This window comes from Rhipicephalus sanguineus, chromosome 10 (genome assembly GCF_013339695.2).
Source record: "Rhipicephalus sanguineus isolate Rsan-2018 chromosome 10, BIME_Rsan_1.4, whole genome shotgun sequence".
Lineage (NCBI taxonomy): Eukaryota > Metazoa > Arthropoda > Arachnida > Ixodida > Ixodidae > Rhipicephalus > Rhipicephalus sanguineus.
The window spans coordinates 148,261,607-148,333,695 of NC_051185.1; the positions used below are offsets into that span (position 1 = coordinate 148,261,607).

General features: G+C 47.2%; 1 protein-coding gene and 1 pseudogene across 1 annotated transcript; both read left to right on the top strand.

Moving 5' to 3' along the window:
• The first annotated feature begins 756 nt into the window (after positions 1 to 756).
• On the top strand, positions 757 to 31,758 carry LOC125760322 (sodium-dependent acetylcholine transporter-like). Its single transcript, XM_049420218.1, has 8 exons — positions 757 to 770; positions 2,339 to 2,468; positions 2,651 to 2,785; positions 4,307 to 4,407; positions 18,549 to 18,670; positions 23,450 to 23,562; positions 27,589 to 27,717; positions 31,567 to 31,758. The coding sequence occupies exons 1-8, from the start codon at positions 757 to 759 to the stop codon at positions 31,756 to 31,758; spliced, it is 936 nt and encodes a 311-aa protein (XP_049276175.1).
• Positions 31,759 to 67,403: 35,645 nt separating this feature from the next.
• LOC119406811 (uncharacterized) lies at positions 67,404 to 68,328 on the top strand (annotated as a pseudogene).
• Positions 68,329 to 72,089: the final 3,761 nt, after the last annotated feature.

Genomic DNA, 72,089 nt, shown 5'->3' on the forward strand with positions numbered 1-72,089 from the left:
TCTATCTATCTATCTATCTATCTATCTATCTATCTATCTACATCTATCTATCTATCTATCTATCTATCTATCTATCTATCTATCTATCTAATCTATCTATCTATCTATCATCTATCTATCTATCTATCTATCTATCTATCTATCTATCTATCTATCTCTATCTATCTATCTATCTATCTATCTATCTATCTATCTATCTATCTATCTCTATCTATCTATCTATCACCTGGCGTAGCCACGGGGGATGGGGGTTCAAACCCCCCTCCGAATTTTCCAATTTTTGCATGTGTATACATACATGCGTACATAAAAACGCACGCACGCACACGCACGCACATAGATAAAGTATGGTTGACCCTCCTTCCCCCGGAAACATATCTGGCTACGCTACTGTATTTATCAATCTAGCAAGCTGGCTAGCCACGTCTTGTGTTTCCGTGGTCGTTTTATTACAGCGTAAGCTATTAGAGCTCACAACAACATCCAATTTTGGTTGCGTAGTTGTCTGCCGCCGGCGCCGGTGTTTGCCGCCAGCTACCGTGCTCATCAGGAAAAAATAACATGGTTCGAGCAGCAATCCAACTCAGGCACTCTGCGTGGCATTCGAGTATGCTACCACTTTTTTTTCTTCCTTGGTATTTATTACAAATGCGCCTAATGTATATATGCATAGCTAACAAAATAGTCAAGGCGGACTCTGCAAGCGCACAACAAGCGTCACGCAGAGGGGTGTGTCGAATAACCCTGTGCCCTAAAATGGTATTAGAGAGGTACGTTTCACGTTATTGACGAAGTTTACAGCGCTCAAACAGGCGGGACCTAGCGAAATAAACACAACACAGGTGTTGAAAATGTATTACCAACTAGCCCAACTATCAGTATTGCTTCAGTACATTTCATGAACAGTAGATGCCAATCCGGCCGGAACTGTAGTTGTTCAAAAAATGGTGAGATTTTACTTTTTTGCCACGCAATGTTACATCTGTTAACGTGATTCCTCGCCCGACATGTCGCCTGTGTAAGGTCTTTTTTTTTCGAAGTTTCAAGCACCGGCGTGGCTCTGTGGTGAATACTCCGCGATGATAGCATGGCTCACATAATAATTACATCGTGCATGAGTCCGCATTACGCCTCCTTGTCCACGAAAGCACGTGGCGACGTAACATGTTGCAACTAGTGCAGCGCCACGTTTTAATTACCAGTCTTCGCCTGTTCACAGCGCATAGTGCACTTGCCTTGCTAGCGTCCATATTGTCAAACCGCTGCGATTGTATTCTGGACAACGTCAACCTAATGGACAGGGCAAACAGCGTTAGGCCTATTTGGTCTGATTATGGAAATCTGTAGCATCCTTACTTTAACAACTCTCCTATTGTTGTCCTGGCCTCTCATTTAGGTCAACGTGGATGTTGTTAAGGTATGTAACTTGAAGCACTCGAGCATCCACAGCTGCGAGCTCTTGAATAAGTCACCGAAGACATCTTTTGCGGCTACATTGGTGCTCTCGTAATCAAGTTGCCTATCATGCTTCTTATTCGTGTGCGTGACTGGTGTGCAAGGATTAAAAATAAACGCATCGCACTACTTTTATTCAGAAAAGTACTTGCTTCGGCTGCAGTGATGAAAAGACCTTGAACATAGGGTGTTGCCGGAACGAACTTTTCCACAAGGGGTCTTCTCGTCATCAAGGCTGCCTTCTTCAGGCATTTGCTGCCTTGAATAAGACAAGACCCCTTGTCGAAACATTGGCTCCCGAGACAGCTCGTGTTCAAGGATTTTTCGGTGTTTCGAGCTTCCATCTTTCCCTGAACTTGTGCATTTTTTTTACTTCGGCTGAGTAATACATACTGCAGAATAAATTAAACTAGAGTCCCCCTCCCCGGCGTGCTTCCTAATTATATCGTGGCACGTAAAAACCCAGAAATTATTCATACTATTCTGAACAGCGCTGGGATTGTTCGAAAGCATAGAAGGGAAAGCAAAGTATATTTCGTCCACTCTCTTCGAGTAGTTGCTGCACTGCGGCCCACGCTTCCCGTTTGGTTTTCCTTCTTGCGCGCCTATGTGACGAGCTACTCGGACTGTAATGATCCTGTATAAATAGGGAAGGCGCTTGTTAAAGACACTTGTACTGGGCACACGAATGAAGCAATTATCGAAAAGTAGCGCAGAACGTATAGTCTAGTGAACGTAAGCCATTTTGTTGATGCACGATTCTGGCCTTGGCTTAGTTTAGGAAGTCTTCTCCAGACGTTTATGGTACTCTGTCTAGATTCAACTATCTTTTCTCCCTTGTGTAGGTCCTTTCCGCTGTCACCTAAACGTGTCTTGCGTGCAGGGACTTCGTGCTCCGCTTGGGCGACCATCTGCACGGGCTCCACCTGAACACCGACGTGGCGCTGGCGTGCGCCGCCACCTGGGCAATCGCCTGTGCCGCTGCGTGCTCGCGGATTGGACGTTTCAGTGCGGTAAGTGACAACGTCTGCGCATAAATTTTCCATTGCAAATTGAAGCGCAAAACAGGACGTGAAACAGGAGACCGGAATTAAACCGGCAAGTGAATGATGAATATTTCCGGGTGCATGCTAGAAAACTAGAGTACCCTTTTACCGAGCACTTTCCTGATAAGAACACACGAACCAATACGCAGCTGATGTACGCACTGGTGGTGGTTCGCGTGTTCCTCGTGTGGTTCCTGTGCGCCAAGGTGGTCGGCGAGGGCTTCAAAGGCGACCTCTGGAAACAGCTCTCGAGCTTCGACCCAGCCCAGCTGCTGGATATACAGGTGAGCCAGATCTCTCTATTCGTTACCATCGGTGTCCTATGCCAGATAACGCTATCAGCGTTGGACAATATAGAAGGACCAATGAAATCAACCGATAATAAAGCCCAGGAATACACATAAAGATACAGATAGAGGGGGCCAGACGCCTACCCCCCACTCCGTAAGAAACTTTTGTGGACGCCCCTGCATCGCACACGTCACGAAGCCCTATGTGATGGATATCCAGCGACTTGTTTGTGCATTAGAAACTCGGTAGGCACGTATGGAAAAGCAGACGGTAATGAAACTTCCACACAGGGAGCTGCATGGTTAAAACCACCGCGGGTTGAAAGGCGAAAAATAGTGGTCACATCCAGTACTAAAACTATAAGCCTAAAGAAGCGTGTCTCACTAAGTACGCAATTAAAACGAGGCTCGTCGACTCTGAGTTCGTCATTCCTTATATCTCAAGGATTGGAGTCCATGATCTCGTGAGCCGGGGAAAACGGCCGTTTCCGCGAGTATGAATGGAATGGCGGAACCAGCCGGCGGGAGCGTAGCCAGTAACTTTACAGCCAAGCTATCAATGGCTGGGGCAGACCTTCTGTCTGCGGGAAGAAACCACTCCGGAGCAAGGAGCAACCTAATGGGACCAACAGACAATCAAGCTAAAGAAGGGACATTAGTTGTACGTTTTAACTGTGGTATGGTAGTTATGACATAAAAGGAATGGAATTGAAGTGGATGAAAAATCAACTTGACGCAGGTGGGTACCAAACCTACAATCTACGCATAACTCGTCCGACGCTCTTCCAATTGAGGTACAGCAGGAGTCGCCTTCCCATCCACTTTATTTGATATTTATGCTTGTTTAATACTGGGAGCATTAGCCAGCGTCCGCTATACCTGCCTTAGGTTCATTATCTGTTGGTTTCATTAGATTTTGTATAACAAAAGAGCCCTCGATCAATGCTCCCTCATTCGTTCATACGAAGCAAGGAGAGCGCATGCGCTCAGAACTAAACTATAGGGGCGGCCAGCCACGAAGAGGAAGAGAGCCTCGTTTTTCTCCCGTCGAAACGCGCCATTGACCTCGTGTCCGTGACGTAGTTGGAGAACCACAAAAAAAAAAAAAGAAATAGAACCCACTCGCAACTAATGACGCGTTGAGCAGCCACCTGTAATCGACACCACGTGTCTCTTCCTTTCCGGACAAGGAGGCTCATTCTAGAGGGCGAATCTCTGCATACCTCCCATAAGGGATCAATATTTTATCTGCACAGCCCATAAATTTTACCCGGGTCCATCTTTCCTTGATTAATGGAAGGAGTCTCGTTCGCATTAAACAAGTTATGAGGTGCGCGTATACAAAACGATAATGTGCCTGAAACGCAGTAGCAGCACATAGTGAACTGTTGTCGACCAGTTTCATTTCCCACTCCCTTTTTTTTGGCCCCTATGCGAGGCAATACTCTGGCTGTAGTTTTACCCGTGCATTGATGCAGACAGATCTATCTGTGACGTTGTCCTCTTCTGTCGCAGTCCTGGAGGTTGGCCACGGAGCAGAGCCTGTACAGCGTGGGCTGTTCCCGATCTTTCCTGCGCCTGGCCGGCTGGAACAGGTTCTTCAGCGACGTGCGCTGGTGAGTATATCACACATTTTATTCCAGGGAAAAACTGTGTCCTGGGTGCCTAAAGCTAGTTCGAAGAAAGTCCCTATACGGGTTCCTATGAATAAAAACTACGTCAAAATTCGCCCAGGGCTAGTATTGGAGCTGATCTGCTAGAAGTAGTAAAACAGCTAGCAGGGCAAGTTGGTACGCCGTTGGAGAAGTTCAAACAGCACGGACGAGAAGTAATATTGAAGGAAAGTGCTTGTATTGTATTTTGTTTCAATGGTCCTCGTAGTAGGCACTGTTTACTTCACAGATTTTCAAATTCGTGTGTGCCTATGCTTCCAGTTTACTACCATTTCGGTATTTTCTTAGCCAATTATTATAGCACGAACTCGGGACAAGGACAAAAGGTACACGAACACGAGCGCTAACTTCTAACTAGGTTTATTGTGCAGAACAAGAACATATATAGGTGACACAAACCTCGTGACAAAAGATGAGCTATGCAGAGATGAGCAAGGCGAAGAATTCAAACACCAAAAACATACCAAAAAAGAAACCTAAGGAAACATCAAGGAAAAAAACCAAAATAAACCCCATAAAGCAAAAAAAAAGCAACTATCACTAGTTACGCGCGCCGACACTTTTCAGAAACCTTAGTTCCTTCTCGGAAAGAGACAAGGAAGGCTTGCTCACGCTTGAGTCGTGTTCACGTGCCATCTGCGCTGCCTCGACGTTGATTCGGGTGCGGTCATCTGTTTATACAGCGTCACTGTGTACTAGCTTTCTGTTCTCGCTAAGTCTAATACTAATCATGCACATAGGCATTCTGTAAGCCCACTGGTGAATTACGTTGTTTCAAATGGCCTCAGGCTAATTTCTTCGCATAAAGAGGGATTCTTTGTGGTTATGTCCGAAGAACAGTTTGGACTTAAAGCACATAGTGCGATAAGCAAGAATTTTGTTCCTTCAGGGCTCAAGCCCGCGCAGGTTAAGAAGCAAGTCATTGCACTCATGAAGGACTTAAATTTGGAGCGTCTTAATAATGTAATTGGAAAGACTAAGAAATCCTTTTAAGGCCCTTTTTCACGGCTAAAACACAAAAGACTGATGTACCAGTTCGGGTTATTGTTACAGAACGTCACACCTGGCAGTATGAAGTGTTTGGATTTCTTCAAAAGCGTTTCAGCTCTCTTTCTATTAATGACCCTTTTATCATTAATGGTCCGCACGAAGTAGTGAAATATTTATGCACAGAAAAACCTAAGAAATCTATGGCCTTTAGCATCGATGTTGTTGATTTATTCTATTCCCCATGCGTAGTTGATGACGTGTGTGAAGGCTTGCATCAAAGACCAGAACGATGAATGCACATTTATCAACAGTTGTGGTGTCAGCACTGAAAGCTTTCTAGAGCTCATTGTGGTACTTGCGCAAAAACAAACGGGGGCGAAGAAAGGTGTACACATGGACAAGCGCAATCTAACAACTGATTTATTTTTGAAAAAATGTTTGCTTAAAGCGAGGCGAAAACAGCGCGTACAGACGAGTACGAACAGACACAAGAAAAGGCACAGACACAGGTGCTGACTAACAACTGAAGTTTATCGGGGGCTAGATAAACACGATCCCACTGGCTAACTGCTTTGAGTGTCCTATCAAGCCTTGCTTCTTTTGCTGTGCCTCTCTTCGTATCGGTTTTTTTTGTTGATACGTGCTATTTATTTTCGTGGCGTATGAGCAGTAAACTTCAGTTGTTAGTAAGCGCCTGTGTCTGTGCCTTTCCTTGTGTCTGTTCGTACTCGTCTGTACGCGCTGTTTTCGCCTCAGTATGAACAACCAACTAGCTCGAAACGTGTTATTGCTTAAAAGCTCAACGTGATCTGCGCATTCCGCCAGAGAGCACACGCCATCCGCGCATATAACAATCACTCTAGACAACAATGTTCCAGATCATCGCGTCCACACACATACACACACACGAAAAAAACACATCAAAGGCACGTACACTGACCAAATGAAAAGAAAACGTCAACAAACATACGCAGACAGCAGCGAAATCTCCTTATCTAATAAAGCAACGGAAGGATGGCTGATGCACTAGTCTTTTAGTCTATCAATCCAAAGGGCCTCAACTATTTCCCTCGCAGTCTTGTTGCGATGTTTGAACAAAATGCCAGTGCCTCTAGGCTGAGGTATGCACCCACATTCTTTACAGTGCATTGCATTGCCATATGCGTACTAGGGTGACCTTTCAGGCTGGACAAATGTGCTCTTAGTCTAGTGTTGCAGCAACGTCCAGTCTGCCCCACGTACGCGTGACCACACGTCATAGGAATGTCATACACTGCATTAGTCACACAATCCACAGGCTGGTTCTTGCTAGGATGTTTGATACTGCATTCTTTTTTTTGCTCGTTCCTGCATTCGAACATCCTTTAGATGCGAAGTATCTTAAGGCGGAGCTCAATCCGGTGGTGGTGGTGGTGGTGGTGGTGTGCGGCGTGACCACCCTTACTGCGCATACCCTCTCCACACACCTCATCTCCACTCACCCTGTCCACTTTCCCTCTCCACTTTCCCTCTCCCCTCCCCCTTTCCACTCTTCCTCTGAAACGCGGGCTAGACATGCCGAAATTCTCTCCTGCGCAATGCCGCGATGAGCTCGAGCGCATGCGCGTCCCCTCCCCTTCTCTCTCCTCTCCTACGCTGCCCCCCTCTCGCCCGCCTGTCGACCGCGTTCCCCGCTCACCCTGTGAGAATTAACGGCCAGGCTAGATGGAAGATACGACGTGCCTAGCGTCCCTCTTCGCGTTCCACGACGCGAGGTCGGTAGCATGCCCAACGAACGCCAACGGAACGCGATCGTGCAAGTGCTCCGGCTTCGCATCGCCTCATGGTCCCCTTTAGCGGCAGATGGTGTAATTTTTCACCTTGGAACACACCTTTCCTATATTGTTATGGGCTGAAAACACCACTCTCACTCCGTAATTTTCGGCCACCTTTTTAAGTCTGTGTGACATGCCGTGCACATACCTTTCTTCGTCCCCGTTTGTTTTCACGCAAGTACCACAATGAATTCGTTCCAACTAGGCCGGCTAACAGTGTAATGAGAACGTGTGGTTCTTAGCGTATGAAGGGTGAGAGCGCGTACTGTCGCACCAATCGACGAGGCTGCTTGCAGGTTAAAACGAATGACACTTTATACAAACATGGAGGATACACAAGAACACAAGAGCAAGCAAGGCACACAAAAGAAGAAAAGAAATGAACTAACAAAAGTTAAACATGAGGGAAGCGTCTTAGCGAGAGTCAGTCGACGCAGGCTCACCCGTCGGAGAGTCGAACGCGTAGGGCGATGCGAGGAGACGTGGCGAAGAGATGAGGAGCGCGAGATGGCTTCAAAGAGGCCAGTGACGGCTTGTGGAGGCTGACGAGAAGCGTGTTGTCTTGCCGAAGGGAAACGTTGGAGGCGGAGGACGTCAGCGGCCACGTGAAGCCCGTAGCATCAACTCGTGGACCGCGTCCCAGGGCGTGACACTCGGGCCCGGTCACCCGACTGCGTCGAACGCCCAACACCGTCTCCCCAGTCGAGTGTTCTTCTCCAACGCACACGACTCTTCTTTTTCTTCTTCTTCACCTCCCAAGCTAGCAGAGCTAGTGCATTCTTCCGCGAGCACCGGCGTCGTAGTCTACTTTCTTTTGATATCACACAGGAGACACTATGAATGTTCTGCGCGCACATCACATAGGCCCCCATTCAAGTCTTTTGTTTATCACGCAAAATAAACAAAAGGCGATACGTGTGCGCGTTACAATGACACACAATACACTACACATGGCCACGAGGCAATGCGCCACACAGTTATAATGCTGCGCGAGGAGTTTAAAAAATATATCACTTCACAAGGCAAAGTCGAACATTAACACGGGAAAAAAAAACATTTCCGTTTTGTGGAATTGCAAAAACCAACAAAAAAACAAACAAACCAAAACCGGTTCAGTCGTTTGAATAGGACGCTCAAGTTATAGCGTCCCACACGAAACGATTGTCGCATTTCACCTGCTTTGAGGCCAAATGCATCAAAGACGCATGTCTGCGCTTCTGAATGAACGGCATTGCGAAGGCGGCCAACTCAAACGCCTTGCTTTCTTTGGACGCGAGAAGGCGTTCGAACCACGCGCATCGAAGTGAAACCGTCGGAATGATCGCCTTCATCACGCCATGACACTGCATCAGGAGATAGGGCGCGTTCACACTGAGACATTCGGCGGCGAGAGCGCGCGGAATCCGCTTCGGCGGCAGCGAGATCCGCCGGAAAATCCCTTTCCGCGTCGATCGGTCCTGGACCGATTTTTGCGGCGGCTGCCGCCGGATCCCCTCGACCGCGAAACCATCGGACGCGAGTAGAACTTTCGAAAATGGCGCGTTCTTGTGATATTGCGTCGTCGAAGCCCGCAGCACAGCGAAGTCTTTCGTAATCATCCTGTAACTCTCGACCAAAGTGCCAGTGGTTGTCGCGATTATCATCTTTGCAAACACCATCGCGATCTCGCAAAAAGCATTATCTCGGCTCGACCAAGCTCTCGCGTTTGCAAATCAGGGGCGAAACAACCACGACTGCTTGCGTCGTTTCTTGTTCTGCGAACGCATGTTTCTCCTCGTCAGACATCGCCAGAAGTTCCTTTCCAGCAGGCCCAGCAGTTCGACGACCCTGCTCCTGTTATAGCGCTTCGCCATAACGAAACGCGTACACACGCCGAGCGCGGTCGATGCCAGCGTTCCTTCGCGCGAAGGAACGATGACAACTAGGCGCCCTAGTTTCGGCGGTGCGGTTGCTAAGTGGTGTGAACAATGTGGAATTTCGGCGGCGCGCGAATTCCGGTCGCTTGTCGGGCGAATCCCCAGTGTTATGAGCCAATAAGGCGGTAATGCATTGCATTCTTCACGACAATGGCTTCTGCCTTGCGTGATACTACAGAAGACTCAATGCTACCTTGTTGAACTGCTGCTGTACAACCATTGTGCTACTGTTCTGCAGCTCATCATTATTGCAAGCGGTCAGCTCCCTTCACCTGAAGTCTTTCTGTAGTCTATTTCAGCACTTTGAGAGTCGCCTCTCCTCCCCACATAACGGTACTCTCTTTGCTTTCAACGTTTGCACTACGAGCCAACGTCACCCTCATCCTGAGGTGAGTTATTCCTATGCTCCCCGACCATGTCCAACCATCAGGCTTCTGCAGCATAGGGTACACCGGACGAATCCGAACGGAACCAAGCGGTAGTACTTTCCGCGGCATTCGCCATCACTACCTAGTGCTAAAGAGCGGGGCTCGTTCACTAAAACTGTTTGAGGCAAACTTGCCTCTGTGAATAGATGTTCTAGTCTTCTCAGGGGCTCTAAAGCACAAATCGTCTTGCTCCTTGCTCGCTCGAAGCTGCCCCGTGCTTCTAGGGGCTCACCAGACCTTCCCTAGATTCTTGGTCGCCCACTGGAAACCATGCTCGGTGCGGCCAACATTATCTTCAAGCGGAGGTGCCGTGTTTGGCGCCCCTTCGAATAGCTTGGATGAAGCATTTATATCGCCTCCTTTCCCTTTGAAGCAAGCTTTGTATGCCAGGGGCATACTTGCGATGGCGTGGAACGCTCATTTACGACTACCATCTCTTCGCCTCTACACAACGTGCCTCAGCTTCAAGTACACGAGCGCGAACAACAAAATCTTTTCATTCACGCCGCCTTCTCCGCCTCCCCTTTCGTGCACGCGCATCGCGCTCGTTCTGCTCGCGCTCTGCCTCGCGTTCGGCGGCACGCTCCTCTCTCGCACGTGCTTGCTCCTCCTCCACCCACTTCTTCACTCATCTACCGTTAGGCCTAGTTTCTCGCTGGCGCTTACCAAATCTTTCATATCTACGTTTATTTAGCGTATCTGACACTACAACCAGCCTCGTCCTGTCGCGGACGCCATTGTAATGAGAACGTGTGGTTCTTAGCGTATGAAGGGGTGAAAGCGCGTACTGTCGCACCAATCGACGAGGCTGCTTGCAGGGTTAAAACGAATGACACTTTATACAAACATGGAGGATACACAAGAACACAGAGCAAGCAAGGCACACAAAAGAAAGAAAAGAAATGAACTAACAAAAGTTAAACATGAGGGAGCGTCTTGCGAGAGTCAGTCGACGCAGGCTCACCCGTCGGAGAGTCGAACACGTAGGGCGATGCGAGGAGACGTGGCGAGAGATGAGGAGCGCGAGATGGCTTCAAAGAGGCCAGTGACGGCTTGTGGAGGGCTGACGAGAAGCGTGTTTGTCTTGCCGAAGGGAAACGTTGGAGGCGGAGGACGTCAGCGCCACGTGAAGCCGTAGCATCACACTCGTGGACCGCGTCCCAGGGCGTGGACACTCGGGCCCGGTCACCCGACTGCGTCGAACGCCCAACACCGTCTCCCCAGTCGAGTGTTCTTCTCCAACGCACACGACTCTTCTTTTTCTTCTTCACCTCCCAAGCTAGCAGAGCTAGTGCATTCTTCCGCGAGCACCGGCGTCGTCGTCTACTTTCTTTTCATATCACACAGGAGACACTATGAATGTTCTGCGCGCACATCACAAACAGTTTTGTTTCTAGAGCTGCTCATGTTTTATTTGTCCTCGACCTTGGTTGGATGGAACGATAAAGTGCATGTACAGCGATCTGGTTGTGCCCAGTTGTGAATGTGTCGTCTTGCAGAATTTGCACAGTCAAGCACCAGACGCAATTTGTCCCTTGTAAAAACAATGTCGTATATTCCGCTCCTTTGTCATGCGGTAAAGTTTACGTGCGGCAAACGGAGCGCTGCCTCAACATTCGCCTGCCTGAGCACCGCAGGTCCTTAAAGGGTACGCCGTACTCCCATTTGTCTACCTACTGTGCTGCTTGTGGGTGCTCCCCGGAGTTCTGCCGCATGAGCACCGTTTTTGGACACAATGATTCTCGCGTAAGGGTGATAGCTGAAGCATTTTCTATCTGCAAAAATGGCGACACGTGTGTTAGAACACCGTCTATTGCGTTGCTCGAATGCAAGTTGACTTACTTGAACAATACCTAATGATGATGCAAGCCTGTAGTCTTTTATCATGTGCATAGGTTGCGCGCGCATGTTTTGTTCTTTCTTTCTTCTTTCCTTTTCTGTTTTGCTTGAATAAAGCACTCAGTTGTCAGTCAGCGCTCGTGTTGTTTCGAAACGAAACCGAACCAACCAGCCCATCTTTCCTTTTTGCTGCAGATTACGTGGGATCATTAGTTATAACTCTAATACCACATGTAAAAGGCCGGGGTTCAGGGTCGCTTCAGCTTGTCACTGTCTCCGAGTGAATTGTTTTTGCAGGGACGCCATTTTACGTCAGTGTAATCACGAGCTTCATATTTCACGCTGCCAGTGTGTGGCCTGCAAAACCTTCACCAGCGACTCTCGATCTGTGTTTATATTTCGAGAACTTCTGGGGTGCCTCCCACAGCGTCTCGCGATACCTCTCCAGGTCTTGACTTGGTCTCGCGATCACTCAGGTCTCGCGCGATTTAGGTGTCCACAGGCGCGAGACAGTTTCATCCTTTCTGTACCACGTACACAAGAGTCACCAGGTCTCGCGAAGTCTCGCCTGGTCGCACGAGATTCTTGCATGACCGTAAAGACAGCACTCCAGTCGGCATACATACATACATACATACATACATACATACGTGCCTGCATACATGTATACATACATAAGAAGTTACATATATACGTACATACATGCCTGCGTACATACATACATACATACATACATACATACATACATACATACATACATACATACATACATACATACATACATACACTCATACATACATACATACATACATACATACATACATACATACATACATACATACATACATACATACATACATACATACATACATACTGTAATGAAGAAGATCAGCGCCGTTCCGAAAGGCAGAGGGTACCACTCTCAGGCAGAGAGAAGACGACGTTCGGGTTGGTGCATCGGGACAATCACGTCTGCTCGGCTGTTGCTACTTGGCCTGCCGTGACGGTTCCTACTATTTATTAAAGAAGTGCTGCGCCGAAACGCCCTGTTTTATCTGGTGGAGGTGCGGGGTATTCTACCGTCCTGGAACTTCGGAGCAGAACATTGCCTCTAGTTGACTTCATGGCCACGGACGACGACCAGCAGCCTGACCCCTCGGCAACGACCCCTCCAACTGTTGTTTGCTCCGGCCCCCTTCGGCAACGCGACCCTCCTTTCTTCAGTGGTACTGACGACAAGGACGCGGAAGACTGGCTTGATGAGTACGACTTGGTAAGCAAGCACAACAAATGGGACGATGCGCAGAAGCTTACCAACGTCATATTCTACCTAACTGACGTCGCCAAGCTGTGGTTCCGTAACCACAGCCCTGACCTTACTACCTGGTCGGCCTTCAGGAACGGCCTTCGTTGAACTTTTCGGCCGCCCGGAACTTCGCAAGTTGCGTGCTGAACAGCGCCTGCGAGGTCGAGCTCAGCGAAGCGGTGAAAGTTACACCAGCTATATTGAAGATGTGGTCGCCCTTTGCAGGCGCATCAACCAATCAATGGCGGAGGCGGAGATGATCAAGCATATCTTGAAAGGTGTCTCTGACGATGCCTTTCAGATGCTCATTGCTAAGGACCCGCAAACGGTAGCGGAAGTCATACAACTGTTCCAAAGCTATGACGAACTCTGGAAGCAACGTGACACCACCCGTCGCGCCAGTGCGTCAGGTGAAACCATTGCCGCTTTGACGTCTACTGGCCTTGCTCAGGACCACGCTGCTTTATTCCAAGAGATCAAGCAGTTCGTACGCGAAGAGGTCGCGCGCCAGCTGTCCCTTTTGCCATGTATTCCTGATCGGGCCCCATCTACGCTACCAACGTCAATACAACGTGTCGTTCGGGAGCAAGTCGCCGAGGTGCTACCCGCAGCCCCTGCACCACCTGTGACTGCTCCGCTTACATACGCTGAAGCATTGGTCACACCTCGACGTTTGCCCGCTGCGAACCCCTACGTTCCCCCGAACCCGTTTGTCTCATCGCCTCAGCCTGTGCACCAGACCACTCGTCCGCTCTCCCGACCGGCACCACATTTTCCAAACCCATGGCGCACTCCAGACAACCGCCCCATATGCTACGCGTGTGGGTTCCCGGGCCACGTCGCGCGGTTTTGCCGGCGACGTGAGCTTATGCAACATGACGACATGCGGCCACATGATTATGATTTCGCGTCGAGATCTCAGACTGCTTCATCAGGCCCACACGTCACTACTGACTTTTCTTCGACTCGACGGAACTACCACGCACGCCGGTCGCCTTCACCACGACGTCGTTCTCTTTCCCCCATGCTACGACGTCCCCGGCCTGTCCCAGAGGAAAACTAGGAGCCGCAGTTCCGGAGGCAAGAACTGCGCAGCTTTCGAACTTTGCAAGGCCTTGTTTTTCACCGAGTAATGTTGTCGCTGTTTCCGTTGACGGTGTACCCGTTTCAGCACTTGTCGACACAGGAGCTGCAGTTTCTGTCATGTCTGAGAAGCTTTGCCGAAAATTACGAAAAGTAACGACGCCTCTTCGCGACATTCTATTAAGTACTGCCAGTGCGCAGCAAATTCGGCCTTCCACTACGTGCACAGCACGGGTTGTTATTGAAGACATTCTTTACACAGTCGAATTTGTCGTGCTTCCGCAATGTTCCCACGGCATAATACTAAGGTGGGATTTTCTATCCACTCACCATGCCGTCATTGATTGTGCTCGCTCGGAGGTCGAGTTCTCGCCGCTGTGTGACTCTGCTTTAGTCGACTCGTCGCCCCTACCTGCGAAAGTATTCGTCACCGCCGACACCACGATACCGCCTTTCTCATCCGCTTTGGTCCCGCTTTCCTGCGACGTCTCTATTGCCTCACCTGTCCTTTTTACACCTGCTGAAACTGCTGCCCGCCGCAAGTGCTTCTTGATACCTTTCGCCGTGATCACAATTCAAGACACTACGAGCGCAATCTATGTTTCTAATCCGTTTCCCTGTCCTTCCATCGTACTGCGAGGAGAGTGCCTTGGCAGCGTTGATGACCTTGATTGCTTTTCGGCAACTGTCGTCGCTGATCAGCCAACTTCCCCTCCAGATTAACGGCGTCGATTGTCCCGCTCCAGCTTCTCAGCCATCATTCACTGATGCACTTTCTAGATGCATCGACAGCCACCTTACGTCCCAGCAGCGCGCCGACATCATCGCCCTGCTTGAACGCTTTCGTGCCAGCTTCGATCACCAGCAACCATCGTTGGGCCGTACTTCAACCGTAGCTCATCACATCGATACTGGTCTCCATGCCCCTTTACGTCAGCGCCCATATCGTGTGTCAGCAGCTGAGCGTCATATCATCGCCGAACAAGTTGACGACATGCTTAGCGCGGTGTTATTGAGCCCTCTAACAGCCCGTGGGCATCGCCGGTAGTTCTGGTAAAGAAGAAAGACGGCTCAATAAGGTTTTGCGTTGATTACCGACGGCTGAACAAGATAACACGCAAAGATGTCTACCCTTTACCTCGATTAGATGACGCCCTCGACTGCTTACAAGGAGCCGAGTTCTTCTCTTCATTAGATCTGCGCTCCGGTTACTGGCAGGTGCCAATGGCGGAGGCTGACCGCCCCAAAACAGCTTTTGTTACTCCCGATGGCCTGTACGAATTCCACGTTATGCCATTCGGGCTTTGCAATGCGCCTGCCACGTTCGAGCGCATGATCGATAACATCCTTCGTGGCCTAAAATGGCAAGTGTGTCTTTGCTACCTGGATGACATCGTAATATTTTCGCGTGACTTTCCAACGCATCTTCAACGCTTGGAAGCAGTGCTCACTTCCCTCGAATCCGCTGGTCTACAGTTGAATTTGAAGAAGTGTTGCTCTGGCGCTAGAAAGCTCCTTATATTGGGCCACGTCGTCTCCAGAGAGGGTGTTCTTCCTGATCCGACAAAACTTCGTGCGGTTGCCGAGTTCCCTAAACCGCAGACATTGAAAGAACTTGGCAGTTTTCTCGGCCTTTGTTCCTATTTTCGCCGTTTCATCCGCAACTTCGCATCCATCATAGCACCTTTGACTGAACTCCTTCGCGGCAGCCGCGACCTCACGGGATGGTCGTCAGCGTGCGACGATGCATTCACCACGCTTCGCCACCTTCTTACCTCACCCCCAATATTGCGGCATTTTGAACCACTCGCCCCGACTGAACTGCACACGGACGCTAGCGGTGTCGGTCTCGGCGCTGTGCTTGCACAACGTAAACCTGAATTTCATGAGTACGTCGTCTCCTACGCCAGCCGTGCGCTCACTAAAGCCGAAGCCAACTATTCCGTGACCGAAAAGGAATGTCTAGCCATCATATGGGCCATAGGCAAGTTTCGACCCTATCTTTACGGACGCCCATTTAGCGTGGTCACAGATCACCATGCATTATGCTGGCTTTCTTCCTTGAAAGATCCATCCGGCCGGCTTGCACGCTGGGCATTACGTCTCCAGGAGTACGACATTCACGTCGTTTACCGATCTGGACGTAAACATTCTGATGCTGACGCTCTGTCCCGGTCACCTCTTCCATCTGATGATTCGTCCCCGTCTCTGTCATCCTACGACGCGTCCTCACTTTCTGTCAGTGACATGCATATGGAGCAAAAGAAAGACCCCTGGGTGGCCTCTCTTGTGAATTTGTTATGTAAGCCTCCATCACACCCCATCTCTAGAGAACTGCGGCGGCAAGTTCATCACTTCTGTCTTCGAGATGGTTTGCTGTATCGTCGAAATTACCTTTCTGAAGGGCGCAAGTGGCTTTTGGTTATTCCCCGACATCTTCGTTCAGACGTATGCGCCTCTTTCCACGCCGATCCACAGTGTGCACATGCAGGAGTATTGAAAACTTACACACGCCTGCGCCACCGTTACTATTGGCGTGGAATGTACCGCTTTGTCCGCCGCTACATCCGCTCCTGTCTCGCTTGCCAACGGCGCAAGGATACCCCTACTCGTTCTCCCGCTCCTCTGCAGCCTTTACCTTGTCCTGCCAGACCCTTTGACCGTGTCGGAATTGACCTGTATGGACCTCTTCCCATCACGTCTGCTGGAAACCGCTATATAATAGTTGCCATCGATCACCTGACTCGCTACGCAGAAACTTCACCACTGCCATCTGCATCAGCGAGTGACATTGGTTCTTTCATTTTACACCACCTCGTGCTACGTCATGGCGCACCACGTGAGCTGCTCAGTGACCGAGGGCGCGTATTTCTGTCTGAAGCCGTCGAATCGCTTCTAAAGGAATGCCGCATCATTCACCGGACCACGACTGCATATCATCCTCAAACTAACGGCCTGACAGAACGCTTTAACCGAACATTGGGCGATATGCTCTCAATGTACGTCAATTCTGATCACTCCAACTGGGACCGCGTTCTCACCTTCGTGACGTACGCGCATAATACTGCGACTCAGACTACCACGGGATTCTCCCCATACTTTCTACTTTACGGACGCGAGCCCTCCTGCACGCTAGATACCATTCTTCCGTACCATCCCGACGTGACTGAGTCGACAACCATTTCCCAGGCAGCTCATCACGCGGAGGAGTGTCGCCAGCTTGCCCGATTCCTCAGCACTTCCGACCAGCAACGGCAGAAACACCATCGCGACGGTTCAAAGGCCCCAGCATCTTATATCCCTGGTTCACTTGTGTGGCTCTGGATCCCTTCCGCCAGCCCTGGTCAGTCATCAAAACTTCTCTCGAAGTACCACGGCCCTTACCGCGTCGTCCAGCAATCATCACCCGTCAATTACATCACTGAGCCGCTTGCGCCGTCTTCTGATCAACGACGCCGTGGACGCGAGACTGTGCACATAGACCGGATCAAGCCTTACTACGATCCTACTATAGTCTCCTGCCCCTAAGTCGCCAGGATGGCTCTTTTTCCGGAGGGGAGATGAATGTAATGAAGAAGATCAGCGCCGTTCCGAAAGGCAGAGGGTACCACTCTCAGGCAGAGAGAAGACGACGTTCGGGTTGGTGCATCGGGACACTCACGTCTGCTCGGCTGTTGCTACTTGGCCTGCCGTGACGGTTCCTACTATTTATTAAAGAAGTGCTGCGCCGAAACGCCCTGTTTTAATACATACATACATGCCTGCATACCTGTATACATACATAAGGACATATATACGTACACACATGCCTGCATACATACATACATGCATGCATGCATGCATACATACATACATACATACATACATACATACATACATACATACATACATACATACATACATACATACATACATACATACATACATACATGAGCTGGCACGCATCCCATGTGTTCCTTCCCTTCCCTCCTCTTCCCCAGCCTCATTTTTTGAAAAAGATGCAAAATGTTGCTGTCTTTTTGTTGGTGTTTGCCGTTTTTGCTGTTACTGTAGACGTGCTTCCCCACCTCTTGCTGCGGGTAAACATGTTTTATGACTTCATCAGTGCAGTGGCCATTTTCCTACTGTTATACAAGAACTCTTCACTTGCATCTCTCTCTGAGAAAACGGGCATAAATTGAACGAATATGTTTGCGACTCCACTCTTCGGAAAGACCGGTCGCCGGTCTAAACGTCAAATAAATGTCTTTTTTTTTGTAAGGTCTTCTCTGCACGATACCGCAGTAAAATTTCACGCGTTACCTGAATATCCTTAATGAAACGAACACAGGTCGCACCAGTACAATGTCTTTGATAAAAACTGTAGAAAACCACCCAATATAGCCTTTACGTGAATGAGCTGCAGATTGCACCTCAGGGGATCCGTGCCTCCCCATGAACCCCACTGAACCAATGTTCCATGCCACCGACACGACCACCCTTCGCACAGTGTGATAATAACGCTAGTATGTGCGTCGTTATCTACTCAATACTATAGACAACAGATCGCAATCTGTTGTCTATAGTAACCTCTATTGCTACAGCATGCAGGATATGGAAGGCTAGGCGAGTAGGCCTACGAGAGATTCACAAGGTGCGAGAAATAGCCAAAGATAACGCTTCAGCATTGCCCACGTGTGTGGGACACCCGTGGCTCAATCCTTCGCAGTGTGGCACCGATCCTCGCGTGGACCAACTTTGCGACGACGCTGATGTCGACCACCATGATTTTCCTCCTCCTCTTCCTCATGTCGGAGAGAACGGACACGGAGTTGGACGCCTACTTCGAGCGTGAGTGTATAGAGACGACGACGAGCTCACACATTCTCAGCCCTTTCAACTTAGCTATAGATGTGACATATGAAGCCTGACAGGTGGTCTAACGAAGCTGAATGCCACCTGACCCCTGATAAATGACCGCCTAACCCCATGACAACCAGAGCGACAAGGTTTCCACAACCGCTGTCCACGAAGGGAAAAAATATGAATTTTTTGTTGTTGTCTAAAATAAAAACTCATATGAAATGAAACTAGAGGATAGTCCCTAGCCATAAACCGAATGATGGTTGTCGAAAACTAAAGGGACAAACAATGTTTACGTGACACTCTACTTATTGGGTGCGTTGTTTTCCATGTATAAGAATAGCGCACCTTTCATTCATTTTAATGCACAATTGGCACGTAGTAAGGACGATCAAGTGGTCGCCCTTTTTCGAACTCTTTCTTCTAAGCCTGATTTTCTTATGATGACTGATACCTGGCACCGGGATGAAACAGAATTTTAAGATCACCTTGCTATGTGCGATCCGGTTTTTAAATAGCCCCAAAAGAATAAGAACTAAGACGCTGTTTATGGCCAATAATTCTATAAAGTATTTTTGTTTTAACAGTTCTACCGCATCGCTAATGATTACAAAGTACAAACAAACCGTTCTGTTATTGGAGTTCTATACCGCCCTCCTATCGGTAGTACCGTAGGCCAAATTTTACGGAATTCTCAGATGCGCTCTTATGTTGGGTTAGCGACGCCGGTTCTAAGCTAGTCCTTGCTTGTGATTTCAATATCGATCTTGTTAAATCGTTCCAACAGTCGTTTTGCACTGAGTGAAATTATCGAATCGAATGATTTTGCTAATGTCATCAATATCCAGGCCCGCATTGAGAAAAATAACCCATAATTAATTGAAGTGCTCATTACTAATATAGAAGCTACAAAATGTCTGTGTCGTACTCAGCGCACTCAGTAGTAATGATATGCCCATGTGATGCTGTGCCTCGTGCTCAGTCCCAACGTGTGCTTATTAACGATATTAATAATACACATGGGCTGCATTTCTAATGAGAAATCGTTAGCTAATTGGCCAGGCATATTTCGTCAGGAAGAACATGAAGTGACCTGAAATTCTTTCCTAGAAAAAGTGAAAGCGTTTGCCAGCAGTGCTGTCAGTACCAACCAAAGAGCCATGCGCACAGAGCTAAGAAAGCTTGGTTTACAAAAAGTTGCATCAGGGACATGAGAAGTAAAAACAAAGGTAGGCTAAAAAGCTTCAAAGTCTAACAAAATGAAGTTAACATCCTGTGCTTTACTAGAAGAGAAAGTACTTCAACAGTGACGTAATGATTAAATCAGACGTAGTTTGGTCTGAAGTCACGACTATATAATTTTTTTTGCCTTAACCGTGATGACGTCAGGACCACTGAGCCTGTGGCAGACGGTGGCATTATCCGCAAGGATAATTTAGCAAACGTATTCAATGGTTATTTTGTTGCTCAAACAAATCGTGCGAATAACCCAGCTTTCGCCGCTTACTTATTTGACAGTATACCTCTGAGAGCGTGTTTCTGGGGCTGACAAGAGCCAGCGAAATTGATAATGGTGTCCCACCTGTGAAAGACAGCGCACCTGGTCACGCGTGTGACATCCAGATAAAACACATAACGTCTCACTGATATTAGAACACATCTTTATATTTAGCTTACTTTTAAACTGGAACCGTCTCACAAAACTTGAAAGTTGCTAAGCAGAGGTGGGGTACCAGGGAGGAGATAAGAATACCCTTAACATTTACAGGTCGATTTCTGTACTGCACGAAATATCCCAACATTTGGAAGAAGTTATTCAAAAATTAAGTCAGCTTCGTACTAAGGGTGCCAAGCCTGAAGGAAGTGCGGAACTGGGCAGCCTTTTTTCTTCCCTCCTCTCTTTCTTTCTTTTTCTCTTTTCCCGTTTTTTCTCTCTTTATTTGTCTTTATTTCTATTTTTCTTCCCGTTTTTTTCTTTCTCTCTCTCTTTCTATTTCTAGCTTGTTTCCTCTTTTTTTCTATTTTTATACGTGGTTTTGCCTACGTTACGCCAAACGGCGACAGCATACGACAGCATATAGGACAGCCCAGGACCCTAAAGGGCTCGGCACTTAAAACGCATCGTTTATTTCCTAATAAGCACCATGCTACCACTGCGCAGTTCTGGTTTACCAAAGGTCGCACAACTGAACACGCTCTCTTACAGCAGGAACAGTTTTTGTTAGATGGCAAGTGAAGGGTTCCAGCAAGTTGCAAACGCGAGCGCAAGAAGAAAGGAAACGTACAGGAAAAGGCTGGACTTACAACTGAAGTTTATAAAAGTGCGTTTCCTGTGTTCTTGTACTAGCGTTTGAAACTTGCTGGAACCCTTCAATTGTCATCATGTACCAACTGGCCCAGAAAACCACACTTACGTTAGATGCTTCTGGACACGACCTGCATGCATTAGGCGTTTTCATAGATTATAATCAAACGATTTCGATATAATAAATCATGTTACGTTGTTAAAGAGATGCTATTATTAGTTTTGATACCTATTCCTGCAATCGATTTAATCTTAATTAGCATGTCGGAAGCAGCTGGTGGTCACCAACAGTATCAGCGGGTGTGCCTTAAGGAAGAGTCCTGAACCCATGGTATTCTGCACATACATCTTGGACATTGTAAAAATTAACCTATTTTAATCTGCTCTCCCCGACCTGGGATCATGAAGAACAGATCAAAATAGGTGAGCTGGCGATCACGCGTAAACCTCAAAGCTGTTTTCCATCTATGCAACAGCGATCTTCGTCGCCCGGTAGCACGATATTCGATTCTCGTCGCACGCGAAACAAATTTCGATCGCGATTGTGCAATGTTCAAGCGACAGAGGAACCATCATGTCGGAAGTTTTTGTTCTGGTTGTAGCGATCAGTGCACTATTTGGTCGGTGTTTATCTAAATTGAGTTGAGGGCCTTTCTGGTGCTTGTATTGACCACGGTGGTGAAATGTGTGGAACTTCATTCGTGGAACTGTGGATAACCGAATGCGGTACGTACCATCAGTACAGTCAGTACCGACGTGCACATAGAGAAAGCAAGTTTTGCTTCATGTTACACGCATGAGTTTGCTGACAGCAAACGCGTGCATTTTTATCGCGCTCAGTGAAGCTACAACAAGCGGGCGAACTGTGTATCTCGTCAGTGAGTGGAGCATCTTTCGTGTAAACGCAAGCCTAGTCCAATAACAAAATGTGCATATGCTCCCGATAGGACCAAATGGCCACTGGGTCTCAGTGCGATTTTCACATTTGTTCTAGGCGTACCACTCGCGAAAGCAGTTAATTTTTCGAGTCGGCTCTGCGAGTAGTAAACACCAGAAGGCGCTTCTGATGAAAAGACACGAGTTTCGGATGTCATCTTAATTTTGTGTGCCGTTCTATGCACACTGCTCGCTACATATGAAGACACCGAGATTGCACTACAGCATGCTTTTAGTCATAGGTATTATGGTCAAATCATGCGTACGGAGATATACAGCGGTCATCATATCGAATATTCACAATTCTCGCTACGAGAAGCGATTGCTTGTTAAGGTCGCAAAAGACGCGCGAAAACTATACTTCGTATTGTGCATTAGATTTGAGCATTAATTTAACACTTTGGTTTGGAATGAACTGTAAGTTGGTTTACTTTGGACTTGTTAATGGACGATCATCACCATTTATAAATATTATCACAAGGGGATATCATTATCACAAGGGGATAAATTGGGCCGTGTTGGTAAGACATGAAACGCTGCTTAGCGGAACGTAACACAAGGACGAGAACGGAGGACACAACATGTAGCGCACGTGTTATGTCCTCCCTTCTCGTCCTTTTGTTATGCTGCGCTAAGCATCATTTCATGCCTATTATCACCTTCACACTTAAAGGAAATGTTCGTTCACGCAACCTGTCTTGCCTAAGCGTAGTGAGAACTTCGATTCAGGAGAGACGTGACATCATCATCATCAAGAGATAATCATAATTCATCACCGATAGCCGGGGTACTATTGAACGCGCATGCATGCAACCGCTGGTCGCGGCTGGCCGACAGTCCTCTGAATGCGCCATACGAAATGAGCGCACGTGTTTGTGGTAAGGGCTTCATATTTTCTCTTGTTCTGTTTTTTTTTGGGAGATATCTTGTCTGATTTTGATGGTTTTTCATAAATAGGCAAGCTCACCCAAGAATAAACTGTCAGTTGTAGTCAGCAGTCTGTTCTGTGTCTTCCTTGTGTTTCGTTTCGTTTGTGCTGTTTTTTTTATTTAAGAACTATGCATCACCAACTAGCCTGCCAGCAAATGTTATACAAGTATTAACGAAATGTGCCTTTGGCAAAAAGAAAAGGCACATCAGCGCTAGCTTCTCTACATTACTGCATGGTACTGCAGTAAAGATATAATTCACAATTTTCCTCTTAGCCCCGAGGAGGAGGGGTCTTGGGGTCTCTCGTATAGACCTGATTTGCGCAGCTGACTGAAGCCGCTTTGTGACTGCAATGAACGCGTGTGTGCGTTCCATGCTTTTGTGAGCAGTGTAACCGCCGATTTTCCATTGTTTGCTGACGAGTGCTGTCAAGAAAAATGCCATTAACAGTCGATTACACATGGGGCGCGCTAAGTACATCGCGTTACCGCTAGACATTTCGTATTCACGCTTGGCATGCGCATATAAAGAGAGCGGTTTTCATGCGGCGGTGGCGTAATGCACTCAGCGGCGCAACTGCCCTTCACGATTTGCAGCCAAGGAAGCGCCCTTCGTGTCCGTGGTGCAGGCGCTCCTCTTCCTGGAACCAGAGCGGTCGTTCTCCGTGCTTTACTTCAGCCTGATGTTCCTCACGGGTATCTGCGACCTGGTGAGCACGCTCAGCGTTTCTCGCACCTTAACACGCTGTACCACCATCTTCTGACTCGCCGTGGACTTTTTGAAATTCTTTGAAATTTTTCACAGTGAATCTGTATACCTTTTCCTCACAACGGTTTCGTCTCCGTGGTGCAGAAAAACGCGTGGGCAAAAATTTTCACCGACGATTACGATACTGCCTAATGCGTATTCTGAGCGTATGGCGGTTTAGGTGTTTTGATTTTGCGAAAAGTTGAGACAAACAATTTGGGAGAGACATGCACGTATGTACAGTTGAGTACCACTATGTAATCGCATTGAGTATCTTCACACCCAGATGTCTCAGTGCCTGCGCGTAATACATGTCGCCCTTTCTCTTTGACAATTTCTTGCACTGCCCGGTTCAAATTGGGCATAGCTCGGTTGGCCTTATTTACATATTCCACCACGTAAGCGGCACATGCGTACGTGTCAAGCACTATCTGAAGATCCATGGTTGAATCTAGGATGGACGCCACCCATTGGTTAAAGTAATTCACCCATTTAATAAAATACTTTGTTGGGCGCGTTATTGGTTCGTTCTGTAATAGATTGAGCGCAAACGGACGGGACACAATACGACGAAACGACTACACAAGCGCTCACTACCAACTGGTTTTATTGTGTTATAAAGCTTAGTACACCACAGGCGCGCTTGCGCACACATCAAGTGAGAAGAAAAATAAAATAAAAAAAGACAAAAGCTTATCTAAAAGTCCGCTGAAGAGTGTGTCCAGATAAGATCGAACACGAGGTCCCAGTCACCATTCCCGATTTTGATGAAACTTACTGTAGGTCTAAGCATTACACCCAGAACAATGGTTTCGAAGTTAGTTTCGCGAAAAAAAATTTCGTTCGCCTGAAAAAAAATATACAAATTTTGACCGCAAAAAACACTTTTCCGCCAATTTCGCGATTTCTGAATTTTGAGCGCGCCTAGGGAAAAAACGGTGCACTTCTTGGCCACAATATTTATTCCACTCAAGAAAGAAATGAAATACAATCTTATGAGCCTATTGTTTCCCTTGCTTGTTGAAGTACTTTTGAAGAAAAAAATCCCGAACTTGGAGAATCGCACAAAATACCTGTATTTCAGGAATTTATTGCTGTAAGCAAGTTAATGTCAGGATAATAAAAATTGGTACATATTAACTTTAATACTTTCGCTCTTTTCAAAAATAATTTGCGTGGTTTCATCACACTCCGCTTCACTCGATAATTGGGCTGAAATGTAAGTGATTTACCAAAAACGCCGAACTTTGAAAATAGTGTTCTCAAAAACGCCATTTTTAATTTTTTTTTAAAAATCGCTCTGATTGAAGTCAAGGACGTCATCTACCATTCTGCATAGAAAAAGTTGCAATATTTTGGTTGCTAACATGTTATAGTGCGTCAAATGTGACCAAGCCAGCCTAGCGGCCACGTCGTTCGTTATTTGCTGAAACTCGGATATAAGTTGTTAAAATACTTGTACGTGACATAATCACAAATCAGCAGCTCCAGAGCAACAAATGCGCAGCCAGGTGTCATGGTTCAGCAAGCTTTGTATTGCGATCAGCCGCTTGACAAACTCGCAGCAGCGGCCGCTCGATGCTGCGGGAGCTCACATTACATGAGTGCCGCTTCGACTGCGGATGAGCTCCGCTTGGACGCCAGACTACGCTCAAAGACGAACGAGAGAAGGAATGCACCACTGTAAAAATTAAAGGCCGTTAAGTGCATCAATTGTCATAATATGCAACAAAAACTCTGCCGGGAAATTTCGCAGTTGAAAAGTTGAAAACCAGGGTTGAACGTATAGTATATGCCGAAGACAAAGGTAATGCTGAGCAGTCTCGACAAAAAATAACAACTGAAGACGATCAAATAACCCTTACAATCTGTACATTATGTATTTAATAACAGGGAACCCTAGTCATGATGCAAAGGAAATCTAAAAACAGTAAAAATAGTGTGAAGAGCATACTACAGGCGTTTGCGAATGGTTATCAATAGTTTGTCGCTGTATTTAAAACTTAAAAGTGTGCAATAATTGCCTTGTGCTGGGAATAACACACGGGGTAGAAACTGGGGAGGGGGATAACAAGAAAACTTCAGTACTTTGGCTTTGCAGCGTGCAACGGAACAGAAAATATTGAACGTGAAATTCAGGTGCAAGAGGAGAGCAGTGGGAATTAGAGAGAAAACAGGGGTGGCGCATATTCTAGTCGTTAAAAAACGGAACTGGCCAGACCGACCATCTAATGCGTGGGAAAGATAGCCAATCGGTGGCCGCTTGGAGCGAGGGATCGGATGTCACTCGATGGGAAGCGCCGCCGAGGGCGGCGGAAAAGTCATGTGGGGTGATAAAACCCGAAAATTTGGCAGGCCTCAAACGTAGTCAGCTTGCGCAGGACTGGGTGCACTGGAGATAAATGCAAGAGGCCCTCATCCTGCAGCGCAGATAAAAAAAGATCACAATTTCACGTCAAGGCCGAGGCGATGAATGCAATAGCAACGAGTTGTAACGTTACACGAAGTTAGGCTAGCATCTACTCCTTTAGCGTGAGACCTGGCGTAACGCAAGGGAAAGGCTGGAGTAAGGAAACGCGCCAGCTGCAGCGAACGGAGCGACCTTTCCTTCCCTTCGTACAGTCTGCGGTTTCAACGCAGGCTTTGCGACGATAACACAACACGTGCAAAAGTATGAGCTGATCCCCTGTAATGATATGGCACGGGCGACCACGCCTGGCGGGTCAAAGTACGCATTTCCTGTCGAAGGAAAGCAGCCATGAACGTTTGGCGCGAAGGAGATGGCCGGCGCGTTTCATGTGTGCTATAGCCGCGATCTTTGGCCGCGCTCGTACTCTTGCACTTACGAGCATACGACGCGCTGGACAATGTTATCAATTTGCACTTTATACCGAACATAACGGCAATGCCGACAGCGACGCAAGAAATGCGCCTTGAGTCTCCATATTAGTGTTAAATTGATTCCTGCTGCTGATGACAATCAACGCATAGTGCCTGCGAATTAATTCATGCCGTTACATGTTTATGTTTGTATAGGCGTATAAATGGACTCTGTCTAGCTGCAAGCGGCACCAAAATCTGTGGAATAATTTAGTATAAGAGGAAGTGACATTGAATTCATGAGAAGTTTAGTCGACCTTTGACTCCTGAACCCAGGAATTCGAAGAAATGCCACGGAATACCAAATCGGCCAAACCACCAACCATGTATTGTATTTGCCTATAGTGTCTGCATTAGTTAAAGGGGTTTAAAAAGTAGATTAGTGGGCTTTAAATAAGGCGTGATTTGGCAAGTTACCTGCGTTATTAACACAGCCAAAACAATAAGGATTGCAGGTAATTATATTGGTGAGCCGCTCTAGAAAGTTGCGTGACCACACTAACAAATACATTGTGTGCACAGGCTTACTGAAAGGTAAATTCACTTGTATAGATAGAGAGGGACCGTGCGTGTTATAATTATGCTCTGTGTGAAAGGGCCCCACACCAGTCACGGTGGACAGCGGGCTTTCTTTCGATTCTTTCTCTACTATGCCTTCCTCGTTGTTTATTTCTTTGGAAGACACGCGAACAATGTCAGCACTGAGCGTTGCGCCTACTTCCGCTTCTTGGCTCCGCGCTGCTATCCGCTAACGCAGCGTAAAATTAGAGGTGAAGTGAGTTTATTGTACATGGCAGGCAAGCGACATGGTATGGTATAACGGGTGAGTGCTGCAAGGCAAAGCTCGGTAGTATGCAAATCGCAATCGGTATCTCTCGTGTTTGCAACAATTCAAAACTGGTACCCTAACGACGTCACGTAACTCACCTTGTTGGCGTGACAAAGCGCGGCGAGAATACAGAATACCACACTAGTATTTTGCATTGTCAGTGCTAGGTTAGGGGACCTTTAGGAGATGTCTCGCATTATGTGTAACCGGCCGCACACCGAGATAATGTTAGCGCTTTATCGGACCATTCACCCAGTGTTTCCTTTATGTTCTGTGCAGGTGATAATGCAGGAAGTAGTGATGGAGGTCCTCGTCTTCGATTTCCCGGCGTTCGCTGAGCGGACTGTGTTGGCCAAGGCAGCGCTCTGCCTGTTCGTCTACGCACTCAGCCTGCCACTCTGCTCCGGGGTAAGGGTGCACAACGCGGTGGATGGTTCACTGCTATCACGCTGTGTTTTGAAGTACGACCGGGTAGGTATGACCCCTGATCGGAGAGGGAAAACTTTGGACGGAAAAGGAATTAAAATATTCGTTTACACCCCTTTCATAAGAACTGCTATAACGTGAACGTGAAACGTGCATTCACAGTTACATTGTAGTACTTGCATCTTTGTAGTGACGTTGAGAAATAGAAGTTGTTCAATATGTATTGGGCCGTCGTGGCAGCATTCAACTTGGCTGTATCCCATGCTGATGCCTGGCGCCACATCTCTCCCGTGCCGACGACTGACGTGGGTGATATTCCATCGCGGCAGCTGTAATGCCGCAGCCAGTCGCATACCGCACAGGCAATGACGAACACCTCGCCCGTAAAGCGTATCGTGAACTCGATGTCCTTTGCCGATAAAGGCATCCTATATGCGATTTCTCGGAGTAGAAGCCCATGCTGTGTGACACAGTTTTTACAGTATCTAGTATCATAGGCGTGCGCAAGGGGGGCTGCCCCCCCCCCCCCAATTATCTGTACGGGGGTGCCAATTTTGCCCTATACCTATACTTAGTGGGACCTTTCAAGTAATTTTTTTTAAATGCGCGGGGGTCATGGCTACGCACGTGTTTCGACAATAATGGCCATCAAGGACACCTGATGTTGCATTCAAACCCCGCAAAGCCGGACACCAATGGTAGGCCTTTGTGAGAAGCGTGCCGTCGCTTCATTTTCACATTCGCACCCGCTGTAGAGCGCGTTTCCTTTCGAGCAGTGTGCTGCAGCCAAACTTGACTCACCCTAATGGAGGACCCTGAGCACGCCACAAACGCTTGTTCTTTAAGTCTTCTATAAATTTCGCCACGATACAGTATTGTACTTTTTTTGTCGGAGGTAATTCAACACTGTGGAATGAATCGGAATGGCCAGGCACAGTCCAGGAAGACAGATAGTTAGGTTGCGTTTACGAAGAGTGCACTCTGGTCGATTCCACGAAAGATAGAAAAAGGGTGTATATTTGATGTTTCCGATTTTCCTGATAATTTTGTATGTTGTGCACATATGACTGCACAGCACGAAATCGCAGTTCGTTTTCAGATAAAAATTTTTTTCAACACAGGAAAATTCGACAAGTGTCGCCGGTTGACGACGACCATTTTACGAAGAGTGCGTTTCGTAAATTCGCAATCATGATGGCAGCCACTGAAGCTATATATTACAAATATCTTTCTTTTTGGCGGAAGTAGAAGTAAAGAGGAAATAGCTCTTATCATTTCATGGAATTCTGAGTAAATTATGTATTTTTAAAAATTCACGAAATACGCTGCGTTTTTGAAAATCAGTCAAATTTGGGACGCTATGGCTACTTCTGTGAACATCTTACCCTCGTTCATATTTGCAGTATGAATAGGCCTTTATGTGAATAATGAACCTCTGCATTTGTATTTCTCTAATAATTTTTAAAGTAGTAAATTTTCATGCTCGAAACACCAAAAAGAGAAAAGTGCTCCTCCATTCAAAAATCTATAATAAAAAAAAACCCAATCTCAATTTTGTTCAAGTCCCCCAAATGTTCTCAAAGGACTGCAGAATGATATTATGAAAAATATGTTGCATCATTTTTATTACAACAAAAGCAGAAAATGTCAAACATTGTGTTTCCAGAGCGTGGTGGCTACTGCGCAAAGGACATCTCTAGTAACAAGAAAATACAGTAACACGTCTGTTTTCTTTTCTGAGCTTCGCTAAACAACAGTAATTATCTATGGTCGGAAATTGGGAACTGTTTTGTAAAGAAGAATACCGTTCCAATTAATGCATTCGCGTGGTTTTGCGACTTCACGCCAGTGTTAGACATGCCTCAGTCCACAGTATGTACTTTCAGTTGTAGCCTCCTTTTCTTTCATCTATTTCAGTTGAGTATAATTCATATCTTGAGTGCTAAAGAACGCATTCCCTCCATGCGTCTCTTATGATGATGTGCTGTGCCAGAATTGAGAGACTGGTATAAAAGTTAAGGTCTCTTCATGAATGGAAATGAATTTCTGGAGAGCGGTCGCCAAGAGGTGTGGTTTTTGTTGGCCCAAATGTGTACGTTGTCAAACCTTATGTGATCAATGCAGAGTTTAAAAGAATCGATTACGTGAAGATTGGTGGCAGCAGTTCTGGCCACGGACAAAACACGTTTTGTTTGCATTGCATCTGCTTTGTTTTGCATATCCTTCTTTCTCTTGAAGGAGTGCTGGCAGATCTGGTTTCCCTCTTGAATTGAGCGCGCATCCTGCTTCATGACCCTCCGCAAAAGAGTCTCGATCCGATATCTTCTACTTAACGAAAATTCTGCTGCAGCGGAATTTTCTTTTTGTGCACCATGAGGCAGTCCGTACAAAATCTCGGCCATGGCTATAACGCCTACACATAGCCACCTTCAGAGCGTAGGTAGTGATCGCATCAAAGTGAAGCACAATTTGGATGCTTAACTTTTATCTCAGGTGGTGTTTGGCTGACTGGCACAGCCGTACTCGTTGCTGTCGTCTGCTCAGGCGGGCGTCCATCGCGCCGCCCTTTGCACCTGTCCGCCTAACGCATGCTACTCCGTTTACACGAGTGCTTGTAGCGCGGCCACACGATCCGCACGGTGCGGATCCAGAGACCGGGGGGGGGGGGGGTAGAGCGACGAGCGGTGAAAATGTATCGTGTAACCAACGCAATCGACACCCAGCTTTTTCTCGTGCATAGCGACAAAGCCTGGCAAACAATGTGTGGCTGCTGTGCTTAGGTTGCACTGCGGTACTCGCCGTCACCACTGCCGCCATTTGCGATTTCTCATATTCTTACAATGCATGATCGACTCAGCTACACATATTTCGCGTTTAGCTTCGTTACTTTAGATAAGCGCATTTACTAAAAAAAAAAAAAATTATCCAGAGGAATGAAAATGTCCGTGCTGCCCGTCGACGAGGAATGTAAGTGGTGTCGCAAAGCATTGAATTGGAACGATCTTTTTTTTTCTTTACGAAACAGTTCCCACTTTCCAACAATAGATCATTACTGCTGTTTAGGGAAGCTCAGAGAAGAAAAAAGACGTGTTACTGTATTTTCTTGTTACTAGAGATGTTCTTTACGCAGTGGCCACCCGCTCTGGAAACACAATGTTTGACATTTTCTGCTTTTGTTCTAATAAAAATGATGCACCATGTTTTTTCATAATATCCTTCTGCCGTCCTTGAGAACATTTGGGGGACTTTGAACAAAATTAAGATTGGGTTTTTTATTATAGATTTTTGAATGGAGGAGCACTTTCCTCTTTTTCGTGTTCGAGCATGAAAATTTACTACTTGAAAAATTATTAGAGAAATACAAATGCAGAGGTTCATATTCACTAAAGGCCTATTCATACTGCACATATGAACACGCTAAGATGTTCACCAGAAGTAGCCATAGCGTCCCAAATTTGACTGATTTTCAAAACGCAGCGTTTTTCGTGAATTTTTAAAAACAATAATTTACTCAGAATTCCATGAAATGATAAGAGCTATTCCCTCTGTACTTCTACTTTCCGCCAAAAAGAAAGATATTTGTAATATATAGCTTCAGTGGCTGCCAGCATGGTTCCGAAGTTACGAAACGCATTCTTCGTAAAATGGTCGTCGTCACCGGCGACACTTGTCGAATTTTGCTGTGTTGAAAAAAATTATTTGAAAACGAACTGCGATTTCGTGCTGTGCAATCATATGTGCACAACATACAAAATTATCAGGAAAATCGGAAACATCAAACATACACCCTTTTTCGATCTTTCGTGGAATCGACCCTCTACTCTTCCTCAGGTTGGGCCCTACCTTGTCGACCTGCTGGACGTCCACTTCAAGGGAACGCTCTACTTGCTCGTTAACCTGGCTGAAGTGCTGGTCGTCACCCGGGTCTACGGTAAGCGCTCTCGCCGGCATTTGTTGGCCGGAGGCTGCCGGATCTTGGCCATGGGAATGCTCAAAGGCACGGCGTGTGGCAACGTCATCTGACAACAAAACGAACGAAATGAATCATGCTCTCTGTACTACTAATAATAATTGTTGGAGTTTTACGTCCAGAAACCACGATATGACTACGAGGGACAATGTAGTAGAGGGCACCCAGAAATCTCGCAAACGGGGGCTCTTTAAACGCGCCTAAATCTAAGCGCGCGGGCCTCTAGCATTTCGCCTTCATCGAAATGCGGCCGCCGCCGTCGGGACTTGGTCCCGCCTCCTTCGGGTCAGCAGTCGAGTACCATAGCCACTAGGACACTGCGGCGGGGCAATGCTGTCTGTACTGCTTCGGACACAAATTCAGTTACGCTTCACTGTTACAAAGAGCAGAACGAGCAACAAGGATGAAGGCAGGCAGAAAAAAGCGCTCCGTCTGCCCTCGTGCACCTTTGTAGCGAGACTTCATATGTTTAGCGTTCCTTATATTTTCCTTTTCATGCGCCAACAGTAAAGAAGTTCGGCGACGGTTGGCTTAGCCAATCCACGTATCGTGCGAAAGCACAATCGAGGGCCACGTTATGTGACGACAGGCCGTGGCTTTACTGGTGCTTTTCTATCGTTTAATCAAAGTTTCGGGGGTGTACCGAGTATATTCCGGCCATGGACGTGTGCAGGGGGTGCAAAGAAGGCACTTGTCCACCTCTAAGTCCCACTAGCTCCTGTCCCTCGAGAGCCCCCCCCCCCCCCCCCACACACACACACACACACACACGAGCTTCCATCGTCCAATACAAAATCCTGCCGGCACCCATGATTTCGGCGCGGGCAAACTCGGTTTTGAGGATGTTTCAAATCACTTTTTGCTGGGTGAGGTCAAAATAGGAGTTGGGTAACCCAAGTTCTGCGGGTGGCTCAAGCCCGTTTTGGGGGTGGGCCAGGCGGGTTTTGAGCGCGCGTCAAAGCAGTTCTTGAATTCGGCAGTCAGAGTTGAGGAAAGGGGGGGGGGGCAAACTAACTAATGGGGGTGGGCCAAGTTCATTTTGAGAGTGGGCCTAAACAGTGTCGAGAACTAGGGGTGTGTGAATATTCCACAATTCTAAATAACGAACTCAGTAGCGTTCTATTCGATTCGGTACTCGAGTCGAACAGTGCATATTCGAAATAGCGAATATTTTTCGAATATATTTCGAATAATCAGCAACGACGAGAAACGCCCCAAGGAACGAGACTTTAAAACAGCGAGTGGCAACTTTCCTTCTTTTCATCATCAAATTGCCCAGATGCATGCAGTCGATGTACTTACGGGACTATCGACGCTGTATTGATCACCGAAGAAGGCGTTCTTATACTTAAAGTGTCGCCGAAGGGATGATGCCATCAATCCAACTGTCTTCAGCACAACATTCATGATAATCTTAACTCATTAATATTGCCTAATATTTATGTTTCAGTTTTATTTAGAAGCTGTTGACACAGTACCACCTTGAATACTGCAGTCGCTGCTACAGTTCAGCCTGCAGTTACCAAATGCTTCGAGGGCTCTAGTTCCTGCTGTATACGAGCTTGCCTCGGTTACATAATTGTATTTTCTGCTGGTTAAAGGTAATCGTAATGTTCCTTTGTTAAGGCTTGTGAGTATTTGTTTCAAATAAAAATGTTGTGGAATTCTTGGGCTGTTTTGAAAACGGTTGCCTTACTATTCGAGAACTATTCGAGCAGTATTCTATTTGTATTCGTATTCGATTCGGTTCCATCACTATTCGATTCGTATTCAGTTCGGTTCTAAAATGCACTAGTCGCACACTCCTATCGAGAACGCCTAAGCCGATTTTGGACATAGGCCAAGCCGATTCACATCCGAGCACCGCTGGACTTATCAACCGTCATAATCTGTCCTGAAGATTCCGAGGTCAAATTTTGGGGGAGGAAGTCATGACATGCCTAATGACATGCCGAATATGCTGTACTAGGCATGGCCATTCATATCCTTCAGAGTCATTAACAAATTCTGCATTGCTTGTTACATTGCCATGTCGTATTACGTTGCGACCTCGCTAGAAAGCCAGTTCCCTCACTGTTTACAGGTCTTCGTCGCCTGGTCATCGATGCCCAGACTCTGACGAACGCGACGCCGAACATCGCCCTGTGTATTACATGGAGCACCGTACTGCCAATCTCGCTCACCGTGAGTGTAAAGTTTATATTGTTATTGAGATTACTGATTACCGAATAGTATCGCACATAATTGCAACAAGAGGGCAGTTGTAGCTCAAAGGAAAACGAGCTGGCAGTTCCGCCTGGAGAACTAAGTATCGATGGCTGCATTAAGGTTTAGCATTACGGAATGCAAGAGAATGTAAGCGCCCCACAGGGGGTGTTCTAATTCTGACCAGCTGTGTAGACAGTATATATTGGCAGCTAAAAAAAAAATGTTAGAGCCAGAGTAGTCCGAATAATGGAACGCGTCTGAATGTGGAGGGTATTTCAAAAACTGCACAACGTACCAGGCCCGTCACTGGTGCGTCGCTCCATGTAGCATCCGCGTATTCTTACGAGGTGGACAAGCGCTGCACTAGCAACCTCACTTTTTTAAGGCTTTGCGCTGTTTTCGCGCGGCAATTTCATGCTTGCACACAAATATAAGAAATTCGCTATTTCTGGCCCCTGTAGTTTTATTGCGAACGATAAACCGGTCACAACTCGTCGGTTAACTACAGAACGTGTTTGGCCACCCATTTCAGTGGGTTGCGCCTAGCGTAGAAAGTCATAGAACTTAGAGCAAATGAAATGTGAACAGCAAAGCGTGCTTACGCGGCAATAACCACTATCTACCGTAAAATGTGTTTAACCACATAAGCTTAACTAGGGCTTCTAAATGACCCAATGAATGAGGCAAAAGGAGAAACCGCTTACGCGCGCTCAGCATAGTTGATGATCACACCGCTGTCAGGCTACATAAGATGTGCAAATCATAGAGTTTCCTAAAATTAACTAGAGGGGACTCTGGCGCTGCGATCGTTCAGCTACCATGAGAATGATGGGTAGTACACAAATTTGCCTAGTCTTCGTGCTTGCGGCTTCAAACGTATTTGTGGCTTTGTTTATTGCTGTGTTTTGGCGTTCGTTTCGGATAAAAGAATAGGCCGTTGTGAACTTCGTGACCAGGTTTGAATCAGTGAGCCTAAAAATGTTAAAGTGGTGAAGTGGAACTGCTGACTTTTGCTGAATTTAGTTTTGCGACAAAGCGGATGCAGCCAACGCGGAGCCAAACGGAGCCGAAAGAACGAAGTTTAGACAAATTTGTGTACTACCCATCATTCCCATGCTGGCTGAAGAGTCATGCGTTGCAGCTCCCATAGACACTAGCGCCAGAGTTCCCTCAGTAAGTATTGTAGGAAACTCTAGGGTGCAAATGACAAGAAGGTTGTTAAAACACATACGGAAACAAAAGTCTTCACGACACGGTTTTTGCACATATGCTAATTTATGCTCTTTTTGCCGTATGAAACAGCTATCCATTACACTTGATTCTAGTTTAGTCAATTGGCCGCGAGATCGAGCGGAGTCGCCGCCTGGCGGCTACTGGCTGAAGCGCGCCTAGTGTGGATTGCTCCATGCATCGTCTGCTAGCCGCGTTGTGTTTGCATGTGCGCGTACGTCATGCAGGGCCTCAAAAGGTGGTTTGTTCCGTTGCGTTGGTGCAACTTTAACCGTTCGTACGTATGCCTAACACGATGTAAAGAAGCATTTGGCCTTGATTGGCTCTATATGTACTGTAATAAGATCAGTGAGTGCACCTGTCGAGAGTGATGTGCGTGGTCGTCGTACCGTCCGTTCACGAGAGCCATATCAGTGTAGGTGCCGCTCTGTGGTTCAAGCGCATTACAAAGTGCACTTGGCGTTGTCCTAAAGATGAGAAGTATTAAATCTCACGTGATTATAGCCTTTTAGCGGCTCGGTGGTTAAAAAAAAAGGCTCTCATGCACTTGCGCGTTGTGGTTAGGTGTATAACTTCGGGACTGTCGTTTATAGGTTACGCGACGAGCTTTAGTTATGTACGGTCCTGGTCCCACTGCAAAGAAATATTTCTGTCAAGTCACGTCTGACACTTCGGTACTTCAATTGTCCCCTAAATAGAACAGAAAATGGAATGACACGGAAATCGCAAACTGAGTTTCCTCTCGCAATTATAACTTGTGGCGAAATGTATACAAAGACACCCGTGTACTTGCGAGGTAGCTTATGCCTGTCAAACTTGCGCTTTGGCAAGTTCAGTGTTGGAAGTGCGTCAGGCCTCAATCTCTCAGAGAGCGAGCGAGAAAAATATATTCATCAAGATCAGCAGTGGCGATAAACTCGCTCGCGCATTTTCATCACTTACGTGGCGAGTGAGGGCTCATAAAACGATACCCTTTACTATGCACCAGATCATGCATACACACTTGCCGCGTTTCGGTGCACGTACTTGCCCTACGGAACACTGAGAATTGTTCTCGTGGCCGTGTAAACACAATGGAACATGCGCGAACTACAAAAAGGCTCGGGGACTCTCGTTTAAACAGACTAATAGCCAAGCGCGAACAAACTTTGCATTCACAGCGCAGACGGTACATGAATGACACAGAGTAAATTCCAGGAATTAATTTTCTTCTTTCTCGATTGATTCTCGCTTAATTTTCCGGCGGAAGTGTAGGAAAATCAAAGCACATGGAAGCTTCCCCGAGCGTTCGCTTACTATAACCGTCTTCACGCTCGTAGTGCACAGCAGCAACAAGCATATAAATGCACACAGCGAAGTTATCGCTGAGTACTCACCATCCGTTCTCGTTCGCGAACGCTAGAATGCACCGTCGTCGAAGTGCTTGCTGCACACCATCCCGTACTTGGAAGGCGTCTTGCCGTTACGAAGCCTAACGAGCCACAGTCGGCGACGTTCCGCGTCGGTGGGATAGAAATGGAAGCTTATCCCGCGCTCTGTGTAGTATGTGCGGCGTTGTGGCACCGAACAAAACCTAACCATCGATAACGAAGAGTTTTCTGCGGGTACGGAACACAAAATCACGATGTGAAAACAGAAGCCCCGTGCACTTCTACACACACCACACGAAACCAGTATCCACACTAGCGGGGTGACGGTGCTGCCACCTATAGGTCGATCTCGCCGCGAATAGCTGTGTGTATCGCAAAAGTTGCTACATGCTGCTATTTAGATGTTATGTTATGCGGATTTAAGCGAGAATTCACGCCTTTGGCAAATCTGATCTCTTGGTCACCTACCCCGATAGAGCCTGGCGTTCAGAAGAATGTAGCCTTTTGTTCATGTGGGACCTCCGTACCGGTCATCACCGGCTTACTTTATTCTTGTTCTTTGTTTTTTTGTTTTTGCAGGCACTTGCGCTGTCAAGCATGTTGTGCGACACAGGCTCGTCTTACGTGGGAAACACTTACCCGACCTGGGCAAAAGACCTGATGCTTGGCTTGGCTCTTGCGGGCTTTGGCTTCGTTCCAGCCTACGCAATTGCTGCGTTTGTGTCAAACAGATGGGTGAGATCGCTCATAAACACGAAGACACCGAGATAAGTGGCAACTGCTGTTGATTACGCATTTATAACGTTGAAATACAACCACCGTGTCTTGCCAGTTCGAGCATATGGGGCAGAAACCTATAGAATAACAAGGAGATTTGCGAAGAAAGCCAAGGACCACCCAGCGTGTGATGCATGGAGAAATGACAGGTGCGACTCTGGGTAGGAAGACAGAGTAGTGGATCAGAGAAGAAGCAGGTGTAGCTGATATTCCAGCAGATATCAAGATAATGAAATGAATATGGGCAGGTCACGTCATGAGGACAGATAGCCGATGGTCATTTTGAGTGTCGAAATGAATTCCAAGAGCGGCCAAAGAGGGCAAAGGGCTCGGTAGAGCGACGAAATGAAAAAGTGTGAAGACACAGAATAGAATCAGTTCACGCAGGACAGGGTGGGTCACACGCCTTCGTCCTGCGGTGTACATGAGATTGTTGGAGATGAAGCGAGTTGTTATTGCATTTTAAATTTTGTTCCTGCACGACAAAGAAACGGCAAAGCATATTCAAAGCGAGGGCAGAGAGTACTTACTTGCAACCAATTTTCATTTGCATGAAATACACATGAGATATATTCACTTATAATGAGTTAAGCTTGTCAGGTTTGCCTATAAAAACACATCGTGCTTTTGGTGCGCATCAGGCGGGAAAAAACACAAGTTATTGCACTCCTTCTCTTGTTTTGGCACTAAAACTTGCTGCCTTCTCTGACTACTTCATGCTGTTCCATATTCTCACGGGTGAGTTGCAATCTATGTTTACATAGAACGGCAAACGACTAATGATGGGATGAACCCGCAGTGGCGGCAGGGAATTCTTACATGCCCCTGAATCGCCTTGTGCTCGCCTTATTGTGATGTTGCTGTAATCTCTTATTAGGCCACCTTCTAGTTTGCCCTATGAACCTTTTCCCGCAAGATAGCGGAGCGGAACAAACCCCACCCACGGACCATGGCGTAAAGTGAATCTGGTGCTTTATAGAACAGGTGGCGTATTGTGCGGACTGATGACATTACACGGCTGTTGCGGCAGCTCGGGTGCTAAGAGCAATGCAGCTACGCAAACCCGTTGTTCAGTCTTCTTTGGTCAACGCGAGGCCTTGTGAACGTAGAGGACAATAGGAAGCCTATTATGTTCTAAAGTTTGGTTGCGTTTCTGAATCATTCTCTTCGTTTTATGCTTTAATGACTTGATTGCCAAAGTGGATATTGAGGTTACATGACATTGGACACCTATTAGATGGCCAACACTTGCTGTAAAGAACCCGCAGTGGCAGCTTAAAGTAGCCGCGCAACACTGCTTCAGCCTTGCCAGAAAACGCTGCCCATCACTGTAGTCGAGTGATACGTTCTGACGGGCTAGTTGGTTCATTGCTGTTAGACGTTCTTAAACTGCGCGAAATGATCAGGACACAAGTCACACAGAGAACACCACGAGCGCAGACTGCCAACTGTTCGTGGTGGTGCGCTCGTGGTGTTCTCTGTTTTCTTAATTGTGTCCTGGTCATTTCGCGCAGTTTAAGAAGTCTAACGCTGTAGTTCATCCTCCTGAGAACATGTGAGTCAAACATTAAAGCGCTGCACGTGACCTGAAATTTACAATTAACTCTCAGTCAACTAGAAATCGCTCCCTCTTCTCTCGACAAATGATGCCAAAAACCTAAATGACCGCGCGATAAACACAAAGCCCACGGCCATTGGCTGATTTGAGCATCGCGAGCCGCATAGTTACCGTGGCAACCACGGGATGGCGCCACGTGCCCGTGCGCTCGCTCGCGATCACACTGAAAGTAAGCCACGCGTTCGAAAAAAAAGTGCTCAAAGTCATGAAACTTTATTGAAACTGCTGGTTTCAATAAAAGTTTATCCACCCCCCTCCCTCAAAGTCATGACGCGCGCTTGCGAATGGACGTAGCTTCTTGCCTCTCTGTCATTACCCCCCTCTTAGCTTTCAGTGCGCTCGCTGGTACGAAAGTAGACAGAAAGCGCATGGCGTGCGACAAATCCCCGTAACTCCACTCGTATTTGACGGATTCTAAAAATTTTTTCCGGCAGTTGATCGTTGAGGCAACAAACTTCTTATTGAAGCCACTCGATGTTTATTTGGAGAGGTGTTGCAGGGCCCCTTTAGCACGCTAGGTGTCGTACTACTAAGCTCGAGGTCACAGGTTCAATTCCCGACCACGGTGGCCGCACTTCGATGGGGGTAACATACAGAGAAGACGCGTGGATTTAGGGGGTTGTTGACGATCCCCTGGTGGTTGAAATGATCCCGGCGCCCCTCGTTCCGTTGTGCCTCATGATCCCAACCTGGTTTCGGGACCTAAAACCCTAGCAATTAATTGTGCTGTTAACAACGCTCCTTTCCCTCTTTCCGTGGCCACTCGCTCGTGTCTTCCTATAATTTCCCGCGCTGTGCGAAGTTTTAAAATGTATTCATTAGCTGGACTTGCGGAGACTGTTAAAGATTTAAAAAGACAGGGGCACTTTAATGACACATTTTCGAAGGCTTTAATTTACTAGCAATGCCTGACACTTAAAATTTGATTTTACTCAATCAATAGCATACTTTCCTCAAACTCTTTTCTTACTGATTTAGCGCGTGTAGCACACGTAACACACGAGCCATTGATGACTGGAAAATCTTTGGCACACGTACTAACCACGGGCGCCAAATGATGAGCTATTTACTGCCGCTGAAATTCAGCAGTTATTTACACTAAATCATTATTACCGTCCCTTTCTATAAACACTTTTAGGATTGTTTTAGAATGTAACCGACATGATTCTGACAGACTTGTTTTAATAGTGTATGAAGACTAATAATTTAATGCGGGTATTGCTATGTGTTAATTCACCCCGCAACATCACTATTGCGACTGTTCTATTGTCTTCCTTTGATGTTAAAATAATCTGTATTGAATTCAACTGACATGCTCCTATGTAATCCTGATAGGCTCTATTGAAGCGAAAGCTTATAAGTCGATAACTGCGCTCCGTTATGCCCTTGGCAGGATCCCGTCTTGTGCCTGCTGCCATCTGTATGCTGGGGCCCGAACCGGGATGCCCATGTAGAATGCGAATACATGGAGAGGCTGCGCCACCGGAGCGCCACCGGCTACTCCGCCGGCTGGCCAGCGAAGGGGGAGCACACTGTGGGCAAGACGGTGCATCGGGCCTCTTCGTCGTCTACGCTCTCGCCGCCGCCCGTCGATGATCTTGCCGCTGCTGGACCCGGCATCACGACTGCTGGTGCCCAAAGGAGGAGAAAGTCTTCCGGTGCGCTGTTACCGGCCACGTAAGGGTTTCACAGCAATTATTTCGCCCGGGTTTTTCATTTCTCAAATTGTAGTTTTGGGGAGAGTAAAATTGGCGAACGTCCACAATAATTACACAGCTGGATGCAACTCCTGAAACTTCTCCATTATATTGTAACGCCTCAAATAATGTTCGAAGCCGCTCTTGCGACGCCAGGAAATGCGTGCAAGACGGTCATAGAGTATGCAATAGTAATCGAAACAAGACATTGTAAAGGCATTGTAAACATTGCACGTGGATCGGCTGTGAGCAGGACGCATTACGTTCCCTAACTGGCCACCTAGTGTCGCATTAAGAAGCCTACCCCGGTCCTTTTTTCCTCCTAATGTGCCCTGGAAGGACCCTTCCTACTTAAAGGGATGGAAAAACTGCCAGAATGCTTAATTAGACACTGGTGGAAATGGAAAGCCCTTTCGCTGTATAGCGACAGAACTGAGTATTATATTCGAGACTTGGATACAGTTTCAGCCTTGAAGAAGACAAGTCCGCTTGTCGCACCATCGGCTCTAACAAATCCCCTCTTTACAAATTTTTCATTAAAAGCTTCCATCTTCCTCCGACTCCTGCCGTTTTTTTTAAATACGACTTGTAGTATTAAACGACATCTTAAAGTGGAGAAAAAAATATGCGTGTCCCTGCTATCGTAAACACCAAGGACTAGCGGAGCTGGGGGGAAGTCGAGTAATGTAATACGAAAACAAATATAACTGTTGCTGCGCTTTCCGCAACTCTACTGGTGAAGCGGCCACGCATTCTCCGGGTCTTCATTTGTTCGCCTATGCGGACTCGCGGTTTCCCTCCATCTAAAGTCTCCTCTTCGAAGGGTTGCCATCTTACCAATAGAAAAAAAACGGCTCTTCGGGGGGGGGGGGGGTGTTCTCTATGTTCATTCTTTGACACGCAATGTCATGTATTGTGACATTGTTCGCCTATTCAAAAGGCAACATAATGTACATGTACAAAAAAAAAGACAACAGAGCTAACCAACTATTCCGTTGGCGTAAAAATAAATGCCGCCTACATATATGCCATCCATTTGGGACGTAAATACCCAGCAGTTATTAATACAAGTCGTTCACGGCCAGGATCCAGCTATTGTTCTCAGGTTAAGATCTCCGGTCTTTCGGAACAGACGACGTAATTTCCGCTGCTTCGAAGGCGGATAATGTGCGCTCATGATGCAAGCGCGTAACCATTGATGTTGATTTCTCGCTCAAGGTAAACGATCTGCATAACTGTAGGAATCAATTACTTCGCGTTTTTATAGGCACAAGACAGAAATTGGTTGAAAATTGCGTGAGAGCTTTGGTGACCGACGAAAAATATTGCTACGAAGCGCTACCGAAGATGAAGAGGGAGACGTGATGAAAGAGGACGACGTTCCCTGATCCCGCGCGGACTTGGCTCCATCTTGTGTGCCTGGCTTTTTCCTCTGTATATACCTTGTAAATATAACCTTCAACGCCTTTTTCTCCCCGTAACATTTTGGTGGAGAGTGCGGGTTCTCCCAGCTTCAGCATTCACGACGCTTCTCCGCAGCGGACGCTCCTTGGCTGCCTCTGCGATGCCTGCTCACGACGAGAATGAGGATGAGTCGGAAACCTCAACGACCGTGCCTCGATCAGCCACGCCGCAACCAACAGCGCGGCAACCCGCCGCTACTAACCGCACCGTCGTCCTGACACAACCGCGTGACCCAGGCACATTTTCTGGCACGGACAACACTGACGTCGAGGATTGGCTTCAGCTCTACGAACGGGTGAGCGCACTGTACAACTGGGACCCGACGCTCATGCTGGCCAATATTCTATTTTACCTTGAGGGCACGGCGAAAGTTTGGTTCTGCAACCACGAGCAAGAGATCACGAGTTGGGACGTGTGCAAACAAAAACTCATTGATCTGTTCGGCAAGCCCATTGGGCGCCGTCGCGCTGCCCAGAAAGAACTCGCGTGCCGACTTCAGACCTGCACAGAGTGCTACATCACGTACATTCAAGATGTACTTGCGCTCTGCCGCAAAGTTGACGACAGGATGGCCGAAGCTGAAAAGGTTGCGCATATCCTCAAAGGAATCGCGGATGATGCGTTCACTCTCCTGGTTTTCCGCAACTCGTCGACAGTGGACGACGTCATTAATGAATGCCGACGCTTTGAAGAAGCGAAAAGTCGTCGGATTACACCACATTTTTCACGTCTTCCCAACACGGCTGCGACGTCTACTTGCGAGGACATCCGTCCACCACCTGCTCCTGCTGCAGCTGAGAATATTGTACGCCTCGTCCGTCGCGAAATTGAAGCTGCATCTCCGGTCCCTGCGCAAGCTCGTGCCCCTCGACGATTCACATACGATTTCTCTCATCCAGACCGTTGTACGCCAGGAGCTCGCCAACGCAGGAATCCAGACGCTCTGCCCAGTGAACAGACCCGACTACCGTCCACCCGCCCCACCTGATCTGCCCCGCAACTCGTACGCCCGTCCTCGTTACCGGAACTCGGCGGAATGGCGAACCTCCGATGACAGGCCCATCTGCTTCTGCTGCGGACGCGTCGGCCATATTTCTCGCCACTGTCGCAGTTCCTGGAACTCACAGCCTTGGCCGACCTCTCACAACACCCGACGTTCACCTGGTAGTTCCCGCCAGCCTGCGCCCCTTGAAGACGACGCCGCTACACCGTCATCGCCCGCAAGACCACGCCGCTCCCCTTCGCCGTCCAGTCGCCTGTCCCGCTCTCCTCTGCGTCGTCGCTCGCCTTCCCCCTTCTACTCCCAGCCGCTCCTCGGAAAACTAACGGGCGCAGCTCCTGGAGGTGAGCCTGCCTTGACGACCCGACCCGAAATTCCTCTGCTTACACTACCTGGACACAACAACCTGCTCAAAGTAGATGTCGACGGCGCACCTGTTATAGCACTCATCGACACTGGCGCTCACGTATCGATTATGAACTCGAACCTCCGTGCTCGCCTAAAGAAGGTGCTCACTCCTGCTCCGATCGCTGTGGTCCGTGTAGCCGATGGTGCAACTCCAGTTGTCACTGGGATGTGTACTGCTCGCGTCACTGTTGCTGGGCGCCATACTTCTGTTTTGTTCTACGTATTGGAGCAATGCCCGCATGAACTCATCTTAGGACTTGATTTTCTGTCGTCCCATTCAGCTCTTATTGACTGTGCCACGGGTGTCGTCCAACTCGCCTTACCCTATGCCGTTGAGCCTTCTGATCCTGCGCCGAGCAAGCTGTGCTGTGCCGATTTCGTTCGCGTCCCCTCTCTGACCGTTACGTACATTGACGTCTCTCCCGATCCACCCGTGGCCGACGGAAGATTACGTCGTGTCACCCAACGCTACCGTCCTCTGCTCGCAAAACGTCACGTTCCCGCACACCGTCATCCGTATTCACGCCAATGCCGCATGTCTCCCTATCGTCAATTTTGGACTATGCCCTCAGGTGCTGCCCCAGGGTATCTCCCTTGCTAACCCTTGCCCCGGCCTGCGACTACCACATTTCCGCTTTAACAGGGGATACACAATTGCCGACCAGTCCTGATTTGGATCCAACTTCATCAGAAAGCATGACGAAAATGATCGCCTCTGACCTACCGGCCGAACATGCGAACGCCCTTCGTGCCCTTCTCGCGTCGTACCAGGACATCTTTGACCTCAATGACCGGCCACTGGGCCAGACAACCGTTGTGAAGCATCGAATCAACACCGGCGATGCTAACCCGATCCACCGACGACCCTATCGTGTTTCCCATACTGAGCGCCAAGGTCATACAGAAAGAAGTCGACAAGATGCTTGCCCGGGACATCATTGAACCTTCTTCAAGCCCCTGGGCTTCCCCTGTCGTGCTCGTCAGGAAGAAAGACAACAGCTGGCGCTTCTGTGTCGATTACCGAAATCTCAACAAGGTAACAAAAAAAGACATGTACCCCTTACCGCGGATAGATGACGCCCTTGACTGTCTCAGTGGTGCGAAGTATTTCTCTTCTATTGACCTTCGTTCCGGGTACTGGCAGATTGCAGTTGACGACATGGACCATGAAAAGACCGCATTTGTTACGCCTGATGGCCTTTATCACTTTAAAGTGATGCCGTTCGGTTATGCAATGCCCCAGCTACCTTTGAACGAATGATGGACGCTCTCCTTCACGGTTTTAAGTGGTCAATCTGCTTATGTTACCTCGATTACGTCATTGCCTTTTGGCCGACTTTTCAGACACACCTCGAGCGTCTCTCGTCAATTCTTTCTGTGTTCCGCAACGCCGGACTTCAGCTCAACTCGTCGAAATGCCACTTCGGCCGCCGGCAACTTACTGTCCTCGGACACCTTGTCGATTCTTCTGGTGTTCGTCCCGATCCAGAAAAGTTCGCGCAGTCAAGGATTTCCCTGTGCCGACCTGTGCGAACGATGTTCGCAGCTTTGTAGGCCTCTGTTCCTACTTTGGAAGATTTGTGCGCAATTTCGCTGACATTGCGCGCCCTCTCACGGATCTACTCAAGAAGGATGTGGGTTTTGCCTGGGGTCCTGAACAAGCCAGTGCCTTCACAGAACTGACCATGCGCCTCACGTCGCCACCGATTCTCGGCCACTTTGATATGTCCGCTCCAACAGAAGTGCGTACCGACGCCAGCGGCCATGGCATTGGTGCTGTTCTGGCTCAACAACAGCATGGTAGCGACCGTGTCATTGCATACGCTAGCCGTCTTTTGTCACCCGCGGAGCGCAATTATTCTATCACCGAACGCGAATGTCTTGCGCTCGTCTGGGCGGTGGGCAAATTTCGCCCATATTTGTATGGACGGCCGTTCACCGTTGTCACCGACCACCACGCCTTATGCTGGCTCTCATCGTTAAAGGATCCTACTGGACGGCTGGGTCGGTGGGCCTTACGGCTGCAAGAATATTCATTCACCGTTGTCTATAAGACGGGCCGCCAACATGAGGACGCAGATTGCTTGTCGCGTCATCCAGTAGACCCACCAGATCCTCCTGAGAGCGGCGAGTCTACATTCGTGTTGGCACTTTCAGCGTTCGCCAACATCGGAGACGAGCAACGACGTGATCCTCACTTGAGAGACATCATTAACCGGCTGAGTGGTCCCACAATTCCTCCATCTCTCCGTCTGTTTGTGCTCCAAGATGGCATCTTATATCGTCACAACATGCATCCTGACGGACCTGACCTGCTGCTGGTTATACCCACACATATGCGTCAGACTGTACTCGCACAGTTGCATGACATTCCAACCGCTGGTCATCTGGGCGTCTCAAGGACCTATGACCGTGTTCGACGTCGCTTCTTTTGGCCCGGTATTTACCGCTCCGTTCGCCATTACGTCGCTTCGTGCAAGCCTTGTCAGCACCGCAAAACACCAGCCACCCTTCCAGCAGGGCGCCTTCAACCCATCGAGATACCAACCGAACCATTTTACAGGGTTGGTCTTGACCTCCTCGGCCCTTTTCCTCTATCCATCAGTGGAAACAAGTGGATAGCTGTTGCCACAGATTACAGCACTCGGTATGCGATCACACGGGCTATCCCTACCAGTTGCGCAACCGACGTCGCTGACTTTCTCCTCGAAGACGTCATTCTTCGTCACGGCGCTCCTCGACAGCTCATTACAGACCGGGGCCGATACTTTCTATCCAAGGTAGTCCAAGACATCTTGCACTCTTGCGCTACAAAACACAAGTTCACCACTGCGTATCACCCTCAGACCAACGGCCTAACTGAGCGGCTGAACAGAACTATAACAGACATGCTCGCCATGTATGTTTCTCCAGATCATCGTGACTGGGACGAAGCTCTGGCGTTCGTAACGTTTGCCTACAACACGTCTCGGCATGATTCCGCAGGTTTCTCTCCGTTTTTTCTCCTCTACGGACGAGAACCCACGCTGCCCTTCGACACGCTCCTTCCTCCCGTTCTTGATACGACATCAGAGTACGCTCGTGATGCCATCGCTAGAGCTGCAGAGGCACGCGAGGTTGCCCGCCTTCGTCTTAGCACTTCGCAGGAAAAACAACGACGCATCTACGACGCCCGCCACCGCGATATCCACTTCAATCCTGGTGACATGGTCCTTCTTTGGACGCCGTCACGGCGAGTTGGCCTGTGCGAGAAGTTGACTTCTCCGTACTCTGGTCCGTACCGTGTCCTGCGCCAAGTCACCGACGTCACGTACGAAGTCAAACCTCTGGACACTACCATAGCGCGACCCCCTGAAATTGTTCACGTCACTCGACTCAAGCGGTATCACTCGGACCAATCAAGCACCGGGTCGGTGCCTTCGCCGCCGGGGGTGATGCTACGAAGCGCTACCGAAGATGAAGAGGGAGACGTGATGAAAGAGGACGACGTTCCCTGATCCCGCGCGGACTTGGCTCCATCTTGTGTGCCTGGCTTTGTCCTCTGTATATACCTTGTAAATATAACCTTCAACGCCTTTTTCTCCCCGTAACAATATTTAGTATCTTCGAAATTGCTAAACTTACGCTTATAAAAGGTAAAAAAAGAAATTATCGCGATACAATGGTCAAAAAACCGGCCAACGATGGCCGGTATTAGGTGCGGACCGGCAACTGGCCCACTGCCTAAAAAAAAAAGCCGCCAGATCCCACGCATTGTGGGAATCGATGTAATGCGAAGCAGCCAGCAAAGAGCTGCATACATCGTCTTGTCTGTCATTGAGGAAAATGCGTGCCACTCATGTTATTTATGTTCGTTACACAGTAACGTCGCTCAATACCAATTTCGGTGTGGACCAAGCAAGCGAAGCTTTAAAACACGTCGATTTGATCTGCTTCAAATACAACCGCACATTACGTTTTGAGTGTTCAAATTGTACATGACCACCGGGACAAGGCTTGACATTCCTGATGGTGTTGGAGATGGACTCTTGCACTTTCCAGTTACCCAGTAAACTTATCAAAGTGCTAGCACTGTCAATGTCCCTGGAAGCGTTCTCATGGATTTTTGCAAAGTGCTTGCAAAGTTCTTCAAAAGTGCCAAAAGAGATAAGGCATACAGAGCACAAATGTGACCCTACACGCACTCCAGACAGCAAAGAAGTGGGCCCGTTACTTGCACTTTTCTTGTGTATATGCGTGGTGTTCAGACGAGACGGCTTCCGGAGAACTTCTTCCTCAATTGCAATGCTTCCATTAACATTTTTGCAAGAGGAAGCATCAATGTATGCCGACGAAAGTATTCTCACGTAAACTTTACCATTCATGCTCCTGGATAAGCATTCTAGAAGATGTAGTGGAGACGGCTTGATGTCAAAGTCATTCAGCACATAGGGCATAACTTCAGAATGGCTGGATTCCTCTGAGGATCTATCAGTGCCATTGTCACAGAGGTCATCCAATGCTGACGGAGATTCATGCAACGCCTGTCTTGAAGAGGTGGGCTACCAGAGACTCTTGTATGCAAACTGTCGGCCATAAGCTCTGTACACCATGTTGGAGTCTTTGGAGTTGTACATGTACTTCTTTGATCATCTATATGGGAGGCTATGGTGTTGGGTAGTGGTTGCTCCACTTCATTGGCGAGTGCGGTGGAGGTTACATACTCAATCGCAATTTTCAGATTTTTATCATGGTTTTACCTTTCGCATGAAGCCTTGAACGCCTGGCAAGCTTAAGATAACACTGAGCTTCATGAACCCATGATGGTGCAACGAGCTTGCCAACATCAACTATTTTTCCATCCTCAAGTTGCCACACAGAGAATGGCTGCCCTAGATGATGATAACCAGCATGCATGAGCAGACTCCTTGACCTCTTATACGATTTCAAGCAATGTCCACAGAAGAATGGCACAGAGTGTACAGCAGTCATGTGATGAATGTAGGAAAGCGTTGTTTCCCACTGTGTAGAACATGTACCGCAACGATATTTTGCAGTGAGACCTTCTGCAGTTTCTGTTTGACCTACATCACAGCGCTCATCAGCCTCATCATTTTCATAGCACAATACATTGCCAATATCAACAGTGTCGTTACAACCCTCTTCTGCACAACTTGCAGAGGGTGAAATATCTGGAGCACAAAGCACAGCTTCAGTAGTTGCTACAACCTGTTCAGCCTCCTGGTAGATTTGATGGGTTTGAATTATGTGGTCATCAACATCCCACTGATTTTGGCTTTCAAATGAGCAATCATAATAAGGACAAATTATGACCCCACTGTGCCGCTCAACAATGTGTGCAAGAAGATCTAGAGGAGAAACAACAGTGCCACACTTTGAACAGTGAAGCAATGATTGTGGGGGATGACATTCAGCAGGATGGTTCATAAAGTCAAACACGTCATGGAATTCCATGGAACAGTTATCTATGTTGCAAGAAAATTGCTGTCTATTAGGAAAAGATGTATTTTTGAAAGTCTGTGTTGGACGGTCATTGTCAGGCTCTGCTTCATTTTGTGCATGCCTACATGATGAATGCTGACATTCTACACTTTCCAATAATCTCACATCCATTTCAACAGTGTGCTCAATAGTGGGTGCTGGTTCATCATCGGGCTCTGTTTCGCTTTGTCCGTGCCCACATGATGACAAAAGTTGACACTCTCCAGTTTGCACTAATCCTATGTCCATTGCAACAGTGTGCTCAATAGTGGGTGTTGGTTTGTCATCTGGCTCCCTTTCACTTTGTCGATGCCCACATGATGATGCAAGCTGACATGCTACACTCTCAGCATGTCCCACCTTTATTTCAACATTGCACTGAGTAGTAGATGTTATTTCGTCATTCTTAGGCTCCGTTTTGCATTGTGCATGCCCAAATGATGATGAAAGTTGATATTCTCCACTTTCAGCTTCTCCCATATCCATTTCAACAGTATGCTGGTTGTGAATGATGTTGCAACCTGTAGTACTATTTCTTGCACTTCTTTCTCGCAATGTTGCATCACTGATAGCTTCTGATCTCGATTCTGTTGAACATGCTTCAATTTTAAATGATGTGAGCTTCAATGACTGTGGTAAGGGCACAGCTGGATGCTCAGCTTCTACTTTAATATTTTTCACATTTACCTCAACAGTTTCCTGTTTATTTTCATTGCAACATCAGTTTTCTGTCATTTTCTTCAAGGGCACAGACTCTGTGATGCAAAGTTGATCTGAGCTTGTCATCGATCTATCATTGTTTTCCCTGTCAATGTCTGCAGTCGGCCGTGTTGACCAAGCACATGCATCAATTTGCGATGACCCAGGCACGAATGGATGTGGCATAGGCAGCTTCACAGGTCTTGTAGACAGATATTCCTCTACCAACTTTCGCACTTCTTGAATGACAGCAGAGGTGTCTCCATTTCTAAGCAGCAGCCTAAATGGCTTATCAGGGTGCTTTTCCATGATGTGGCGCATGATGTACCAATCATCATCTCTGCCCAAGTCACAGTACAAACAATGCACTTTAAAAAAGCCATGATCACATCTATAGTGCTCCAACAGTACACCTGGGGAGCCAGCTCGAACCAAACACAAATGGCAATCGTACGCTGTAGATCCACAATGCTTCTGCTCAAGGTGTTCGTGGAACATAGCAGTTGTGAGGCACTTTAAATAGTACTCTTTGCAAAGTCCACATATGTACTCCTTCAGTCTAACCAAGCATTTTGTCTCAGAATGGGAAGGCTGCGGCTCAACACTAACATCGTTCTCATGCCATGGTACAGGCTGCACCTCATGTACAAGGTAGGCATGAATAGCTAGATGAGCCTTGCCACATGCAGAGTACGTACAAAGATTACAAATATACATTTGAGATGCTCTGATCAGATGACTCCTCAACTGCTGCCTGCTCCTGTTCTGCGAGGTGCCAGTGCAGTTGTTCCAGAACCTAGAAACAAGTTGGAGAATTGCACAAAAGTTAATGGCATCTGAGGTGCGAAATACAAATGAATATTTGAACTTGAGAACAGGAAAAGAATGCATGTGCTATGTGTATGTTCCTTCAAAAATAACAATCTCAAGCGCAAAAATTTGAGTAAAGGTAGTGGGAATTCAGGCGTCCGCGCCAGTGGCTCGACGCCATCTTTCCTTGGAGAATTCTCGTGTCCCTCTCCTCTCGACCGGACGGGTGGCAACTGGTCATAAATCGCCGTCACTTTGCTGCCACCCCGCCCTCGAAGGTTAAACACGGTGTCTCATTGGCCCAATTTTGGCGGGATTTGGACCTGGCTCGCGCTCGCCTAGAAGCGGCGGGTGCGCGACCAGGTTCGGGGGAGACCACTTGGTGAGTGGGGACCTCGAAGGGTGCGTACGTGTTTTGACCGCTCCGGCCGGCGGCGATCCTTTGTTCTTTGTTCTTCGCCGCAGGCCGGCGGTTACGTCGTTTTGTCGGGGCTCCGGCCTCAGCGGGCGCGCGCCACCCTCCGCGGTCTCGAAGTCCCGAGGCAGCGCCTCGCGATCGTGCACCGTATGTTCCTTTTAAGTGTTGCTATGTCTGTTCTGTTTCCTTCTGCTCTGGGGTGCGAGATCGCGGGAGCGCTGGCCGAGGGGTAGGTCGGCTCTCCAAACCTGGTTCTTTCTTTGTTTGTTCGTTTTGTGGGTGTGCCATTCACGGCCACATTTGGTAACAATTGTATTAGCTAATTGGTGTCCTGTGTAACTATCTTACGTGCGATTGGTTGTAATGAATTATTGTTCTCTTGTATTAAAAATCCCCCGTCGTACAGCGATGGCGTAGTGGTAGAGCATCAGCTTCGCATGCAAGAGGTCCGTGGTTCGAATCCCGGTGCCGGACAATTCCCAACAGGATTAAAAAAAATCCGCATGATGATGGAATTGTGTAAAAAGGCCTGGGGTGCAGCCTCACTGGCGACCACAGCCAGCAATGCACTCCCTCACCAGAGCAGGATTGGCCACCCTGGTGTAGTACTTGGCCACTACCTCCCACATGAATACACCAATTAACCCTCGGCCCTCAGTCCCCAGCGGCTGCGAAGCAACTGACCAAGGCGGCGGCCAGACCTGCGACGCAGCGGAGGGTGCTAAGAATCTCTGGGTCCGGACAGGCCGCCATTGGAATCTGAACTTGGCTACGTATAACGCTAGAACTTTATCTAGTGAGGCGAGTCTAGCTGTACTATTAGAGGGTGTTCAATGGGATGTAATAGGGCTCAGTGAGGTTAGGAGGCCACAAGAGGCATATACAGTGCTGAAGAATTGACACGTCCTATGCTATCGTGGGCTTAGCTGACAGAAGAGAACTAGGAGTGGGATTCCTTATTCATAAGAATATAGCTGGTAATATAGAGGAATACTATAGCATTAATGAGAGGGTGATATGTATCGTAATTAAGTTTAATAAGCGGTACAAGATGAAGGTGGTACAGGCCTACGCGCCTACATCCAGCCATGATGATCAACTAGTTGAACGCTTCTACGAAGACGTAGAATCAGCAATGATTAAGGTAAAGACACAGTATACTGTACTGATGGGCGACTTTAATGCAAAGGTAGGCAAGAAGCAGGCTGGAGATCATGCAGTTGGGGAATATGGCATCGGTTCTAGAAACGCCAGAGGGGAGTTACTAGTAGAGTTTGCAGAACGCAATAATTTACGCATCTTGAATACCTTCTACAGAAAACGGGCTACTCGTAAGTGGACGTTGAGGAGTCCTAATGGCGAAACTAAAATGAAATAGACTTCATAATGTGCGGCCACCCGGGCATTGTACAGGATGTGGAAGTAGTTAACAAGATCCGATGCAGTGACCATAGAATGGTAATATCTAGAATTCAACTAGACGTGAGGAAGGAACGGCTGAAACTGATACGCAAGAAGCCGATTAATGAACTAGCTCTGAGAGGGAAAGTACAGGAATTCAGAGTTTCACTTCAGAATAGGTATGCGGCTTGAACCGAGGAAACTGACCTCAGTGTTGACGCAATAAATGATAATCTGACTAGTATCATTAAGGAGTGTGCAGTGGAAGTCGGGGGTACAGTCGTCAGACGGAACACTGGTAAGCTATCCCAAGAGACGAAAACCTCATTAAGAACGTCAAGCTGTGAAAGCCACAAGTGCAACAGACAAAATAGAGCTGGCGGAGCTTTCGAAGCTAATCAATAGGCGTAAAGTAGCCGACATAAGAAAGTATAAAGTATGGAGAGAATTGAGCATGCTCTAAAGAACGGAAGAAGCCTCAAAGCTATGAAGACAAAACTGTGCATAGGCAAAAATCAGATGTATGCATTAAGGGACAAGGAAGGCAATGTCACAAACAATATGGATAGAATAGTTTGAGGTAGCGGAAGAGTTCTACAGAGATCTGTACAGCAGCCGGACAGTCAGGATGATAATGTAAGAAGCAGTATTAGCGCAGAGGAATCTGACATCCCACCAGTATTGACAGGAGAAGTAAAGAAAGCCCTAAAGGGAATGCAAAGAGGCAAAGCAGCTGGTGAGGATCAGGTAACATCAGACCTGTTGAAAGACGGTGGAGAGATTATGTTAGAAAACTGGCACCCTGTATACGAAGTGTCCTCTCGACGGGGAGGGATACCAGAATCTTGGAAGAATGCCAACATTATCTTGATCCATAAGAAAGGGGACGTCAAGGACCTGAAAAAATTACAGGCCCATAAGCTTACTGTCCGTTGTCTACAAGCTATTTACAAAAGTAATTGCTACAGAATTAATACGACATTAGAGTTCAATCAACCAAGGGACCAGGCAGGATTTCGTTCAGGCTTCTCACAATAGACCACATTCATACTATCAATCAGGTGATAGAGAAATGCGCGGAATACAACCAAACCCTATACATAGCCTTCATAGATTACGAGAAGGCATTTGACTCGGTGGAGACATCAGCAGTCACGCAGGCACTGCGGAATCAGGCCATCGACGAAGCCTACATAAACATAATGGAAGAAATCTACAGCGGCTCCACGGCCACTATAGTCCTCCATAAAGAAAGCGAGAGAATCCCAATAAAGAAGGGCGTACGGCAGGGAGACGCGATCTCTCCAATGTTATTCACCACGTGTTTACAGGAGGTTTTCAGGGCCCTAGATTGGGAAGAATTAGGGATAAGAGTTAATGGAGAGTATCTCAGTAACCTGCGATTCGCTGATGACATTGCATTGATGAGTAACGCGGGAGACGAATTACAGCTCATGATTACTGACCTGGATACGGAAAGTAGAAGAGTAGGGTCTGAAAATTAATATGCATAAAACTAAGTAATGTGGAACAATCTTGGCAGAGAACAGCGCTTTGCGATAGGTGGAGAGACACTGGAAGTTGTAAAGGAGTACGTCTACTTTAGGACAGGTAGTAACCGCGGAGCCGAACCATGAGAGTGAAATAACTAGAAGAATAAGGATGGGATGGGGCTCATTCGGCAAGCATTCCTCAAATCATGAATGGTAATCTACCACTATCCTCAAGAGAAAGGTATATAACAGCTGCATCTTACCGGTACTTACCTACGGAGCAGAAACCTGGAGACTTACAAAGAGGGTTCACCTTAAATTAAGGACGACGCAGCGAGCGATGGAAAGGAAATGATATGTGTATCCTTAAGAGACAGAAGAGAGCAGAGTGGGTCAGCGAAACAAACGGGGGTTAAGGACTTCATAGTTGAAATCAAGAAGAAGAAATGGATATGGGCCGGGCACGTAGCACGTCGGCAGGATAACCGGTGGTCGTTAAGGGTAACTGACTGGATTCCAAGAGATGGTAAACGCGTGAGGGGGAGACAAAAAAATTAGGTGGGTAGATGAGATTAAGAAGTTTGTAGGTATAACGTGGCAGCAGAAAGCACAGGACCGGGTTGATTGGCGGAACATGGGAGAGGCCTTTGCCCTGCAGTGGGCGTAGACAGGCTGATGATGATGATGATGATGAAGCAAGCCAAACGGCCACCAGCGCACCATGAGCGCGGCACGTAAGTCATGCTGTACATGACATGCTTGTCATGATTTTCATGTTAAGTCGTGTTATTATGTTCGTCACACAGTCACGTCGCGCAATACCAATTTCGGGGTAGATCAAGCTAGCGAAACGGCCGCCAGCGCACCATGAGCGTGGCACGTAAGTCATGCTGTGCATGACATGCGTGTCATGATTTTCATATAAGCTAGTGTTATTTATGTTCGTCACACAGTCACGTCACAAGATACCAATTTTGGTGTATATCAAGCTAGCGAAGCGGCCGCCAGCGCACCATGAGCGTGGCACGTAAGTCATGCTGTACATGACATGTGTGTCATGATTTTCACGTTAACCCATGTTATTTATGTTCGTTTACACAGTACGTCGCGCAGTACAAATGTTGGTATATATCAAGCTAGCGAAACGGCCACGAGCGCACCATGAGCGTGGCATGTATATCATGCTGTACATGACATGCGTGTCATGATTTACACGTTAGGACCTGTCAGTTATGTTCGTCAGACACTCTTGTCACGCCGTATCAATTTTGGTATATATCAAGTTAACGAAATGGCCGTTAGGAGCACCAAGACAGTGGCATGTATATCAATGTCGTTCATGACATGCATTCATGATTTTCATGTTATGACTCGTCAATCACGTTCGTCATGCAATCATGCTATGCCATACCAATTTTGGTGTACATTCGATTAAACGAAACGAGCAGGAGAGCACAAAGTCGTAGGCGGCTAGATCGATAGATAGATAGATAGATAGATAGATAGATAGATAGATAGATAGATAGATAGATAGATAGATAGATAGATAGATAGATAGATAGATAGATACGCTCAAAGTCGCAGAAGTTCGCTAAGAAATGCTTCGCATTTAAAACAGGTCTAAAAACCTGGGCTTTCCAAGGTTTGGCTTCCTAGCTTGGCTTTCCTAGCTCTCGCTTCAGGATCCGCTCGCGGTTCGCTTCTCTACAGCGCTGCAGTCGGTTGGCTTCTTCCTGAGGAGTCCTGACTGTAGTCTTCGCCATTGCTAAGCAAACGTCCTGTCACTTGTTTCTACACGGCGAGAAAGAGGAGCGCGGAGGCGAGCCCGCGGGCGCGCAGGTTTTATCGGAGAGCAATGACGTCACAACAACCTCGTCACTCCGCTCCCTCTCACCAGCTAAGCTCCACTCTACTGTCACGTGTATATCCTGCCTCATTCCTCTCTCCATCTAGCATCCGCTCTCCCCAACTCGGCGAAGCTGCGCACGACGCGGTGGAGCAAACAGCGAGTTCAGTCACGGCCGCTGGTTCAGTTTCTTGTCGGCTCCGCTGTAAAAAGAAACTGAACGTCTCGCTGCCTGGTGGACAAGCCTTGGTACTGCACGAAGGAGTCCTTCGGATCGCTGCACGTAATCTGCTGCAGTCTAGGCCGCCCTAAGTCGTGCTTAATACGCACTGCATATTATTACGCATCCCCGCATGACTCTATGCTTACTACTAGGCAAAATGGGGTGGCGTTGAGAAGCAACGCTTTCTTCGCTGCAAATAGCTTAACCGAGAATCCGTGTGTATACGCGGCGCACGCGGCTTGGATACACGCATGCTCGGCCAACCGCAGGCGCACAAGCTTCACCTGCTGGCATTCCCTCATTGGCGGCGCATATAACCGCTATATCACGCACCTACCGCTGTTTACAACATCTAATCGTGTGCGCCTTCATCAGTGCTGCAGATGGAAAATTTTTTATAAGAGAGTTTCACGACGTTTTTCACGTTAACATTCCAGGAATATACATTCTCAGCAGTGAGTTTCCAGTTGCACTAAAGAGGTCCAATAAAAACTGGTTATCAGTTCTTTTAAAGGCGCTGAAGTACCCAAAGTTGACGAACACGATTACCTCGGCGTAATCATAACGCGGAAATTAAACTGTGATCTCAAGATTACTGATGCCACTGCGAAAGCCTTGCGTAGTTTTTGTATTAGTACAGTCAAACCAAAATATGTCAAACTCTGGTAAATCGAATAATTCTTTATATCGAGCTATTTTCAAACACGACAATGCTTTAACATCAATGCATAAGAAAATTCGCGGCTACATCGAAAAAAAAAATGTCTGGAACACTTGATATATCGAACATCGGGCAAAGCAAAACACCCCCATGAAGTTGCCTTTTCCTCACGGAACGGGACGTTCCCGCATGCATCTGGGAGAGGGAGTGGTGTGATTAGGGGAGTGCCGCGCACAGCGAGTAGAAACTACCGCTTGCCGTTGTACGCTTTACCCCATGATTCCTCGTTGTCGCGCCGGTCAGCTTGTCGTGCGGGGTCGCCATTCGCTTCTCCGCTCCTTTTGTCAACGCAATAAGGGATATTCTACAGCATCATCTGTCGACAATCTCTTAAGTTCAATCCGCCATGTTTTGTTGTGCGCGAAAACGAAACCAGTCGCATATCACAGCCTTTCAGGTGTTAGCTACTGCGATGACTGTCCAATGCTTCTTGCGCTGTTCAGGCAAAGAGGAATCCCTGACAATGCCGAGAACAAGTTAACACTATTTTTAATCAAATTTATCAGTTACCTGAACGAAGAAAAAAAAATGTACTGACGCGAACTTATTTCGTGAACAAGATCGGCACTGTGCTTTGGTTCGGAAATGATCGGCGAATGCAAAAGCCCCCTTTAACCTCACTTCTTATTCCTCCATGCAATGTAGTTGCTTGCCTTCAACATAAGCTAGACTTGCAGAACAATATATTACGATATCATTGATCGGCAAAAAAAATTGGAGCTCATTCAGACTCACCCAAGAAATATATTGCTCTGAGGGCTAACTCGCCACGCCACGGTGGTCTGGTGGTTATGGCGCTCGACTGCTGACCCGAAGGTCGCGGGATCGAATCTCGGCCGTGGCGGCTCCATTTTCGATGGAGGCAAGAATACTTGAGGCCCGTCTACATAGAATTAGGTGCATGTTAGAGAACCCCAGGTTGTCGAAATTTCCGGAGCCCTCCACTACGGTACCTCTCATAATCATATCGTGGGTTTGGGACGTTAAACCCCAGATATTATTATTCTTGAGGGCTCACTCGGACTCAGACTCATCATAATTTTCCTCAGCCGGACTACTCGGACTCAGACTCACTAAACGCTTTCTCAACCGGACTCACTTGGACTAGGAACACACCAGCATATTACTCAGCCAGACTCACTCAGACTTACTGCTTCACCGGAGTCTGAGTGAGCCTGAGTGAGTCGGCTCATGAGTCCGTTAGCTTAAAATTAGGTTTTTGTATCATGGTGTCAATGCTCTTTAGTGCCAGTATCTCACATATTCGGTGCTCTACGATACGCCTTTTGATCTTGTACCTTCAAATATGAGTTATCAGGGGTTTCAAGCACTAAGGACATTTTTATGAAATACGCTACTGACACGAGATATTTTTATCAAGAACTTCCGTAAAAGAGTTTGCGAGGGGAGGTCATGACAACCCCCCGCCCCCGCCCCCACTAACGCCTCTGATAAATAAATATTAAGGTGGCGCATGAGCGTTAGTGCATTGAGATATGTGTGAATAGACTTTAGTATAAACGTAAGCCGATATAAGGCTGATATTAATGCTGAATATGAGTAGATAGGACCGTAGGTCGGTAACAAAATGTAGAGCTCAATGAGACTCACTGAAGAAATATATTTGTCGCTTAGGGCTCACTCGGACTCAGACTCACCAGTGTTTTCCTCAACCGGACTCACTCAGACTCGCTATAATTTTCCTCAGCCGGACTCACTCGGACTCAAATTCACCAAAATATCACTCAACCAGACTCACTCAGAGTCAGACTCAGAACCTGATCTGAGTCTGAGTGAGTGTGAGCGAGTCGACACATGAGTGAGTTTGCCGACCTATGTACGATATAAGCATTTTAGAAGAGACGGCCGACGCCGCGCATGCGCGAGCGAGCATGATTGATCAACATTAGCTTGTCGGTGTTGCAGATTGAGGAAAGCAATGATTTACGTATATAAACGTGTGTAGGCAGTGCCACAGACGCTGCTGCGCGCGTCCGCTGTAAATCAGGGCCGCCACACGAGACTCGATCGGCGAAAAGATTCCAACAGGCATCTCTTTGCAAGCTTCGCAGGGCAGTGTGCGCCAAAGTACAAATCCGCATGCTGCGTCTGCCCTTCGCTTTACAACCCCTTATCCCTCTCATGACGGCCAACGCAAGCGGAACACGGACGAGAAAAAGAAGTGACGACACAGGCGCTGTCTAACAACTGAATGTTTATGAGTAACAACACCAAATGTATATATGGGTAAGAAAAATTGACAACAAAACCGCGCTCCCCCTTCCCCCTTCCATAAAGATAACCAAAGACCACAGCAATAATATCATGCGTATAAGATGAGAACCCCACACTTTCCAGGAAAGCCACTTCCTTATCAATCAGAGCAATAGACGTGCAGCTTACGCGCGTGTCTATCTTTTTTTATCATTCCGAACGCCTCCGCGATTTCCCAAGTAAGCTGGCTCTCGTACCTAGCCACCACGACTGTCTTACTCGGCTCAGGTTCGGAGCCGTACTGTCGGCTATGGAGGGCGAGGTGTGAAGACGGCGCGCCCTACAAAGAGCGAGCATGCTCTCTCAAACGGATGTTGAGACACTTCCCCGTCTGTCCTATGTAGGAACTACCACGTGACAAGGGTATGGTGTGCGCAACGCCGCAGGAGCAGTCAGCGTACCCTGTAGGGTGCTTTATGGAACACTCACCGTGAAAAGAAGCCACCCCTCTTTTTTGCACCCTTCTGTCAATGGAGGCGCACACATTCTCCAGCCGGCATTGACGTCGTAATGACCGGCCACCTTCTTCAGGCGGTGGGAACCAGAGTGAAAATGGGGAATGACAGCAATCTTGCTACGCCTTTCTGGATGCAAAGCGGCTGCACCCACACCATTTCTTTGCTCCTGCTTGAAGCGGTGCAACAATCGCTGCGAAATAGACCCAAGCGCAGGAAACCAGCCGCTTCTAATCTCTCCACCTGACGCACGAAGCTTTCGCGCATAGCATGCGCACATGACTTCTTAACAGCTGAAGAAAGACACGCCATGGCCAGCGCATTCTTGACAATTTTTGAATGAGCGGAACTATAACTTAGAAGTTGTCTTAAAGAACGGGGTTGTACGGCCAGCAAACGTGTGTCGGCTTGGAATCGAATGGATAGATCCAGGAATTGCAAGACGCCGTTCCTTGGAACTTCTGAGGTAAAGGTTAGACCCAAGCACCTTTGTATGAATAATTTCAGGCCATCAACCATTGAAGGCGTAAAATTTTCCCGATCTTTATCTCTTTCGTCAGTATGATGAGGAACGTATGTACCAATAACGTTTGAGGGCTGGTGATTGCAGTGTATTGGTTAAATGAATATAACCACTTGAGGAGTTGCATCCTTAGAGCATTAAACAGACATTAAATATGGAGTGAGCTGCTCTGCTATTATCGTTTTTTTTGTTAGAATTCTGTTAAATTTGCGCATAATGTACAGTCCACCTGCCTGGGCCTCGCAAGAGGCGGCAAGTATTGAAAATAAATATGTAAAAAAAAATCACAGCATATCCACGGGGTGAATGATGATGAGTGGGGCGAAGCTACGGAGGGAATCATCTGTAAACCGTGAAACTCTTCCGTGAAATGCGCCCAGTACATAATATAAAGAGTGTGAAACATCGTGTATATATTAAACATCAAACTTTTATTGTACTGTTGGTTTACGTGGTCCCTTCATTATCACTTGTGATCGGTGAAATGCAAGGAAGAAGTCCGCTCCCGAGCGAAAGAGCGCCAAGAGCGACCGCATTCCCCGCTCGCCCTGTGCGAATTAAAGGCAAGGCTAGAGGGAAGACAGGACGCGCGTTCCACGACGCGAGGTCGATAGCATGCCCAACGAAAGCCAACGGAACGCGATCGTGCAAGTGCTCCGGCTTCGCATCGCCTCATGGTTCCATTTAGCGTACCAAAACCAAACATATTGCTCAAGGTGTGCCTTGCGTTTTTCGTAGAAATAATTTCTTTATCACGTACATTAAGACGAAAAGTTGAAAGCTCACTAGAGTGTATCGCCCGCAAAGTATGTCTTTTAGTGTGATTTAACTCTCGTACGGCAGGGTCCTCGCGCCGTTGCCGGTCCACCTCGCCCGTTGACGATCGGGCGAGGTGGCTACATGCAACTACTACTACTACACTTTAAGAAAAACATCTGGCGTTCTTTCGTTCTGCTTTTACAAAACATCTGGCGTCTTTCGTTGGTTTATTTCATCAATCAACGGCGTTTTGAACAAAATTTTTATTGTTTAATCACGCACAGGAGAAATCTCACCAGGCACTACCTTGGAGGTAAACAATGGCTGCTAATGGCAATGAGAGACAGAAGAAGTCGGCTTTTAGCTAACACTTACACTTCTACTTCTACTAACGTTTCCTACTGGAACATGCCAATGGCTGCTAATGGGGAATGAGAGACAGAAGAATTCGGCTTTTAGTTAACGCGCACGCTGCGAATTTTTTATTGTTCAACAACGCACAGGAGAAATCTCCCACCGGCACCACCTTGGAGGTCAAAGCGTAAGACTTGTTACTCACTACTACGACCACGACGACTACGAGGGACGAACGGGTGCCGCCTTAAGGAGCTTCGCCCCTAAAATAAAAGTAGCGTTTATAAGGGGCCCTGCAACATTTTTTCTACTGCCTTCTATTCGCCTGGTGTGCGACCGATGGCGGCGCTGCGAACGGCGCCTGTATGACGTCAGAGCGGGGATTCGCGCGCTTTCGTCTGCTACGTAGGCCCAGCGCCGTGTTGCAACCACCATTGTGCTAAATCTCAACAAAATAGCAGTTCAGTTGGTTATCTTGCGTGCGGTGGCTACTGACGCTGTTCGAACAACCGTGGGTCTGCTTTTAACGTTCGTTTAGAACTACGGCTCTTTGTTTTTTAGAACTGCGGCCGCTTGTCTCCGCAGCGAGTGCTGCGCAATGGTGAAGTACTGCTCTGTGCCTCAGTGTACTTCGTCCGCTCGTGAAAGAGGCGTTAGCTTTCACAACTACCCTAAGGACCCGAAGCTGAAGAAGGAGTGGATCGTCAAGCTCAGAATGGGAAAGCGCCCAACGCCTTCATCGATCGTGTGCAGCAAGCACTTCGCGGACAGCGACTTCTGCTACCCACCGTACGCGCCACTCTTCGGTAAGCTTGTGACCGTGTTTAAGCGCCTCGCCAATACTTAAGCCGTTTATTGCACGCAGGCTATAAGCATAGGCGACTTACACCAGGTGCGGTGCCGTCCCACAACCTGCCGCGAAGACCCCTAGACAAGGAGCCGACGACGTGGCCTCCGAATCGCCTCGTAGGTAAGCGCGCCTCGTGAGCTCAGCTGAGCGGCGCAGGATATATGAGACTATGGCTGCGTCTGGATGGTGTACATACGTATTTCACCTAATAAGCCAAGCGCGCGCCTAGCGGACTGCTTATCATAAATTCATAGCGAAACCTGTTGCCGCTGTTCAGTGCACATTCTCTAAAATTTTCACCTGAGGCAGTGCAGACACTTTTTAAAAGCGGAGCTCTTTAAGCTTTTCGTTAGGCTGCGTGGCGTGAAATTCGACCCAGCTTGCCTTTGCCACGTTGATCTCTGTGGCCACTGTGAGTGGTATAATCAGCGATTAACTATTTGTTATTTTCTAATACCCATGCGACGGCCCAGGGGCGTAGCCAGAAATTTTTTTTTTTTTTTTTTTGGGGGGGGGGGTTCAACCATACTTTATGTATGTTCGTGCGTGCGTTTGTATGTGCGCGTGTATATATACGCAAGCAAAACTGAAAAATTTCGGAGGGGTTTGAACCCCCCAACTCCCCCCCCCCCCCCTTGGCTACGCCCCTGCGATGGCCTTGTGTGGTATTAATATGAACTACGACGTAATATTGTTCTCACTGAATTAACATTATGGGACAAACTGCGACCATGGGCATCGGCAGGGGGGTGTGCAACAAGGCGGCACTTGCGCCCCAAGTCACACCAGAACAGCACCTGCCCCTCAAGCCCCACCAGCAAGCGCTCACCCTCCCCCTCCCGCCCATTTACTGCGATACAACACAGGCTTGCGCCCCCAAGACAAAACCCTGCCGACACCCATGACTGCAATCCGAGCACGAATATCTCAAATTTGGTAATTTGGTGCTACGATGCATTTCTAGTAAATGCCTTGAACGATTGACTGCCGGAGCAGTGTAATTTAAACAGCTGCCCTACAGTAATAAGGTCGAAGTCTGGGTCAGTTGGTACATGACGCTGAGGCAAAAACCAGTCAAAAAGACGCCGGACAAGTGTGTCACTTCTTCCCCTTGTCCGGCGTCTTTTTGACTGGTTTTTGCCTCAGCACCCTACAGTAATTGCCTCATGTGTTGCTCGCGAATGCCAGATTGGCAGAATTAATCGACGATTATCACGTGTACACATTTGCTCGTGTTCTGTGCCAAAAATATATTCATTTGTAACGCTCTGTGCTCATAAAAAGTAAATGATCGTTACTGAAGATGTCAAATCTTTTTCAGTCGTGTCAGCCAATAACAGTGAAGCAATGTCTACGAGCATGCTAGAAGAGAGTGAACCATGCAGTAAGTATGTACTCTAATTTTTTATCCCTGACGTGGCGATACGCAGATTAGGTTACTACGAGCTGTAGTAGAACCCATCGAGCAGAATGTTCTCATTGCACTTGATATTACTTGCCAGAGAGGCTATAGATTTCAAAACAGGAGAAAGTGCCTCAGATCAGGCTGGCCGACGTTTCGATAGGGGACCTATCTTTGTCAAAGGCGCCTTGTCATCCCTGGCGTGTTAGTTTTATGGGGTTAGTGATGACGTCATGTCCAGCGGCGGCGTGTCTGTTGCTGTTGGTAATTGATGCCTGGAAAGAGAGAAACTCGAAAGCAGAGGAGTAAAGCCCTTGCCACATTTCAAGAGAGTTTGCAAACACGTTCGGGTCTGCCATGTCAGAGTTCAAGGTAGCTGCAAAGAAAGAAAAAAAAAGAAAGAAAAAAAAGGGGGGGGGCGGGTACAACCAAGCGAGAGGACGAGTGCAGCCATCACAAAGAGCTGCAGAAGGTGGTGAGGAAGGGAACTACAGGCGGGGAGAAAAAAAAAAAAAAGGAGAAACCGGGCGGTTTACGTTTAAATGTCCGCCAAGGAGCTGCAGAAGGTGGTGGGGAAGGCAGCTACAGACGACAAAAAGGTACTCGGGCGGCGTACGTTTAAAATGCCGCCTGCCTACTTTAAGTGATATTGAAAGGGTTGCCTGAAAAGCAAGCTCCTGCTTAATGGGTGAAGTAATTGGCTGGCATATGCATCCAGTGTCGTCGGCGGCTTCCAAAAATTGGGCGCCCGTCAACTAAGAGGGAAAAAAAAGAAAAAGTTGAAAGGAACGAGGGGCGGCCGGGGGGGAACAATCGGAATAAGACTCGTAGAACTTCCTGAGAAAGCGAGGGCTGTGACAATGCTGGCCAGAAGCGGCCTTTGGAGCGCGGAAAGGGGGAAGGAAACCGTGGCTCGGATTCACTAGAAATGAAAATATCTTAAGAGAATAATATCTACACGTATGTGCACATTTTTACATGCAAGGTTAAGAGATATTAAAAAAGAATATTGATAGTGTATTATGGGAGCTGGTCGGGATTTTATTTTGCGAATAGGTTAAGGTTTTTGAAAGCTGAGCGTACTTCATGTCTCTAATATTCTAGGAATCATGCTATGGCTTTTAACGATTCCAAATTACCACGAGCTAGATTTATTCCTGATGGGTGTAGGGATTGAAATTTGTGTATCAAATACGATTCCATGTATTTCCTCTCACGTGGTGACCGGAAGTTTGTTTGTAGAATGTAAAGTTTGGCTTGATCGAAATTGTGGTCTTGTTGATTGAAGTGGCTGGCTACTGCTTTTGGTAAGTTGTGCTTTGTGTCTGCGCGGTGGCCGTTCAGTCTTACATGAATTGGTTGTCCAGTTTCGCCTATGTACTGTTTTTACAGGTGGCACACTCAATGCAGTAGATCAGGTTGTTTGAGGTGCACGTGAAGTTCGATGTTACCTTGTGAAGGTAATCGGATGCTGTGCTTTTTACGTTGGTGGCTGGCTGTATATGTTTGCACGTAGAACATCTTGGACGCCCACAGGGTCCAGACGTTGGTGTAGTTTTTGTTGCGAGTTTGCATGTACGAGCATATCTTTAAAATTGGCGTTGCGTCTGTAGGCAACCTTAGGCGGTTCGGGGAAGATTTTTTTAAGTTTCTGGTTGGTTGTTAGAATCGGATAGTATTTTGCGAGGATGTTGTTTATGTTCGGAAGTGCGTTGGAAAATTTTGTAGTGAGAAGAGGCGTTGTTGTTGTTGTGGTTTTAGGGCGTGGTTTGAGTGTCTCAGTGCGATCTAGTTTTAGTGCGTCCGTGTAAGCCTTATGAAGGAACGCGTTTGGATGGCTTCTGTTTGCTAGTGTTTCTTTTAGGGTAGTAAGTCTGTGTAGTAAGTCTGGGTAGTAGTAAGACTTACTACCCTAAAAGAAACACTAGCAAACAGAAGCCATCCAAACGCGTTCCTTCATAAGGCTTACACGGACGCACTAAAACTAGATCGCACTGAGACACTCAAACCACGCCCTAAAACCACAACAACAACAACGCCTCTTCTCACTACAAAATTTTCCAACGCACTTCCGAACATAAACAACATCCTCGCAAAATACTATCCGATTCTAACAACCAACCAGAAACTTAAAAAAATCTTCCCCGAACCGCCTAAGGTTGCCTACAGACGCAACGCCAATTTTAAAGATATGCTCGTACATGCAAAACTCGCAACAAAAACTACACCAACGTCTGGACCCTGTGGGCGTCCAAGATGTTCTACGTGCAAACATATACAGCCAGCCACCAACGTAAAAAGCACAGCATCCGATTACCTTCACAAGGTAACATCGAACTTCACGTGCACCTCAAACAACCTGATCTACTGCATTGAGTGTGCCACCTGTAAAAAACAGTACATAGGCGAAACTGGACAACCAATTCATGTAAGACTGAACGGCCACCGCGCAGACACAAAGCACAACTTACCAAAAGCAGTAGCCAGCCACTTCAATCAACAAGACCACAATTTCGATCAAGCCAAACTTTACATTCTACAAACAAACTTCCGGTCACCACGTGAGAGGAAATACATGGAATCGTATTTGATACACAAATTTCAATCCCTACACCCATCAGGAATAAATCTAGCTCGTGGTAATTTGGAATCGTTAAAAGCCATAGCATGATTCCTAGAATATTAAGAGACATGAAGTACGCTCAGCTTTCAAAAACCTTAACCTATTCGCAAAATAAAATCCCGACCAGCTCCCATAATACACTATCAATATTCTTTTTTAATATCTCTTAACCTTGCATGTAAAAATGTGCACATACGTGTAGATATTATTCTCTTAAGATATTTTCATTTTCTAGTGAATCCGAGCCACGGTTTCCTTCCCCCTTTCCGCGCTCCAAAGGCCGCTTCTGGCCAGCATTGTCACAGCCCTCGCTTTCTCAGGAAGTTCTACGAGTCTTATTCCGATTGTTCCCCCCCGGCCGCCCCTCGTTCCTTTCAACTTTTTCTTTTTTTTCCCTCTTAGTTGACGGGCGCCCAATTTTTGGAAGCCGCCGACGACACTGGATGCATATGCCAGCCAATTACTTCACCCATTAAGCAGGAGCTTGCTTTTCAGGCAACCCTTTCAATATCACTTAAAGTAGGCAGGCGACATTTTAAACGTACGCCGCCCGAGTACCTTTTTGTCGTCTGTAGCTGCCTTCCCCACCACCTTCTGCAGCTCCTTGGCGGACATTTAAACGTAAACCGCCCGGTTTCTCCTTTTTTTTTTTTCTCCCCGCCTGTAGTTCCCTTCCTCACCACCTTCTGCAGCTCTTTGTGATGGCTGCACTCGTCCTCTCGCTTGGTTGTACCCGCCCCCCCCCCCCCTTTTTTTTCTCTCTTTTTTTTTCTTTCTTTGCAGCTACCTTGAACTCTGACATGGCAGACCCGAACGTGTTTGCAAACTCTCTTGAAATGTGGCAAGGGCTTTACTCCTCTGCTTTCGAGTTTCTCTCTTTCCAGGCATCAATTACCAACAGCAACAGACACGCCGCCGCTGGACATGACGTCATCACTAACCCCATAAAACTAACACGCCAGGGATGACAAGGCGCCTTTGACAAAGATAGGTCCCCTATCGAAACGTCGGCCAGCCTGATCTGAGGCACTTTCTCCTGTTTTGAAATCTATAACGTGTATCCATCCGTCGGCTCCCTTCTTGATCTTGCCAGAGAGGCATTACTCAGAGAAGTATTCTGGAATGCCACAGTCAATAAAAAAGGCTACAAAGATAACTTTTTTATCCATTTGTTTGTTTTGAGAGGCGACCTATTTGTCCCAAACTCCCCTGCCGCTGTTGTTGCGACAGTATAGCGTTTAGTTTTTAGGTTGCTCCTGATTTGGCTGCAAGTAGAAAGGCATTCTCGGTGTATGCAGCCACGTAGCGTGACAACTGTGCTTGCTTGCTCTTAAGTCTCACATTATTTTCCTACCAGCTTCTACAAGTGAAAATGAACCAAGCATGCCACTTGAAGTTCTTGGCACAATACAGCCTGATGAAGCTGTTGAAGCTTGTAAGTTTCATACTTCCAAATATGTTCTGTGTCTTCATATACTTTTATTGTATGACAAAGCGCCATTTGTGCCTTATTTCCGTTTCTTCAAAGGTGTTTCCATGGAGCTGCAGCACTTGAATGACGCAGGTGTCCAGGTGAACACACTGGATCTCTGTGTCACTGGCAGGAGACAGCTAATCACGATTAGCAAAGTAGAAAATAAGAAGGCCCTCGCAGTGATGAGCGGAATTAGTTGCTTCGAGTTATTTTACAACACCAGTGAAATATTTACTGAAGCACGCCTCTCAGGAGCAGCTAGAAACTTCTGTATTTCTAATGAGGACGCTGTTCTCCTGTGTTTCATGAAGCTATACCATGACACATCATTTAGCTTGCTGGCAGTACTTTTTGGAATTCACAGAACGACAGCGGCAAATATATTTAAGGAAGCTATCATTATCTTGGCCGGTGTGCTCAAACATGCAATATTTCTGCCAAGCAAAGAAGCTGTCACAGAATGTATGACCGTGTATTTCAAAGAGTACCCGGACACAAGGATGGTGCTTGATTGCACTGAAATACCATGTGAAAGGCCGAAGGACCTGAAGTCCAGAATTCTAACGTATAGCCATTACAAGCGCACGTACACGGCAAAAGTGCTGGTAAGCGGGACCCCTGGTGGTCTTATCAGTTATGTCAGTGCAGCATATGGTGGCAAAGCTTCGGACTCTTTTATAACTAAAGATACAGGACTACTTGAAACTTGTATTCCAGCTGTTGATGCAGTTATGGTAGACAAGGGATTTCTAATTCAAGAACTCTGCAAAGAGAAAATATCAAAATGAGCAGGCCGCCATTTCTGAAACAGCCTCAGCTGACTACAGAAGAAGCAGTCACGAACAAGGCAGCTGCAAGGGCCAGGGTCCATGTAGAGCGGGCAATCCAGCGCATGAAGCTCTTCAAAATTCTCCAAAAGCGCCTGGATCTGGACTTGTTGCCGTATATTGATGCCATCATCACAGTTATTGTGGGCACAACTAATCTGTCAAAACCTATATTCAGTGAGAAACGGTTCCTCCAAAATGATGCAAACGCTCTGTAATGATCTGTTGTACACCCAGTGGTCATTGTTAAACTCCTTCCCCCTGCTGTTTCATTACTGAGGTCAGCTATTTACTGGGTAAATCACGGAACCAACACACACGTTTTTATTTTTAGAGAGACTACTACCTCAAGTTCATTGCACAAACATCCCAAGAAATAGGTGACTGCATCTAGTAGTATGCCATACTTGGCAGTAATGACATTAGAGTAATTAATTTACTTTTCGTAGTAATGAGTAATGCAATGAATTACCTTTTTGGGCTGGCGGTTTAGTCGGGTAATGAATTACTTCAAGCAAGTTATTTCAAGAAAATTACTCATAACTTTCCGAATTACTTTTTACTAAAATATGGCATGTCCATTGCTCTTATTGCATGAAAAATTGACCAGAAAAGGAAAGAAATTATAACAAAGGAAAGTTACTCTCAGTGCCAAACGTGAGAATGGGGCAGGCTCACCGAAAAGCCACGTAGCTTGTTAATAATAACAGTTGTTGGGGTTTTACGTCCCGAAACCACGATATAATTATGAGGGACGTCGTAGTGGAAAGCTCTGGAAATTTCGACTACTGGGGGTTCTTTAACGTGCACCTATATCTAAGTACGCGGGCCTCTAGCATTTCGCTGCCATTGAAATGCGGCTGACATGGCAAGGTTCATTTCCACGACCTACGGGTCAGTAGTCACGCACCGTAGCCACTAGACCACCATGGCAGGTAAAGCATGCAACTTTGCAGGCTCTGAATGATGTGTCATGGTAGAATGCTAAAAGTAGTAGTAATGTAATGTCATTACTTTCAGCCAGCTGTAATTTGCAACGTAATTGAAATTTTGCAACGTAAGAATAATTTTGCCATCTTTGTAATATGGCTTGTAGTAGTGAGTCATCAGTCATGGCATCACCTTGACCTAGAAGCCAGCAATATTAGCTGCTGAGATTGAATTCACAGGCAAGCAGGAGAACAGCAAACAGCAGTCACTACATACACGCATATATGGAAAGTCAAAATTAAATTCTGGGCTTTTAACACGACAGCGTTAAGGAGCTTGTTTTATGTGCTAAAATCACGAGCAGCATGTCAGGCACACTGTGGTGGGAGATTATGGAATAGCTTGGCCACTGGACTTCTTTAACATGCTCCGAAGCAATGAAACACAAGTGCTTGTGCATTCCGCCCCCATCGGTAGATGCCTGCTACTGCTAGCATGAATGCATGAGCTAAGTAGCAACATCAAAACCACTAAGCACTAGCAAGTCAGTGATAACAAGGCAAAATCTGTGTGAAAGTGGAAGCAAAGACTGCATGTACATAGGCAACGACACATTCTGATGTTAACTCTAATGTGAAAGCAGTGGTTGACGAAAGTGCAGAAAAGGTACATTCTCTGCAGACCAAAAGTTGGAAAAGAACTACATGTAAGCTGTTCAATGGTGTGCTACTTTGTGTGAAAGTGCTTAGAAAGTCACTGCAAAGTTCCCTGGGCAAAGCAGGCCCTCAGTATACCTGTATTTGTGAAGCGAGAAGTTGTGAATAAATTGCTGTTGTACAAACTAGTGAGCACATGAAATTTCACTACGGTTGCCTTTATTGCAATGACCACTCATACAACATATAAAAATGCTACACTGCATTTTTCAATACATGAAAGCTTAACAATCTTGTCACAAAATTCTGGCTAAGGGATCTATGCTAGGAGCAGTTGGCTGTGCATTACATCTTATCCCATGTGGGGTCAAGCACCCATGTCTGATCGCGTTAAACATGGGACAAAACATAAATGGGCTTCTTCACTAGTTTGCATGATCATTTGCATGAACTTTCTTTAACTGAGCACTGAATAAGCAGAACACATTTATTGCTACAATGCCTGCGTCAAGCACGGTTGCATGCATTTATGTGGACATTTTATATAGCTTGCATCACATCACTTAACAAAAAGAAAGCAACGCATTCAAGTTTTAAACACACAACATAAACTGCCTTCACACTGTGATATGCTAAAAATAAATAAAAATGCTGCATTATTTTTGTACTCAAATGACAGGTTTCTGCAAACATGTATTGCACAATGAAGAGCATGCATGCTACACTGCATGTTTCAATACATGAAAGGTTAACAATCTTGTCACAAAATTCTGGCTTAGGGATCAATGCCAGGAGCAGTTGGCTGTTCATTACATCTTATCCCATGTGGGGTCAAGCACCCATGTCTGATCGTGTTAAACATGGGACAAAACATAAATGGGCTTCTTGACTAGTTTGCATGATCATTTGCATGAACTTTAACTGAACACTGAATAAGCAGAACACATTTATTGCTACAATGTCTGCATCAAGCATGGTTGCACGCGTTTATTTGATGCCCTTTTGTGGACATTTTGTACACATTCAAGTTTCAAACACACAGCACAGACCGCCTTCACACTGTGATATGCTAAAAATAAATAAAAATGGTGCATTATTTTTGTACTCAAATGACAGGTTTCTGCAAACATGTGTTGCACAATCAAGAGCATGCATGATACTAGAAGCAAATTACAGTTCCAGCATGAATTCCTACAATGAAAGATGTACCAAGCAACATTAAGAGAAGACACTGGCTATTAGCTTTCCCCTGAGCCTTAATATAACACACATGCAAACAGCAAAGGCACTTGTGGCTGTGATCTCATGTCACTGGTGTTTCCTTTAATGAATTGCGCTCTATCAACTGGTCTGCTGAACATAAGAAAAGTACAAGTTGTAGCAAAGCCAAGTTATGGTAGTAACATTACATGTATACCTCGGGCTATTTATAACCAGCGACATCCACACTTGAAAAAGTAAGTCGTCGTATTAATACACAGTGGCAGTAAAGGGCAGTACTCTTAGCTAATTAAGTGGTACCTTGTTCTACTTCCTCGTGTTCTGATTGCGCTAAAGTTTGTCGTCAATAGGCTTCCCAAGCAACGCTTAGCGGCGCTGCTGCTCTTGACAGGCAGCGCCATCTCTGGCAGAAAAACAGAAACTGGGGTGTTCGCAGCGCGCGTTTTCCCTTCTTTCCACCGGGTTGCTGCTCGCTTCTGTGCACGTGCAGAGCTCTCGCGGTGCACTTTCGGCGCCTCGCAATGTACCGCTTGCAGTGCAGCTTCAAAAGGATTTTCAAACTTGACTGGCACTTCCGAAAAGTGAACTTGATTGATAAAATGAGAAAGGCTCGTCAATCACGGTAACGGTGAAGAGCAGGCGATCGACGGCAACCACGCCCGACTCAAAGCGAAATGCATTTCCCAAGTCGCGATTACACCGTGTAGGACGTATACCTCGAGGTAAGTCTCATTATGTCATGTTAAAGATGAATTATGGTCCACATGCACTCCGAAATGAAGCCGTACACGCTATCGATGTTCTGCGGCGTGTACTACGAATCATATGATTGTTGTTTTGATATGGCATGCTTACAGTAGCAGCCGTGTACTTTCGTGAACAAACGTTTGCGGCGTGCGAAAAAAAAAGATTATACGGCCATGGCACTGCTTCCTGAGAAGGTTAGAGTCAAGTCCTGCGTGCCGCTGGAGAATCACCCGCCGATTAAGACGCGAGGCAGCTAGCTGAGCTTCAACGAAGCAAGATGAACTGCTCACCTCGTTTTTTCGGCTCTCGCGTCATGCTTGCAGTCTCTTTTTATGATATCGACTTGACCGGCGTATAAAACCTGTTGCGTGAACGCGGCTAGAAAATCGCACAAAGTCAGAAGGTGGTTACTTCAAGGTTGCAAT

Excerpts from the sequence above, each read along its gene's own strand:
- LOC125760322 (XM_049420218.1), top strand. Across the intron at positions 4,408-18,548 it reads TTCTTCAGCGACGTGCGCTG|TGTGGCACCGATCCTCGCGT; the intron begins GTGAGTATATCA and ends AATCCTTCGCAG. Across the intron at positions 27,718-31,566 it reads GCCTGCCACTCTGCTCCGGG|GTTGGGCCCTACCTTGTCGA; the intron begins GTAAGGGTGCAC and ends ACTCTTCCTCAG.